The 70,293-nt window shown below is 36.2% G+C and overlaps 6 protein-coding genes and 3 long non-coding RNA genes across 15 annotated transcripts; 7 read left to right on the top strand and 2 right to left on the bottom strand.

The window, feature by feature from the left end:
• Nucleotides 1-1,945: 1,945 nt before the first annotated feature.
• Nucleotides 1,946-4,111, top strand: LOC103417386 (uncharacterized). The gene is made up of 2 exons (XR_003771934.2): nt 1,946-2,229; nt 2,379-4,111. It is a non-coding gene; the product is annotated as an uncharacterized lncRNA (long non-coding RNA).
• A 9,073-nt stretch (nt 4,112-13,184) lies between these two features.
• LOC103417392 (uncharacterized) lies at nt 13,185-17,422 on the bottom strand. Of its 4 annotated transcripts, none has more exons than XM_008355595.4 (5): nt 17,254-17,422; nt 16,211-16,432; nt 15,789-15,911; nt 14,628-14,799; nt 13,185-13,363 (listed from the first exon to the last, which is right to left on the bottom strand). In XM_008355595.4, the coding sequence occupies exons 2-5, from the start codon at nt 16,394-16,396 to the stop codon at nt 13,284-13,286; spliced, it is 561 nt and encodes a 186-aa protein (XP_008353817.3). In that variant the 5' UTR covers nt 16,397-16,432; nt 17,254-17,422; the 3' UTR covers nt 13,185-13,283. The 4 variants fall into 4 exon arrangements, with proteins under 4 accessions (XP_008353817.3, XP_070674213.1, XP_028955333.2 ...); XM_070818112.1 differs by having other exon boundaries at nt 17,258-17,408; XM_029099500.2 differs by having other exon boundaries at nt 17,196-17,300.
• Nucleotides 17,423-20,793: 3,371 nt separating this feature from the next.
• LOC103417431 (uncharacterized) lies at nt 20,794-22,430 on the top strand. The gene is made up of 3 exons (XR_011578696.1): nt 20,794-21,223; nt 21,682-21,778; nt 22,039-22,430. It is a non-coding gene; the product is annotated as an uncharacterized lncRNA (long non-coding RNA).
• A 2,945-nt stretch (nt 22,431-25,375) lies between these two features.
• On the top strand, nt 25,376-29,845 carry LOC103417440 (KH domain-containing protein At5g56140). The gene is made up of 7 exons (XM_008355632.4): nt 25,376-25,699; nt 25,873-25,958; nt 27,477-27,622; nt 28,441-28,560; nt 28,637-28,753; nt 28,949-29,092; nt 29,211-29,845. The coding sequence occupies exons 1-7, from the start codon at nt 25,563-25,565 to the stop codon at nt 29,358-29,360; spliced, it is 900 nt and encodes a 299-aa protein (XP_008353854.1). The 5' UTR covers nt 25,376-25,562; the 3' UTR covers nt 29,361-29,845.
• A 616-nt stretch (nt 29,846-30,461) lies between these two features.
• LOC103417451 (probable calcium-binding protein CML21) lies at nt 30,462-33,144 on the bottom strand. 2 transcript variants are annotated; one of them, XM_070818113.1, is made up of 7 exons: nt 33,039-33,144; nt 32,607-32,920; nt 32,345-32,411; nt 31,623-31,863; nt 31,329-31,531; nt 31,055-31,229; nt 30,462-30,726 (listed from the first exon to the last, which is right to left on the bottom strand). In XM_070818113.1, the coding sequence occupies exons 4-7, from the start codon at nt 31,819-31,821 to the stop codon at nt 30,620-30,622; spliced, it is 684 nt and encodes a 227-aa protein (XP_070674214.1). In that variant the 5' UTR covers nt 31,822-31,863; nt 32,345-32,411; nt 32,607-32,920; nt 33,039-33,144; the 3' UTR covers nt 30,462-30,619. The 2 variants fall into 2 exon arrangements, with proteins under 2 accessions (XP_070674214.1, XP_008353869.1); XM_008355647.4 differs by lacking the exons at nt 32,345-32,411; nt 32,607-32,920.
• Nucleotides 33,145-34,635: 1,491 nt separating this feature from the next.
• LOC103417468 (ubiquitin-conjugating enzyme E2 28-like) lies at nt 34,636-37,123 on the top strand. Of its 2 annotated transcripts, none has more exons than XM_008355661.4 (5): nt 34,636-34,823; nt 35,511-35,589; nt 36,250-36,377; nt 36,546-36,650; nt 36,763-37,123. In XM_008355661.4, exons 2-5 carry the CDS (start codon nt 35,520-35,522, stop codon nt 36,904-36,906), a joined length of 447 nt encoding a protein of 148 aa, XP_008353883.1. In that variant the 5' UTR covers nt 34,636-34,823; nt 35,511-35,519; the 3' UTR covers nt 36,907-37,123.
• An 8,930-nt stretch (nt 37,124-46,053) lies between these two features.
• On the top strand, nt 46,054-46,481 carry LOC139194027 (uncharacterized). Its single transcript, XR_011578697.1, has 2 exons — nt 46,054-46,190; nt 46,280-46,481. It is a non-coding gene; the product is annotated as an uncharacterized lncRNA (long non-coding RNA).
• Nucleotides 46,482-56,290: 9,809 nt separating this feature from the next.
• On the top strand, nt 56,291-61,690 carry LOC103417484 (phosphatidylinositol/phosphatidylcholine transfer protein SFH13). Of its 2 annotated transcripts, none has more exons than XM_008355668.4 (15): nt 56,291-56,638; nt 57,656-57,773; nt 57,963-58,266; nt 58,377-58,476; nt 58,852-59,118; nt 59,215-59,292; nt 59,400-59,504; nt 59,588-59,637; nt 59,721-59,820; nt 59,927-60,025; nt 60,121-60,234; nt 60,335-60,464; nt 60,637-61,016; nt 61,108-61,182; nt 61,441-61,690. In XM_008355668.4, the coding sequence occupies exons 2-15, from the start codon at nt 57,761-57,763 to the stop codon at nt 61,459-61,461; spliced, it is 1,836 nt and encodes a 611-aa protein (XP_008353890.3). In that variant the 5' UTR covers nt 56,291-56,638; nt 57,656-57,760; the 3' UTR covers nt 61,462-61,690. The 2 variants fall into 2 exon arrangements, with proteins under 2 accessions (XP_008353890.3, XP_070674881.1); XM_070818780.1 differs by having other exon boundaries at nt 56,321-57,137.
• A 6,237-nt stretch (nt 61,691-67,927) lies between these two features.
• Nucleotides 67,928-68,401, top strand: LOC103417348 (probable CCR4-associated factor 1 homolog 11). The gene has a single exon (XM_070818651.1). It carries the CDS (start codon nt 67,928-67,930, stop codon nt 68,399-68,401), a length of 474 nt encoding a protein of 157 aa, XP_070674752.1.
• The last annotated feature ends 1,892 nt before the right edge of the window (nt 68,402-70,293 follow it).

Consider the following 70,293-nt stretch of genomic DNA (forward strand, 5'->3'; position numbering starts at 1 on the left):
TTTTGGAATAAGTCAATATGAATGGCAATGTATGTTTCCTTATTACGTTTTTTTTTTCTTTTGGATTTAGACGATGCATTGCAATGTTTGTTTCTTGGTTTTGTTTTTCCATCGCTCACACATCTCCTACGCTTCACACCTCGCGCGACTCCTGATTTTTACATTTAGGTTCAGACACTGTAATGCATTGTCTATTTCTTGGCTCTATTTTTTAGGATTTAGACATTGTAATGAAGTGTCCGTTTCATGATTTCGTTTTTTTTTTTAATTGAGCAGACTCCTCCATGGAAGGGCGAGAGAAAAAGTGATAGAATATACATGTTCTAACTATTTATAGGATTTAGATAATTTCTGAATTAGTTCCATGGGGATAAAAATCCAATGACCAAAACCTCTCCCCCTTTTTCTCTTCCCCCTAAACTCCTCTTTCTCCCTCGCACCGTCAAACCTCGCCTATGTTAACAAGCCCAAAATTTAATTGCAAGTCATTTGTGCTCTAAGTTTGATTTATTTTTTGCTCTCTCTTACTGTTTTAGCTTTTTGTTTGTCATCTCTTTCTTATTCTTCATCATTGCTTCTCTCTCTATTGTAACTTTGTTTCTCTATATAATTCTTCTATAGTTATGAAAAAGATTTGCAACCAAAAGACACCGGTTGGCATGACCTTCTCTTTGTTGTTTCATTAACATTGATTGAGATTTTAAGGTCGAGTAACCTGCAAATGAGGGATGACGTGGCGCTTGGGCTAATTTTGGGTAAAGTGAGGAACATGCGATTGGGGTTGTCGGTTAGGTGGGTTGTAACGGTGTTAGGGCAAATTTTGAGATGGGATTAAATTTGATCTGAAATTTGGGGTGCTAGTGGTTCGAGGTTGAGAGCTTTGAAGTTAGAGAGAAAGAGAAGAGTTGAGGGAAAAAGAAAAGGAGAAGAGATTTGGCCGTTGGATTTGTATCAATGGACGAGATCCATTGGTCTAGGAGAGTCAAATCTTAACTATTTATAATGACTTAAAGCATATGTGACATTTATCATTGACCTATGCTTAATTAATAAAAATATATCATTGATTAAGGTCAAAATAAAAATATGTCATTGATATATAGCTTAATAGTAAAAATTTTATTGACTTTGGGCTGAATTGCCTAATTTTCAATTTTTATTAACAGATGTATGAAACTGTCCCAGAAGTTTGACTTTAGGTACCACTCTGGGATGAAAAAAATTTGATGTACCAAATGTTGAAAGTCAAGAAACTTGAGGGTAATAAAGTGAGATTAACCCAAATTTATTATATATCATATAAATAAGTGACTTATTATATTTTAAAAAATACATAATTGTATTGAGATACATAAATTGTAAAATAAAATGAATTATAAAGTATTAGAATATATTGAAAACCTGAAGAACAAACATATAATGAGTGTTCATCAAAATATTTAACAATTCTCTTAGATTTTATTGAAAAAATAAAATACAAAATGAATGTTATTAATTTTCAATCTAAGTGAAAATTACGATCTAAAATGGTGCTTAGGCCGTCTAGGCATACCCCTAAATAGATCTAGACGCTCTTTATTAATTTTCATAATGCTTAGGAAGTAATCAAAGTCCTGACGAGCAGCCTAGTGTAGAATTTTTAGAACAATGATATTAAGTGATTCAGATTATTGAAAAAGATATTGCAAAAAAATGAAAAAAGGTCAATCTAAAAAATTACGAGTAGTAGTCGCAGGAGCAGTAGTTGCAGTCAAATATCCACTAATGACAAAAGAATGTAAATAGTAATAATTCGGGTGTACTTTTACTATTTAGACTTACCCTCTTGGTAATAAAAGAGAAACGAAAAAGACGACAAGAGATTTCCCAAAAAAAACATAAAAATAAATAAATAATAAAAAATAAAAAAGTAATAAACGACACAAACCCCAAAGTCAAATCGATCTATCTACACCGATCTCTCTTCACCCATCCCAGTTCGAACACTTTACTTCTCCCTTCTCCTTGGCCGCCGCCGCCTTCGCCCCTCCTCCCCTTATTTCCACCATCAGTTCTGAAGAATGATTTTTTGTTGTTCTGGATCCATGCTAATCGGAGGAAGAAGCAAGCCACAGGGAGAGATTATGTATGACGGCTTGGATCCGTAAGATCCCCAAATCCAACTTCCCACTCCAGTCCCAATCCCAATCCCAATCCCAGTCTCAACCTAATCGTGGAATTGAATTGAAGGTGTTTATTTTTCAGGCTCAACCCAAAATCCCAATTCCAATTTCAATCCCTCCCTATTATCCCGATTCAGTTATCCCAGTTCCATGAATCTCAATCGAATTTCAATTTTAATGCTAATTTTTATATATTTTCCTCTTATTGTTTTGCAGGCAGGCACATAGCACCAACATCAGATCAGAAACACAGAGAAGCAACAGAGGTAAATTTGACACAAACTACTTTGTTAGCTATACTATCTGTTACAAGTCAAATTACTCAGTCATAGAAAACAAAACAAAAAAACCTAATCCCAATATTCATCACTCTCCTGTCTCTCTCTCGGCCTCCTTCCAGCTCTCCTCTATCATTCTTTCGTGCTCCGACCTCTTCACAAGTTTTCCGCACCACTTCGATCCCCACGGTAGTCGCCTCATAGGCGCAAACTCCCAAGTCCTGTTTTTCCGATCAAATTTACCAGTTAGTGGGATTCACAAACATACATTGTATGAAAATAATTTAATTCATGTAGGAGAGTTTTCTACTTACTCGCTTGGAAGCAGAACCCACGCCCCCAAACTCTCGATCCCTAGCACGTCTTTCCCCTTCTCGACGAGGATATTGCCATCCTCCCTGGCCTCTTTGCCGTATGAATCCCGTAGCATCCAGAATCGCTGACCATCATCGGTCACTCCGTGACCGATGAGAACTAAGGCATGGAGGCCCCATCCAACACCGCAATAACTGCATTGAACGCTAACAACCTGTCTAAAATGGGGACACTCGGAACTGGTGCATATGTGCTCAGGGACCTCATGCGGTCCTACAATCATCCCCTACAATGCAGAAAAGGTGTTTTGATTAGAATTTTTATTTCTCGAAACCTTTAAAAAAGAGAGGTTTGCCCAACTCACTCTTGTATCAGAGTCAAATACAGGGTGGGATGCTATAGTGACAGCAATCGGATGCTTGTCTAGCATCCTCTCCATCTCGCGCTCCCCTTGAATACGGTGACATAATCCAAAGTATATCCACTGGCTAATATGCTAAAAATGAGAAATAGTTACACAGTGAGTATCTTTGTGTTTAAACTATAGAAAACAAGATTTCTAGTCCTTAAAAATAATTACTTTTAGATCAATTCCTTAATTAAGATTAAAAACTAGTTTAGTCCTTTGATTCGTGTTTGAGTTAGCATTTACATTCCATGTCATATTTAATTTGTTTTATGTAACTTTATTGTGTTTTGTCTTCCTATATTACACCAAAATATTGCTATTAAATGGTTTCTCAATTAAACGGATTTTTAAAAAAATTCTAAATCAGCATCCGACATTTAAAGATGCAACGTCAAAAGGACTTAGAGATTAGGCTTCTGCAATTGAAAAAGAGATTAGGCAACCATCTATATGTTGGTTGATATCTTCACATACATTTCGGTTGTCCGTTTTTTATTTGCATTTTAGGTCTCTTTATGTTCTTTCTATTGGTTTTGGACGACATATGACATGTGTATCTAGGTGATTCTAACGATTTTTGAAGAATGTGTTCAACCTTAGTAATAATTTGTGCATTGTGCTTGTGGTATTTATTCTTATTTTATTGCGTTTGTGGTTAATTTGTTTTGGTTGCTTTTATTATTGGATTTGATCATTTTGTTAGCGTATGAATTGTTGAGTTTGGAGTTGGGTTTGCTCATTTATGTATTAGATGTATGTGATTAGGTACTATAACTTGGATACATTCGATTAGGTATTATGATTTAGATACATTTGATTCGATAATATGATTTGGTGTGTTCAACGGGTACTATGATTTATGTGTGTTCTAATAGGTATTGTAATTTAGGTTTAAGGAGGTACTGTAATTTAGATACATATACTAATTTGGTGTATTATACGTGTTATAGTTTGCCTTTTTTATCTTGTAATTTATGCATGATTATATGAAAAATCTTCTAGGTACAATAATCATGGAAGAAATCAAACATAAATCAAGTCAAAACTAGTTCCTAGTAATGTGGAACATACCAAGAAAGTTTGAATAATTAATTACAGGGGCACAATGGGAATTAAAAGTCATTTTTTTTTTTTAAACAATGGAATATGAGTTATCATAATCATGATGATGTGGAGGATTAAGATTAAATATCTTATCGAACACTAGGTTTTAATGAAAAATTAATCTAATTCAAGTATTACAATTCATTTACCCAAACAAGTTAGCCATATTTTAAGTTAATTTAACCAATGAAAATCTGACCTTTTTTCGCTTCCCCATATACGGCCAATCCTTCTCGAGTATAGCACCACTAGTGTTCATCAGGCGAAAAGACATCATCAGATTATAACCTCGATCCTTGGAAACTCTAAAACGGCGCACGATACTCTGCGGAGAGAGCCTAACTCGTCTCCGCGTCTCTAAAGCGTATAGCGCCTCGGCGCATACGCATGTGGATATTGCCCAACAATGGGAACTATCCCTTGGTCGCGGATAGGACCCATGATGGGCCTCCAATCCACAATATAATCTCTATCATTGTCCTGCAAAAATCCATTTTGGTGTCCACACAATCAGACTTAATAATACAGCTCCATACGTACACATTGGTTGGTAAAAGTCTATGCACACATACATAAAAATATATCTCATGTTGTTTATTTTTTATCATGTATGCACATTGTTTCTTTGAGATTGTGCCTTTTCGGTCATGTATGCTCTTTGTTTCTTTGATTAGTCTAATTCATCTAACGATAATCAATATAGTTTGATTGGGACCATCACCTTCACCTAAGTGATTGTAATTTTCAATTCATTTCTATATTAGTGTTCCTTTGGAAAGAGAGATTCCCTCTTGAAATCATTTCACTCGACCTAGTGGAGTCACTCGGCCAATTAGTGCTTGCTTTGCCACGTGCTCAAAAAGTGAGTTACCCATCCAATGAGGGGTTGCCACGCGTGTGAAATGGTTGCAAGAGAAAATCTCCCTCTCCTTTAGGAGGTTTAGGGTTTGTGAAGACCTTTCAATGCCAAGTTTGAAGATCAATTCATGAACACCTAGTAAAGGGTACAATGTATACATAGACATAATAAGTAAAATGATTGGGGGAAATTAGCAACAAGAAAATAATGCACTTGTACATTTCGGCCTAGTGTAACCTAGTATTCAATACATTGATAAGGTAGGCGAACTCAGTCGTTGGGAGAAAGAAGCTAATAAGAGTCCTAGTAGCGCCACTTGTATTCCTAAGATCCTCTGGGCCCGAGCCTAGTAACGAGGATTATTGACTGAATTAGTAGTCATCGACTGCCTCCAATTTTAAGAACGATGCGTTCTATGGTGTCAAGCGGGAGATAAGGGATTTCAAGATTTTGAAATCACCCTCACAGAGCATCTGCCTAGCCTCGACAACTCTCACAAAATGGAGTTTGGCATTCTAATAGAAAAGGAAGTGAAGAACATTAGGTAATGTTAAAGCAAGTAACACATCAAACTCTCTTTTTTTTATAACAAAAATAACCTACTAAATAAATGGCGAAAGTTACGAAATATTCAAACCTTTTTCCTGTTATACTCTTCCACGGAGAAACGGGCAGGAGCCATGGGATGATCCATAGAACAAGGAGATGGACGGCCGAGGAGTAGACTGTTCATAGAATAAGGGGATGGACGGCCAATGATGCTTACGCCGTAGCTTCGGCCCTATACAAATTGTAACGAGAAGTGTTACAACCACACAAAAAGGACAATCCTTGCACAAAACCTAAAACCACTAAGACATCTAGCTAGTAGTAGTTAAAACAGATAGACGAACACGGTATGTACACAGATGTAAATATACATGTAGTATGTTCATCGGGTTCAAAATGTGATACCTGCATGATCCAAGATTTGGTCGAATGAGGACTTTTTTCGCGGTGGCAGAGAGACCTTGAGGTTGAGCCATTGTGGTGGTAGATGGCAGCAGTACCAAATCGAAAACCCTTGACCAAGTTTGCAACAACCTTTCTATGGGTGCTAAGACAACAGGATGACTTACTCCACATTTTTACCAAACTCTGTATATAAATAAATTAGATTTTGGGTCATCATCATCACAATCATCACGATCATATCAAAAAACCAACTCATTTTTCGGTAATCGCAATCATCGTCATGTTGATAATATAATGCGGAAGTTGAAGCCCTAAATCCCAATACAAGAAGCAAGTAATAAACAACGAAATCGAGTCGGTGAAATACGAAGGCATGGACGGTGGACTTCCAATTCCCAAGAGATTTGACGTCCATGGATTGCATTTGCAAGCCGGGCTTTTTGTGATCCATTTGTTCTAACAGTGAGCTAAATAAATAGGTAGCAGACCGGCCAAACTTGCAAAGAAATCCAACAAAACGTACAACAACAACAACAACAACAAAGCCTTTTCCCACTAAGTGGGGTCGGCTATATGAATCCTAGAACGCCATTGCGCTCGGTTTTGTGTCATGTCCTCCGTTCGATCCAAGTACTCTAAGTCTTTTCTTAGAGTCTCTTCTAAAGTTTTCCTAGGTCTTCCTCTACCCCTTCGGCCCTGAACCTCTGTCCCGTAGTCACATCTTCGAACCGGAGCGTCAGTCGGCCTTCTTTGCCCATGTCCAAATCACCGGAACCGATTTTCTCTCATCTTTCCTTCAATTTCGGCTACTCCTACTTTACCTCGGATATCCTCATGCCCAATCTTATCCTTTCTCGTGTGCCCACACATCCCACGAAGCATCCTCATCTCCGCTACACCCATTTTGTGTACGTGTTGATGCTTCACCGTCCAACATTCTGTGCCATACAACATCGTTGGCCTTATTGTCGTCCTATAAAATTTTCCCTTGAGCTTCAGTGGCCTACGACGGTCACATAACACGCCGGATGCACTCTTACACTTCATCCGTCCAGGTCGTATTCTATGATTGAGATCTCCATCTAATTCTCCGTTCTCTTGCAAGATAGATCCTAGGCAGCAAAAACGGTCGCTTTTTGTGATCTTCGCTAGATTGCTTCGGTCATTAGTGTGGATAAGTATATAAATGAATAGAGATAGGAAAGCAAACACAAGATGTACGTGGTTCACCCAGATTGGCTACGTCCACGGAATAGAAGAGTTCTCATTAATTGTGAAGGGTTTACACAAGTACATAGGTTCAAGCTCTCCTTTAGTGAGTACAAGTGAATGATTTAGTACAAATGACATTAGGAAATATTGTGAGAGAATGATCTCGTAATCACGAAACTTCTAAGTATCGGAGTGTGGTATCGTCTTGACTTGCCTTATCTGTCTCATAGGTAGATGTGGCATCTTCTCTGGAAGTACTCTTCCTCCATCCAGGGGTGGTATCTTTAACTGGTGGAGATGCACAAGGTAATGTATCAATTTCACTTGAAGCTTACTTGTAGTTTCAGGCTTGGTCAAGCGCGATACAAACCATGTAGTAGCAGTCTCCCAAGTCGCCGAGCTAGGGGATCTGCTGAAAGAGGTGACAGACAAGGTAAGCAATCAGAGCTCCGGCTGATTGTTCACCTTCTCCCCATCTTGCAGCAGCATGAAGGATAAAGAGAAGAAAGATGAGAAGAGATGATATGGGATACTTTTGCTTTTGAAGAAGTAACTTTCCACAGGCTTATTCTTGAACTGAGCTGGAGGGTTTTCTGGTTTCCTCCAGAGCCGACTGAAGAATTTGAGGGTCAAAACAAGTCCATCAAATCTAGAGTACGTTCGACCCTGCTGATATGGGATACTTTTGCTTTTGACAGAGTAATGGATGTATCGGCACGTGTGCTGTTACGCTTGTCTCCACATGCTTCCTTGTATCCTTCGCACTTGCCCTATCTGTTCCTCAAGCAGATGCGGTATCTTCCCTGGAAACATAAGATGTTGAAGATGAGTACTCGAGAGCAATGCCAGGTAAGTAATCAGGTAAGGGGTTCCAGGCAGTCAGTTCCTGGCTGGAAGCTTGATTCCAAGTGCTGACTGATTGCTCTCTTTCTCCTTGTCTTGCAGGTAACAACAAGGCCAAAGGAAAAGACAGGGAAAAAACATGATATGGGATACTCTTGCTTTTAACCCTAATGATATGAGATATTCTTGCTCTAGTATAGCTTGTTTGCAAAGGTATTATCGGGGGGAAAGAAAGCTAAATATTTCGAAAGGCTTCGTTGGGAGTGCCCTCTCAAATATGAGGAAGGGTTGAACATTTTTGCAGGTCTGCCTGTCCGTTGGGGATGGAGGTCGACATATATAGGAGTCTCCCTAACAACAAGTAGTAATGCTATTCCTTTACCCTGCTTGGTCATAGCACGGTAGTGGGAGCTGCCAGCTTCACATGTTTTAACTCTGTCAGAGCACTTTGAAAAAGTGGTCTGTGCTCTCGAGAAGTCTTCGACAGAATGCCCATAATTTCCGCAAAGCTGAGTGTGCGTGTGACAGGTGCTGACAAGGCTAGAAAAGTAGGTGCCTCTTCGATTTCTGAGATCGGCCCTCGTGGTCTCTGAGCAGCCCAGCTTTTGAGAAAGCGAGCGTCTCTTCGATTGATTCGGAGAACGATGCATCTTCGATTTTTAAGAAAGCAATCATGATGGGGGTCTGGCTCTCGAGATTCGGGGAGCAGTGTCACTTCGATTTTTGAGAAAGTAATCATGTTGGGAGTCTGGCTCTCGAGATTCGGAGGGCGGTGCCTCTTTGATTTTGGAGCAAGCAATCTTGTTGGGAGTGTTTTCTCGAATGTGAGTAAAGGTTGGGCATGTTTGCTAGTCTACCTTGCCACGAAGCACAGAGGTTGACACACAGGGATTTTCCAATTATCCAGCAATGGTACTGTTCCTTTACCCTCTCTTCGATTTTTGAGAAAGTAGTCATGTTGGGAGTCTGGCTCTCGAGATTCGGAGGACGGTGCCTCTTCGATTTTGGAGCAAGCAATCTTATTGGTAGTGTTTTCTCGAGTGTGAGTAAAGGTTGGGCATGTTTGCTAGTCTACCTTGCCACGAAGCACAGAGGTTGACACACAGGGACTTTCCAATTATCCAGCAGTGGTACTGTTCCTTTACCCTTGTGGGTAATAATATGGTAGCTAGACCTTCAAAATTTATGGGTCTAAACTTTGTTAGTGCTGTTTCTTTGCTATTCTTTTACCTTTCTTGGTCAGAGCGATGTAGTGGGAGCTGCAAGCTTTACGTGCTCAATTTTGGCAGAGAACTTTGGCAAAGTTATCTGTGGTACCCATGAGCTATTGTTGCGTGTGGGAAGTGGGTGATTGAACAGTAAGATTCATGTGTTTTCTACTTCCTCAGAAGTCTTCGACAGAATGCCCATAATTTCCGCAAAGCTGAGTGTGCGTGTGACAGGTGCTGACAAGGCTGGAAAAGTAGGTACCTCTTCGATTTCTGAGATCGGCCCTCGTGGTCTCTGAGGAGCCCAGCTTTTGAGAAAGCGAGCGCCTCTTCGATTTCTGAGATCGGCCTTCGTGGTCTTTGAGCAGCCTAACTTTTGAGAAAGCAAACGCCTCTTCGATTTCTGAGATCAACCCTCGTGGTCTCTAAGCAGCCCAGCTTTTGAGAAAGCAAACGCCTCTTCGATTTCTGAGCAGGCGCCTCTTCGATTTCTGAAGATCCGTCGAGTGCAGATTTTTATAGGGGCTGGCATTAAGTTCCAAATTTTCCTTCAGCTGTCGACTGCTTGCCGCATCTTCCATCTTTCCGGTTGTTTTTGCATTTATTGTACTTTGTTGAGCTTCCTACTGCCGTTGGATGAAACCCCGATCAGATCCTTTGGTCTACATTTCCATCTAACGGTGCACCTAGAGGCTGGAGCCTTAATGTTAACTAATAAGTTTTTTAGAAAATTAAGGGTCTCATTAGATTTTAGTCTTAACGAAAACACATTTAGTGGGATTTGTCCAGATTTTTCAAGGCCATGAGATACCTACCCCCTGGAGCAATTCTACACTAAGGTAATTACTGCTTTAGTGAACAATAACCGCATGACTGCATCTCCACCTCAGAAATCAATGCCCCAAGCAACTGAGCAAGTGCATCAAAGATTAGTTTTTTTTTCCCTAAAAAAATTAATAAAAGAATATTATGATTAATTTCCGATAGGATATTTAAACAAATCCGTCGCGCCATGTATTTTTTTTAATTGTAAATAATTTTTTTGGCTAAATTTATATTGCTGGTTAGATTATTTAAATTTTGTGACCAATTTGTGCCACATGGCACGTCAATCATTTTCGTTTTTTTAAATTTTATAAACTCAAAATCTGAATTATTATGATAGTCCGATTATATGACCATTGGAAATCTAGGGGTCTAAATCTCCCACGTTATAAAGCATCTGCATTGCAGGTCTCACTGAAATTTTGTCCCTTGACGCGCCACCACGCGCACGTGTAATACACGTGCTGAGCACAAAAAAATTTCAACTTGATTGGCGCCAGGTTGACGTCACACCAACTCAGGCCCTCACTCGAGCCATTCTTGCTCGACTGCCCAAGGGTGTTGGGCTAGCCTGACTTGTTTGGTTTGGGGTGAAGGGGATTTTGCGGGTTTTGGGGGGTTCATTCACGCACTTGCACGAGGGGTGTACTTGGTCTTACTAGGCTGATTTCAACGTTAGAAAATTCAATTTTATGGTATTTATGTCCTGCAGAATATTAGAGAGAGAGAGAGAGAGAGAGAGAGAGAGAGAGAGAGACAACGGCAGGAAAGGGGGTGGTTATCATTGGCCGACACCACCAACAAGGAAGGTGGCATAGGATGAGTGCTTAAGATAAGGTGTTAGAACTTTTCATTTCTAAGTGAGGTTTTAAGTTCGATTATCATCAAAAACGAATTTGAATTACATTATTGTTATCTCATTATGAGGTTAAACTCATCTCCTCCCGTGTAGATAACAACAATATAAGCCCTAAAATTGGAATTTTCAAAGAATAATTTTGAATTTAGGGCGTATTCATAAGATTGTGAGATGTTGAAAGAAGCATCCATTTCAATATTGAATCAGCCCATCAAATTTGATCCAATATGGATAATTTAATCACTTTTATTAAAAATGAAGGTGATGATGAACCTGAATGTACACTACAATTAAACCTCTATAAATTAACAGCTCTGAAACCAAGAAAAATCTATAGTAAAACGTCGATATTTTGGGATCTCTCCTACTAAGTCCACTAAACCTAGTGATCTGGACCATTAAAATTTAATTCAACGACTAAAAACATACTCCTTTTAAAAGTTATAATAATTTTAGTCGTTTGATCAAATTTAAAGAACTCAGATCACTGGGTTTGGTGGACTTGTTGGGAGAGATACAGAGATGATCTCTTCCCAGTAACCAAAATTATTAATTTATTTATTATTTGCATCTCCTTCTCCTTCTTCCTTTCCCTTCTTCCTTCTTCTTCCTTCTCCTTCTTCTTCTTCTTCTTCCTCTGAAATCTGAGGAAGTTTGTTTGTTTTTTTTTCTTTTTTTTTCAACCTCCTTCTTCTTCTTCCTTTTTCTTCTTCTTCCTCCGACTGTAATTTTTTTTTTCTTCCTCCTTCTCCGTCTTCATTCCCATTCTTCCTCCTCATTCCTTCTTCTTCTTCTTCTTCCTTTTCCTCAAAAAAAAAAAAAAAAAAAAACTTTCATCTTCCCCCAGATTCGGAGGAAGAAGAAGAAGAACGAAGAAGGGGAAGGAAGAAGGAGAAGGAGGAAGAAAAAAAAAACTGAATCTGGACAGATTCGGAGGAAGAAGAAGAAGAAGAAAAAACTGAATCTGGGTAGATTCAGAGGAGGAGGAGGAGGAGGAGGAGGAGGAGGTTGCAGTCGGAGGAAGAAGAAGAAAAAGGAAGAAGAAAAAAAAAAAACTCGGATGACACGTGGCGCCCAGTCAGTGTGTCACGTCACAGTTAACAGAAAACTTAACAGTTTGACTAACGGATGTATGAGACTGTCCCAAAATTTATACTTTAGGTATGAATTTGAGACGAAATAAACTTAATGTACTAAATGTTGAAAACCACGAAACATGAGGGTAGTAAACAGTCTTTTGGTCCAAGATATATATATCTAAGCCATAATGTAAACAGGGCTGGCCCATGGGTTGTGCGAGGTGTGCATTCGCACAGGCCCAAAAGGTAAGGGTACTCCGGAGAATTATTTTGGTCCAAGATTGAAAACGGGCCAATGTGCTGAAAATGTGTGTTTTCTTTTGAGCTAGCTCATATTTCAAAATAGTGGTCCTTTTGTCTTACTTGTCCAGGCCTATACTTATTGTCCAAAACAATTTGACTTTTATTATATCAAATTTAAGAAGAGTTTTTATCATAAATTATCTCTGAAATTGATCGTCACCATTAAGATAGTGATAGTCTTTAAAATTGAAAATCAATTAATGTAGTCATTGAAAATAAGTGTAGCAAATCAATATGGTTCTTCCGTTACAGTTTTGTTAAAAATTCCTTTAAGTGCAAAAGTGGCACATATATGGATCCATAAGATTCACCGGTTTTTATCACAAAAATGATCCCTGAAATTGACCTACACTATCAAGTTTTGGGTTTATGGGGTTTCGATGGAAAATAAGAAAAGGGATTTTGGGAGAAATCGGTGAAATCAAGTTTTGGGTTGGGGGCAAGGAGAGAGGGAGAGTGAAAAAAGAACAGAGAGAGGCCTTAGCTAGGCTAGTCCCATTGTTTTTGGAAAGTCTTGATAAGAACCTCCAAGGACGCCTTTAGTATAGGCGAGTCCAAGCTAATGTCAATAACATTAACCCCGATTGATCACTGGACTAGACTAATAATTATTCCAGTCTAGTTCAATTACAATTAGTAAGGGCAAACAAAAATCCCCTAATAATATAAACAAGGCAACTTTTTGCACTCCATCTATAATGATAACTTTATAAATTTAAGGCTTATTTTTAGCAATGTTCCTTTTTAAAACTTCATTTTGATATCACCTTGCTCTCAACTTAAAAGTCATCACTTTATTTTCTAAAACTAAAAATTCGTTTCATTTTAACTAGAGCAACGAGGGATCATAGTCCATAATATTAACACAAATGGTTAATAAAAATGTGCAATTTTGGTAGTAGAAGTTCCATAGCGAATCGTCTTTTCCACAAACTCGTGCTTCTTGTGTTTACCTGGTCAGCAAAGTTGACAATTAAGCACATGCCAAACAATGAATCTCAAACTACTTCGATATTTACGCCTAATTATTGTTGCGCCCGTTAAAAGTATTTCTGGAATCCCACGTTGCCCCCGAAAACTCTGTCTCGCCTACTTCGCCCTTCCTGTCTCACTTTTTCCTCGGTCCATCAAATTTGTCAAAAACTCTTATCGACTTCAGTTGAAGAAATAGGGATAAAAGCGAGATGGCAAAAGTGTGACAAGATGAGTTTCCAAAGGCAAAATGAGATTTGAGAGACAGTAAATCGGCATACCGATAATCAAGCCTAAAAACAAATCCAAGCACAATCCATTATATATATAAAGAAACACGCATGTGAATATCGCGTTTTAAGAACGGAAAAAACAGAACAAACTCAGGAAATTGAAAACAGAATAACCAAGATAAACTACCTCAAGAATTAACGTGGTTCAACTATATGTGCCTATGTTCACGAGGCAACAACAATCATTCACTACATCAATAACAAGTGCAACGAATAACCTTACCAAGCCTCTCATTCTTGACGAAAAACCTGAAAGAATAAGAACAAGAAATACACTCTATATCTTTTCTTAACCACCTCGGGGCCCCCGCGCACACAATTTGCCCTTACAATATTCTATCACTCTTAACTCCCCAAGTGGTATACAACTTATTGTTTTCCTCCAATTCAGAATTAGTGCAATAGTTCCTTTATATTGACATATAAAGGTCTTCTTCATAACGATTACTGATCCTAATTGGAATCTAGTTATCAATCATTCTCTCATTGGAAAACCAACTCAAAACCAATCGATCTAGCCATGAGCAGGTTGAAGAGAGCTCTAACATGCCTTGGAGGACTGAACCCACGTATGTGGCAAAATACTGAAAGGCCAACCAAGATCCAAGTAGGGAAACAACTTCAATTTGATAAATAATTTAATCCTCTAAGATTATAATTCCAATAGACTTTAGGCAACCCATCATGGGCTAGAAGAACCCAACAACACACATACATTGCATATAGCAAAACACACGTAAGCACAATCACCGTTTGCAAATTAACACGAGCATGTTTCCATCCATTCGGATCGAGTACACGAGGATCCTTACAAGGTTGGTTTTCTTAGTGGAACCGAGATCATCATCACCACACACACACTCTGACCTCACACATTCAATAAGCATGCGCCTTAGTGAAACAAACTTTCATAATGATAAATTAACAGGGTACCATAGCATAGAACAGTTACCTCCGCCAAATGATATCAGCTTCATATTGCAGCCGAATCTGCTCTGAACTCTTGCATTGTACATTTCGGTCACACCCCCATCAACCGCATCAAAGTATACATTTTGCATGAAATCACCATGAAAAAGTATCTGCCTAGCGTAGACAACTCTCACAAAATGCAGTTTGGCATTCTAATAGAGAAGAAGAAGCAAAGAACATTAGATAGAGTTAAAACAAGTAACATATTAAACTCCCTTTTTTTGATAAAAAAAAAAAAGGCTAAACAACCAAAATGGTCCTGAGATTTGTATAATCAATAGAAATGGTCCCTGAGATTGTGTACCATCCATGATTTTGGTCATTCCGTTAAAAACTCTTTGGGTAATTTTCAAAGTTTCGTAACTCAATCGTTTCTTAACCAAATTCGACCCATAATATATCAAAATGAAGATAAGAAAGTGTAAAACAATATTATACCTATTTGGAAGCCTAATGGTTGCTGGGGATGGTCGGAAAATAGCCTGAAGGATGATTGTTCCGCGGGAAAACTAGAAAACTCGCCGAAAACTTTAAATGTTCATAACTTCTTCAATACTCAACAAAATCGAGTGATTCAAAAACGAAAATCATACTTCTCGACGAGACGAAGATAATGGTACCTTTCTCTAAGGCTAACTCACTTTAGTTTGGCCGGAAAACGGCTCAATTCGAGAAAGGTACCATTATCTTCGTCTTGTCGAAAAGTATGATTTTTGTTTTTAAATCACTCGATTTTGTTGAGTATTGAAGAAGTTATGAACGTTTAAAGTTTACCCAGTTTCTGGCGAGTTTTCCAATTTTCCCGCGGATCAGTCATCTTTCAGGCCATCTCTGGCAACCATTGGCATTTTTCGGCCATCTCCGGCAACCATTGGCTTCCAAATAGGTATAATCTTGTTATACGCTTTTCTATCTTCATTTTGATATCTTATGGGTCGAATTTGGTTAAGAATCGATTGAATGACGAAGCTTTGAAAATTACCCAAAGCGTTTTTAACGGAATGACCAAAATCATGGATGGTGGATAATCTCATAGACCAATTATATTGATTTTCAATCTCAATGACCATTTTTATTGATTATGCAAATAGCCAAAAATAAACTATACAATAAATGGCAAAAGTTACGATATAATTCAAACCTTTTTCTTGTTATACTCTTCCACGGCAAAAAGGGCAGGAGCCATATTCATGGGATGATCCATAGAATAAGGAGATGGATGGCCGCGTTGGTTGAACCCGAAGCATTGTCCGTAGGTTTGGCCCTATTCAACATTGAAACCAAGTAGTGTTACAACAACCACACAAAATAAGACAATCCTAGCACAAATCTAAAAGCACTAAGACATCCGGTAGTAAAAAAGATAGGCCAACACATTATGTACATAGCCGTAATATACACGTATTCTCTTTTCTTTTGCAAGACAGGGGAATTGCTTGTGTGGCCCATTGTCCATGGAATGGAAGTGTAATAACGGAACGGTATATTCTTAAAAAAAATGTCAATCACATCGACAACCAACTAAACACTTGATTATCAGTTCAGATCATTGAAAAGTAATACCCGCGCCCGCCTACTATTGGGAGGAATTTTTTCCTGGCAGCGAAAGAAATAGCCATGCCCGAAGAGAGACCTTGAGGTTGAACCATTGTAGTGGTTGACGGCAGCGGTGGCGAATCTAAAACCTCCGACCAAGTTTGCAGCAGCTATTTTATTGGTGTGAAGAAAACATGATGATTTACTCCACATTTTTCCCAACCAGAGACTGAATTGTTGTTCCAAAATCTGTAATAAATTGGATTCTGGGTAATCATCATCATCATCACCATCATATTAATAATATAATGTTGAAAGTTAAAACCCTAAACCCCAAAACCAACGCAATTTGTATCAATACTACAAGGAACTAAATTTTATCAATACAAGCAATACTACAAGGCTAGATCTCTATCAAACCAAATAACAAGGAAATCGAATTGGTGAAATGTAAGACACAACCTAACAATCATTTGGGATTCTACCCGTTTCAGGCTATGTATGGACAAGGGACTTTAGTGCCAAGAGATTTGATATCCATGGAGTGCATTTGTAAGCCGACCTGATCATCTTTTTGTGACCATTTGTTACTAAACTGGTCTCCATCCCTCGGATTTGAAAGTCCCTCTACCAAATATAGACATAATGCAAAACAGCCTCCTTGTGACCAAAGGGTCACGGGTTTGAGCAGTGAAAACAGCGTTTTTGCAAAGCAAAGGTAAAAACCTCTTTGCAAAGTAAAAGATAAAACTGCGTATGATAGACGTTTCTTTCCCTATCCTATCCTTACAAAGAGGGAAGACAAGTGAGCTATAATTAAAAAAAAAGGTTAGCTGACCGGCCAAACGTGCAATATCCAGAGCCCCTAAACCCTAAATCTCCCAATAAAATGCAAAGAGAAGAATATATTAAGTAATTGAGAGTCGAAACCCTAGATCCCAAATCTAGCTCAAATTTTTTCTTCAGAAAATTCCAATCAAAACTACAGGGCATAGATCTATGTATGTCTCACCAAAAAACCGGTAAAAAATCAACGAAATTGATTGAATTGGTGAAATAAAATTACATACTCACAGTCTCAACCAAGAGAGACGACAAGACCCGCGGCTACTGTGAATTTTTCTTTTCTTCAGCCGTCGACTGCTTGCCTTATCTTGCATATTTGCGTTCATGGGGCTTTGTTGGGCTTCCCACTACCGTTGGATGAAACCTCGATCATATCCTTTGGGCTACATTTCCATCCAACTGTGTACCTGGAGCTTAGAGTCTTAATTTGAACTAACAAATTTGAGAAAATTGTAGAAATGTTCTCTCAATTTTAACTTAATTGGAGTAATGATCCTTTAACTAAAAAATCATGATTATTGATCCCTTACCTCATTAAAATGTGCAGCTATGATATTTTTCGTCAACTATATGAGTTTCGTAAAAATGAGTCATATTGGAAGAATTATTGTTACACTTGGTTAAAATTGATGGAGATTTCCCCAATGGGTATAGTTGATGGGTCATTTCTCCAATTAGGTTAAAGTGGGGACCATTGCAACAATTTTTTTCATTTGCTTTTCCATATTTGTCTCTTGATTCAACCTCGCATGCGTGGAATATGACTTATTTTGACGGAAGTTCTAATGGAGTTGGCGAAAATGATCATAGTTGCATATTTTAATGAGTTAAGGAATCAATAGTCATAAATGTTTAATTGAGAGACCATTACTCCAATTAAGTAAAATTGATGGGTCATTTCTATAATAATCTCAACAAATTTTGTCCGCTTTTAAATCCACCTCATTGTTCTGTTTTTCAACCTAAATTACAAAACCCACCATAATTTTTTTTTCCACCCGTCATTATTCCCCGCATGTCAAAAGGAATTTAAAAAAAAAATTCAATTCAATTCGACCGGACATATGGGTGCGTTTGGTATGTGGGACGAGACGAGGCGTTCCGTCCCGCGTTTGGTGCGCCAAAAATGGGTGGAACGGGCTGTTCCACGGGACAGATTTTGGGTGTTTTTGCGTTCCACCTCCTCCCCCTGGAACGGGTTTGTTCCACGTCTGTGGAACACAATGTTTTACTATTTTAAGACAAATATACCCCATGTCTTTTTCAAAAATTACACCTTCGTTCCGTCCCGTCCCGTCCCGTCTCATTCCATCCCGTCTGTATACCAAACGCACCCATATAGAACCAGTACCGAACCAAAGTCTTATAGCCTGGTTATGTTTTATACCGAAACCAAAAAAAATATTAGAAAACCAATATAGACCGAACATGGGTATTGAAAATTTTAAATGGGTTCCCAATTTTTATATTTCCGATTCAGGCCAGAGATTCGGTTCGATTCTCAATTCATTCTTCGCAATGCTCATCATGAAGTTTAATTTATTATCATTTTCTCATATATTTAACATTTTATTTATAGTCCAACATTTTACAAAGTAAGCTTCAACCCTCAAAAAAGTTTGGTAAGATGCAGGGCTAGTTTGGTATTGCTGTGCTTTGAAAAAAAGCTGTTGTGAGAATAAGCGGCTGTGCTGTGAGAATAAGCGGCTGTGAAATAAAGCCAGTAGAGTGTTTGGTAAACTTTTTTGTGAAAGTGCTTTTGGAAAAAAAAAAGCAGGATGATAGTGTGTCTTTTCATTAAAGGAGCATTATAGCTCCGTGTGCTTTGAAAAAACTGGTTTTTTTTCAAAGCAGCAAATAGCAGCTTCAGCTTTTCCTTTGATTTTCAGCTTATTCTCACAGCAGCTTCCAAAATAAGCCCTTTTTTTCAGTTTACCAAACACAAAAATGACCCTCAGCTTTTTTTCACAGTGGCTTTTTTTAAAATCACCTCAATCCCAAACGGGGCCGCAGTCTCTCAAAGGCCATCTCCAATAAAAAAGGTTACATTTGGCCCCCATATAAATTATAGCTCAGCAATTAATAAACAGTTTCAGGTCATATTTATATACAATTTATAACAGAATGAGGTTATTTTTTAGCCCATCAATAATTTATTATTTTATATTTGTTTTTTAATTTTATCGGTTAATTGAATTAAACTACTATATTAAAATAAAATTTTCTGACATATTTTAAGGGTCATTTGTCGCTAAATGTTGTTTTAAGTTTCATGTTATTAAATGTTTTAATTTTACTTGCATGTTAACAACTTAGATATTAAAATGATGTAAGATAGTATGGAAATGTGAAAATAATGTGAGAAATGGTGTATAAATGGCTTAGGTATTTATAAAAATAAAAATAAAATCTTTTTTTTTTAATTTCGTCTTAACAAAAAAAAGGTTACATGACGTTAGCTAGCAACACAATTGGGCCCAACTTTCAAGGCTGGTTGGCTAGCTATGTTTGCTTAGTCCTTTGGCCATTTGGCTATATTTTGGCCTGATGGGCCCCAATTTTTTTTTTGCCCAACCCTCTATTAGAGATGGATTTTGTGTCAAAATGGGTTATGTTTTGGCCTATAGCTTTTTGGCCGGCTCTGTTGGAAATGACTTAAGAGTCTTTAGGATAATTTTATAATATTTCTTTATTTTCGTTCATAAATTATTTATAGTTTTATTTATTGGTTGTTGTGTCTTGTTTTAATTTAAGGGTTAGAGATGGTCTAAGTGGCGAGAAAGTGGGCTAACCATAATAATATAGTTCAAATTATGTTTGGCAAAAATCGAACCTAAAACCTTTCACTTACAAATGAAGAAAAGTACCGCTAAACTGTAGTACTAAATGTCTAGGTGTTGGGACTAGTATATTGTGGTTTTTAACTGCTCTTCCCATTGAACGATTCGGGTTTGAAGGAAAGCATGCTTTGATTACTCAAAAAAGTAAATAAGTTTCCTAAAACATCTCAAATGTAAATACCACGTTACCCTGTCCCCACACTAAACCCTCATCTAATTTCATTTACACTATGTTTGGATGAAGGGAATAAACTTGAAATTTGGATAAAAGTTAAAATTTGTAAATTGACATGCATCAATTCTCTTGTTTAAATTCATAAACATAGAAATTTAGAATTTCCGCGTGGAAAAAAAACTTTGAATTTAGGACATCAAATTCTTAAGTTTAAATTCCATGTAAATAGATGTCATTTCCCAATTTATATGATTGAAAACTTAAAAATAACAAATTTCGTATTCAATTCCATTGTTCTTTTACACTATATTTGGACGAGGGAAATAAACTTGGAATTTTGGTAAAAATCAGAATTTATAAATTAACATGCACAAATTCCCTTGTTTGGATTCATAAACATAGAAATTTAGAATTTCCGCGTGAAAAAAAAAACTTGGAATTTGGGACCTTCAATTCTCAATTTCAAATTCCATGTAAATATATGTCATTTCCCAATTTATATGATTTAGAGTTTAAAAATAACAAATTTAGTATTCAATTCCATTGTTCTTTTAGATTAACCAAACAAGAAAATTTACAAATTCATGAAAATAAAATCTTGTCATTTTAAATTTTTTTAACAATCTTAAATTTCTTCATCCAAACATAGTAGGCTAACCAAACAAAAAAATTTACAAATTCTAAAATATAAAATTCTGTCAATATAATTTTTGTTATTTTAAAATTCTTTAATAATTTTAAATTTATTCGTCCAAACATAGTGTTAGTTTACTCTCTCGGCCTCCTGATTTCCCCAAAAATGGTTCAAACCCTAGTCCGAGCAATTGCAGTGGCCGCCCCCACCGCAACATCTCGCCACCCCACAATCTCTCTCCTCATACCCAAACTCCTCTTCTCGACATCCAAACTTACCAACCCTCCCTCCATCCCATCCCTCATGCTGGGCCGCCGATCCCTCGCCCCGCCCACGCACGATGTCCGATTCCCTACCGCCACCACCAGGTACACTCCGATCTGCTGCGGGGTCAAATCATGTTCGAAATTTGGCCGTCCACCAGAAGACATGGAATTGGTCCACCAAGGTTGGGATTACTGGTGGATCGTCATGGAGAAGCCCGGCGGTGAGTGTGATCCAATCGATTACTATGCAGAGACACTGGCTAAAGTCGTTGGTGTGAGGTATACGTACGTAATGGGTTCTTTGATATTTCTCGTTTAGTTGCTATTAAAACGTTGGAAAACTATTTTGAAAATGACAACGTTTTCTGCTATGAATCTCAACTTAAAAAAAAAATTGATTGAGCAATAGCATGATTGTTTACATTAAAAAAAAAAAATTATTTTCATTGATAATTTATAATGCGAACTTCGCGACCAAAAATTCTAACTTAATAAATTATAAAATATATTAATATTATATAACATCTAAATATATTTGGTTGTCTACACTTTCTGACTTTTACTTTTTAAAATTTCACGCTTCTCTGACAATTTCTGACTTCGTTACTCGTATGTAATATTTACGAGATTTTAAGCTATTATTTATTCTTGGTGGTTTGATGATGATTTGTTTGTAATTGATCGGTTAATTTTGTTTTGTATTCCTGCTTTTGTTCCTTCTTCTTGTGGTGTGGCAGTCTGGAAGTAGCAAAGAAGAAGATATATAAGGTGTATTACGGCTGGAGCTCCGGTTTTTTTGTAAGATTGATGAGCTGACGGTACGTAAGTTTGAAGGTAAGTTTGTTTGTGCCATTGATTTGCATGTTACTGTTTGGTTTATGAGTGTACGTGATTATGCATAAATAATTTGGATGGATGTGTTATCCATATACTCTTTTTTACTTCTCACACACATGTTGTTGATTTATATCCCTTGATCTTCTTCAATTCATCCGATCCGACGTCTAAAAATTAAAAATGTGTGTGAGAAGTAAAAAGGAGTGTGTGGATATCACACCCCTAATTTTAACTGTTTTTTTCCTTCTTATTATTAGGCTTGCCCGGTGTTCTTGAAACTTACCCGGATCCGGATATGGCCGACGACTGATCTGATACTTTATGGCTATTCGGCGGATAATAAAAAGGCAATTCCAAGCCAACAGGACTTCTTGCTTTACAAAGATCAGGAGGGGGAGGGTTATTGCAATAGCTCTTACGTATGGTGATGAAGATCAAATGCTTTAAAGCATAAGCATATTAGGATGGCTAAACCATGATTTTGTTTCGTATCATTTTGGCAAAGTTATTCTCTAGTTACTGTAGTTTCAATTGTCACGATTTAAGTCATTGACTAAATTATTTTACAACAACAACAAACAAAGATTTATTCTATTAAGTGACATCGACCAATGAATTTAGAACGCTATTGTGCTCGGTTTTGCACGAAGTCTTTCGTTAACTTCAAGTACTCTATATCTTTTCTTAGAGTCTCTTCAAGTCTTCATATGTTTTTCTCTATGCATTTTGTCCTAAGCCTTTGTCATATAATCATATCTTCTAACCAAAGCATCTATAGATTTTCGATTTACGCGTCCAAACCAATTGAACTTATTTTCTCTCATCTTATCTTCAGTTGTGGTCACTCCCACTCAACTTAGATATCATCATTATTAATCTTGTCATATCTCGTGTAAACACACATCAAACGAAGCATTTTGATCTTTGCTGCACTCATTTTGTACACGTGGATACTTCATCGCTCAATATTCTATACCATAAAGCATTACTGGCATTATTGGCTATCCTATAAATTTTCCTTAAACTTTAGTGACACACGTAAATTACATAACACACCAAATACCATCCTAAATTACCAAAACTATTAAAAAGCAAAGTGAAACTTCAACGCAAAATATCATGATTTCGCATAATAAAATAGAGTGACGCATTAAGAAAAGACTATCGCCTTAGGAAGTGCATTTAATTGGAATTTTGATGGATTTTAATTCTTTTAATGAATATAGGAGTATTCAATCGAGATTTTAAGTGATTATCTGAAATTCAAGGTGTATTCAATTAGAATTTTAACATAGTTTATAAAATTCTTAGAAATCCAAGTGTATTCAATTAGGATTTTAAATAGTTTATAACATTCCAGGTGTATTCAATTAGAAATTGATTTTAAAGAATTTAAGAAAGTTGAGGAATTAGAGGGAATTAGAGAGATTTTGTAGTGTATTTTAAATATCCACAAATCTCACATCTCCCTATAAGATTTCGAGGGAATTGAATTAAAATTTTATATGGAATATCTACAAATCAATTAAACTTCATAAAAATCCATAGATTTATAAATCACGATTCACCTTAAAAATAGCAATATTGGATGCTATAAATGCATATAATTTTGCTTTTTAGTCAACATAATTGGTAATCTTCTATATATAAAGCCAATGGAAAAGGTGAATAGTATTTTAGTGTCATCAAGTTTCAACAAAAATATTTGGACAAAAATGCCCCCAAGATAAAAAACTTTAAAGGCATCCCAAAATAATACATCAAATAAGGTATGGGCATTTTCGTCATTTTAACATTATTTTTTTAATAAATATTTTTTTGTTTTGAAAAAAATTATTGTCTCACGATAGACTAGTAATAATGTGATTCAATTTCTCTATTTGTAAACACATTCAAAACATCTTAAGAGGTGTGTAATGCAGGTTATAAAAAAATGTCTTTCGCACGCGGATAATAATGTGATTAAATTAGTTGTCAAATAATTTTTTTTTTAACAAACGATATTATCTACACTAAGGGAAATAGAGTGGGCTTAGCCTCTCAATGAGCTAGTAATAATATGATTCAATCAGTTGTTTATCAAATATTATTTTTTCTATTTTTTAAACAAGTTCAAAACATATTAAGAGACGTGTAATGCCGGTTATAAAAAAGATATTTCACACGCGGATAATAATGTGATTAAATTAGTTGTCAAATGATTGTTTTTTTTAACAAACGATATTATCTACACTAAGAAGGAGAGGTGGGCTTAGCCTCACAATGAACTAGCAATAATGTGATTCAATTAATTGTTTATTAAATATTATTTTCTCTATTATTAATGTAAATTGTATATAGATCGATTTTATTATGTGAATTCAATTACTTTAATTGGTTTATGAAGGTTTTCTTTTAAAATGATCTAATATTATTCATTTACTTCAAATATTTAACTTTTCTTTTGTCAATTTAAGCTAGATACATTTAAAACGTGTAAGTTACGTGTAGCACGTCGTAATTCAAAAATATCTTCTGCACACGTATGAGCATGTGCCCGAAGACTAGTAATATCAAAAAATTGAAAAGTCATTGCCTTACGGGACAGAAATATTATAGAATTGATGGACCGTATATATAATATGTTGAAATGGCAATAAAATGTGGGACTGAATTGGTACACGTTGCCACCTCAAGGTTTCATATTTTCATGGTTGAGACATGACAGTCCATTTGTTGCCAACCGCTCACTCCACAGTATTATATTACCCTAGAAGTGTTTTTTTTTTCCCAACAAACAATAGGATCTATTCGAAGGGGTGAGGTATTCTTTTGATAATAAACATCAGAGATACATGATCAAGTCATCAAGAAATTATATTGGTTCAATTTTTCAGTGGATATGGTGTTAAAGTTTCAGTCATGCATCCCGGGAATCAAAACTCTCCCTTTTTAAGTTATTGTAATAATTTCGAACCTCTTTATTCCTGCTTATTTTTTATTGGTGATGACAAGTTATACAATCTACAAATTTGGTCTACATAACATTATTTTATGGGTAAAAAAGATCTCAATCTTACCTAGACAAACCATATAAATTAAATATTTAGTACATATAAATAAGTTCACGTATTGTGATATGAGTTTATGTTCAGTCATGACAACCTGAAAAATATAATTGCGTCTTTTATTCATATTTGAACATATGAAATGATATACTATGTGATCGTATCCCACCATTATATTAATATTTAGGTAAATTTTTTTTTTTTTTGGCAAATCATATTTAGGTAGTTGAATTACGAGTCGAAATCTTCTTTGGATATCTTGGAGCCCAATGACCCATGAATTTGAGTTGTTGAAGGGAGTGAAAGAGAACATGATCCTTGATTTGTGTAAGGTAAGACATCGAAATGAACTAATAAGAACCACATAATTTAAAAAACGTGATCCGAATGTCCAAGTTCGTCGGTTCTAGACAAAATTCCGGTGGGAATTTCAACTCAATTTATCACTTTACTCCCCAAAAGAAGGAAATTTACTGTGTACTACACTACAGTAGTAGCGTCGACGGTCAAAGGTAAAAGGTAGAACAATCAGTTGGGAGTATAAATCAAAATCCACCGACGCTTGTAGACCTGGACTGAAAGAGATTTCAGAGGGAGAGAGATCTTCAGAGAGGGAGAGAGCGTCTGGTCGGGAATCGCGATCGTCCCGCCGGCCAGCCTCTGACCTACACACACAGAGAGATCCCTCAGACGACCAGAAGAAGGAGAAGACGATCGGACGGCTGAGAGTCGCTATGGAAATGACGTCATCATCGGGCGGTGGAAGGTACATGGCGTACTCGCCGTCACCGTCGGCACCTCACTCCCCTCACCTCTCCGGCCTTCGCTCCGCCTCCTCCTCCGCTGCTCTCGTTGCCGCCGAGAAAGAAAAGTATGCCTCTTTAGATCTATTTACGATTTCCTGATTTCTCTTCGATTAGAAACCGTAATTTGATTTCTTGATCTTGTATGAACCCTAATCGACATCGTTTTATTTTGTGTATATATATGCTTATGTGTGTGTGTGTGTGTGTGTGTGTGTGTGTGTGTGTGTGTGTATTGCAGATATCTATCTGAGCTGCTTGGGGAGCGTCACAAGCTGAGTCCATTTTTGCCTGTGCTGCCGCATTGCAACAGGTTACTAAACCAAGGTCAGTTTTCAAGTTTGTCTTTGTTTACGAGAACTGATTTTATTAGTATATATGCGAATGTATAGATGTGGAGACTCTGCTTCAGTAGCTGCTTGACTTGAATCACAATTCACTTCACACGATTCGGATAACTTTGCAGGGTGCAGGGACACCCTATAAACCTAACATGAACAAAACACTCGATAACCCGCCTAATAGACGTGTAATTAGTTTAACTTGGTGATAGATGCTAATGGGCCTGTCCTGCTAATCAAATTTGTTAAAGTTAGCTTGGGACTGATTGTCTCGTGATATCATCGGGCTTGGCTGACATTGTATTGCATGAGTGGGATAGAACTCTTGAAAAGATAACTTGCTTGATTAGTTTGAAATGCCTGTTCCAAATCAAATTCACAAGGGTTGAAAAGTATTGAGGTGGTGCTCATATCACAAGCAACTGCTTTGCATATGAAGCAAAAAATAATTCAATTACAATGATTAGCGATGTGGAATGCTTTTCATTGTATTGTATCTCTTTTGGCTCCAAGGTTTTTTACATACGGCAGAGGTGGGATATAGGTTGCCTTGTTTAGTCTGACTTGGAGCTCTCCTTTTAGTACTTTGTAAACCTTTGCAGACCTTGTCTTTTAGTTCAAGATGAGGGATAGTCTCATTTTCTTAGACCCTAAAAGGATGAGAAACCGAAATCTTGTCTATACCAGTGGGAAAATGCTAACATAACAGGTTTTGGGTGTTTTTACATTAATTAGAGGATAAAAATATAATAAACCTGGCCCTTCTGTATAAAGTGAAACTGAAAATGTTCCATGTTCTTTAAATATTTATAGTGGGGCCTTCCTTTTCAGATACCTAAAGACTACAAAGCCACCTGTCCCAACCAAAAGGTATGAGCCCTTTTCAAGTATAGATTTTTGACCCATAGTCTATCAGACTCTATCTTGGGATTCATTACTACCAAATTTAGATGCCAAGTTCCTAGCTGAGGACATAGCTTGATCCATAAGTTTTTGCGTTGTGTTTGGGAGTACTTCATGTGTACTTTTTTCTGGGTTTCTTTTTTTCCTGTCTCGGAGAGGAGTCCAAGTTTCTGCTTATTGTTGTTAATTGGTAATATTGACATTGATTTCACAGGTTTAAGTGGTTTGGTGATATCGTCTCAAGCCTACTGGCGGTGTTTGGTGGATGTGTATCCTCTCTTGGGGTTTCGTGCCTCTAATAACTTGGGTTCTCATTTATTAGTTTCCAGCTTCTGTAGTTTGTATTAACTAAGTTTTAAGGATAAGTGTTGGTGTTCATAGCTATCTTACAAATGATAAGCTTCTTTTCTTTATTAACTTCTCATTACTTTAATGGTGGTGTACACTCTTTTAAAGTTAATTTTATTACTTGGGGGAAGCATTGATTTTAACTGACTCAGGAAAAAATCGGTGTTGTCTCTCCATTTTGTGGTGACCGCTAACCTTATAACAAATGCTAACTGGTACATCTTATTCTTGAAAATTGACATTTTTGGAGCAGAAATATTGCGTGTAACTACACTGTTGGGGAATGCGTCAGTTTTAGGTCAAAGTGGGCTTGAACATGCTAGCCCCCTGGCATCTAGAGGAATGTTTCCAAATGGAGGTGCTGATGTGAACGGATGGGCATCACGGATTCAATCAGAAGTACGGATACTAACCATTGACTTATTAACTTAACATAACATTGTTTTCCATCTAATTTACTGTTTTTTAGAAGCATTGCTGACACGATCTTTTACATCTCATGCTAACCTTTAACATCTGTTTAGGTGCTGCAATTTATATTGCCACTTTTGAGACAGGTAGTCTGAAGCTAACATCAACAAGCAAGAGACTACTAATTAGCTTTGCTTCTGGAATCCTACTTCAATTAAGATGGTCCTCTGTTTATTCTGTCTTTTTGTCAAGACGAACTTAATTTGATTTTGTTACATATTCTCAAATTTTACATTTGGCATAAAGATGCAATTCAAAATACTAATGCAGAGTACTGAAAGTCGTTTACAATCTACAGGAGATGTCCTAATTTTCTTGTTTAGTGTACTGGCCCTTTGGTTATGCTTGTTAATCGAGTTTGCAAGTTTTTGGTCTTTGTTGATGTTGTTTTGAAATACTTCAGCTACCAGATGCCTTTGTTTGCAAGGGGATTGTAGAATGATTTAGTTTGTTGTTGTATTGATTTTTTAGTCCTTGAAATGCATTGTTCTCTACAGGCAATAGTCGGGCAATTTTCTGAGTTCCATTGTATCTTCTAAGGTCTACATGTTTTTCTACTTAGTTATTTCTCTGCTTAATTATTCATAATATTGTTCAAAGCATGCGTAATGAATTTATTTGGATCTTGAAGGTTCTTCAAAGAACAATATCTTATGTTATCATATGTGTAGAGCAGAATACATATGATCATGAATAACATTACGATGTTATTTTAGGTTTTAACCTTCTTGGATTATACTGTTCAGATGTCAGGTTTATTACAGCCTTTATCAACCCAAAACTGGCTGAGTTCTCAGAGTAGTTCATCTGGTCTGATTGTGAAGCGAACAATCCGGGTGGATATTCCAGTTGACAAATATCCTAATGTAGGGATGAATTACTAAATTCTGTTAATTTCTCTGTGTACGTTTCTATGTTTGTCTGACATCATCCTTGTTGCAGTTTAACTTTGTTGGGCGGTTGCTAGGCCCCAGGGGAAACTCTCTTAAGCGGGTGGAAGCAACTACTGAATGTCGTGTTCTGATCAGGGGACGTGGTAGCATAAAGGATCCAACTAGGGTAATAATGAGTTTTTTCTTAATATATGAATGCATCTATATGCTTATTTGTGGAATTGATCTGGCATTCATGCATTCAAAGAAATTCTGAACGAATATCTGTTACACTATGCTGTAAATAAATTCAGTTTCTGTTACTTTTAGTTCAAATTGTGTGAATCTAATGTTAGTCCACTATCATATATTTGTTCTAAAGGAAGAAATGATGAGAGGAAAACCAGGGTATGAACATCTGAACGAACCTCTTCATATTCTAGTGGAGGCAGAACTACCAGTTGAAATTATTGATGCTCGTTTATTACAAGCACGTGAGGTACTTGAAGATTTGCTCAGGCCTGTGGTATGTTCTCTTATCTGATTTGAAATTTTTCCGATCACCTCTCTTGTAAATTTGTTAATCTTGTCTTCAAATACAATCTCTTGACTATTTCTGGGAATGGTTTCTGTATCTTTTTAAGGACGAATCTCAGGATTTCTACAAGAAACAGCAGCTGCGAGAGTTGGCAATCCTCAATGGCACACTTCGTGAAGAGGGTTCTCCAATGTCTGGTTCGGTGTCACCCTTCCACAACAGTCTTGGTATGAAGAGGGCCAAGACCAGGGGGTAATAGATCCACACTCTTGGAGCTTGTTTTGTTAGTTTCTGCCAGTAAACAGCGGTTTCCACGCCACACGTGTTGCTGTGTCAGCCAATCCTCCAACTACCATCGGGGCACTGGCAAACACCCCTTGTGTGCCAGTTCTAACTTGTTTCCATGTCAAAGTGTGTGTAGCTACTGGTCAGGAGGAGGGTTGGCGTATCGCATAGGAAAAGAAGGACAGTTTGTACGGGGGGTTTGCTTTTTATATATTGCGTTAGAAGTTTGGTCGGAGCATTAGCTCTCTAAGCCTGTCCTTATACTATTGTAAGCATTTGATGACAGTTGTGCTACCGTCTTGGGGCTCTGTGAGCAAGTTATGGTATGGTGTGTATATGAATAGCGATTAGCGAAGCGAGGCCAAAATTCGAGTAATGTTGTACTGTCTAGATTGCATTTGGATTTATTTTAAGCGTTCTTTGTTTTGTTCTATGAAAAACGTAGTTTCTCATTTACTTGATGCTTCTTGCACCAACAGCTACATTTCTTGTATTTTTCAGTGACGATTTTTGAACAAACGATATGATATGCATTAAAGAGGGGTGGGTTAAGCCTCACAATGAGCTAGTAATAAATAATGGGGTTCAAATTAACCTATTTTGAGGCTAATTCATCCCTTCCTCCTTAGGGTATATAATATCGTTTGTTAAAAATAAAAGGTGGCTCGAGGACGATTTATGACAAAGAAATGTGGAACACTCTTGGCGCAAATGATTAAGAATGCTTTGCGGCACAAATGGTTAAGAAGAGATTTTACGGCAGTCGTCTAGAAATGTTAAATGGTTGAGGAATTCAGATCCTCTTCGGATCTAGTTGTTCGGAGTCAATGGATCGAGTAATTCAGACCGTTTTAAGAGAGGGAGAGAGAGGATCGCAACACTTGGTTTGTGTAAATAAGCCAGTGAGATGAGCTAATAGGGTAAATTTTTCAATCCGCCAGATCCGGACTGCGAGATCCAGAGGTTGAGAATTTTGTGAGATTTTGCTGCAGTTCGAAGTCGATGAACGAACAAAAACACTGAGTCTTCTTATAACATACAAACAGGTACCGGAAAATCCACATACACAGCATACTATGAAGTGATATGAATTGTCGATGACGAGAGAATTTTAAAGTCTACGTTTCAAACTATTTACATGGTCATCTCAATGGAGGACTCATCGTAACATTTTACATGCTCTGTATCAACTAGGGCACTGTTAGAGTTATCGAACCTCTAACCTCTCGTTCAGTCTTCATCCTCGTCCTCAAGATCGTCGATTCCAATCCATCGAGTAAACGCAAACAGAAACTCCTTGAAGTTCACCATTCCGTTTTTATCCCAGTCCATCTCTTCTGTAACAATGGAGAAGTTAACAGATTTAGAAAATGGATTTTCCCTACCCTCTAACTTCAGGACATTTAACTTAATGAACTAGTTCCTCAGAATCCACAATTGGAGACACGAACAAATGAAATCATGAGCAAAACGTCCGCGCCAATGCATACAGATGAACACAAATGATCTATTCTGTATGTAGCAAAGAAACGATGCCTTCTAATTCAAGGAATAAAAATCCTTCACAAGATAGGGTTTAATGTGTATGCTTGTATTGGTGTGTTTGTGTGTAAGAATGCGGGTAGAGAGAGAGAGAGGGAAGGGGAGAGAGAGAGAGAGGATGACCAAATCTTTTCATGGCTATGCGGCCGGAGGAACGTTCTCCTGTCGTAGTTTCGTTGATGGCCTCGACCATTTCACTCTTGCTGACATAACCATCCTTGTTCTTGTCCAAGAACACAAACGCGTCTACCAGTGTTTCAAACGTGGCCTCCAGTTCCGGCATCCCCAGTTGCAATTTCTAGCAAAAGTCACGGAGCACAAAGAGAAGAGGAAAAAGAACACAAAAAAAATGAAGCTTAAGAAAAATACACAGAACCAAGTATGTGTGTTTGGATACAGTGTGAACGGCTTTGTTATCATCCTTAAGAAGATGAACAAGGCAAATAAGAACGATGAACTCGTTAAACTTGATTCCCATATCCTCGTTAATATCGCATGCCTCAAAGAGATCAATGATCTCCTCGTCTGTAAAAGAGACTTCCAGTTTAGAGAAACATTTTTTCATCTCTTCTTGATCGATCATACCATTCGAATCCTCATCTGTCGAGAAGAAAAAAGTACACGAGTTACTGACTAAATAGACATGGAAAGTACAAATTTAGAACAGAACTGAACGGGATACGATGCATACCAAATTGCTCGAAAATAGCCTTGCAATTTCTTAAGCTCTCATCGATCTTTGGGAACTTCAAGATGAGGCTGTTAAACGATTTCATAACACTTCCTTTCGCTGCTCTGCGCTGCATAGCTTCAACCATCTTCGCCTCTAGCTTCGTTTCATGTATCGAAAACTTTCTATAACTTTCGCTCTTTCCCACTACGCCCCCCATTGTCAATTACTAAGACAAATCGGGATTCCGTTCTGGACGTACCTAATCAGTAAAGTAAACAAAAACTTCAGCAGCTGACATTCAAACAAAAACGATGAGTAAACTATGAAGCGATACACGTAAACAATCTGATCAAACAAACGGAATAAACAGATGAGAAACACCGTAAAACTGCATCAGAGACGCATCAAAATACTTCGAATGAGATCAAAGCGATGTCCCAAATCATGCATCACCCCAGAAACCATATAACACCCCGGAAAAAACCTGTCTTAAGCTTTCAGAGAGACGAACTAGCGGTCAACTACTAATCAACACCGATATTTCCCAACTTGCGTTTGGCCACAACGGGCGTGGGTTTTGAACGCAAAATCCATCAGTGCTATTCGTAGCGGAGCATTCCTTATATACTGTATTTTATTTTGTCAAATTTCCGACAGGTGACTTTACGTTCTTCAACACAGTCCTCCTATAAGGCATGCATAAATTGATTCTTCGTACAAAAATAGATACAACAACCAACCTTTGTCCTGCTAAGTGAGGTTGGCTATATGAATCTTAGTACGCCCCTGATTCCGTCAAACATATATCTGGGAAAAAAATAAGAAAACACATAAAAACATACAACTAATGGATCGAATTGTTGATTTATATCACAAATTTTCACTCCCAAGTGATCCCAAATGAACACAAAACCAACTAATTTAACATTATTCAACAAAACTAGCAAAAAGATAAAAAGTAACAGAGGAAAAATGAAAAGATTGAAACTTTCGGGGACACACCAGAAAATTCCCAGGTTGCTTTTACAGAAACAAAAAGCTTGAAACTTTAACACGATGAGAACCTCCCAGATGGACAAATCAAGAAGAACCCAGAAATTGATCACAAACCAAAGAAGCAGAAACAAGCACGTAACAAATAATTTGTGTTTGTTAGTGGGATGGGATGGGATGGGGATGGGGTTGGCTTTCTTTCGGCTTTCGGGCTCTGAACCAATATTTGTGGTGTACCCAACACGTATTCTTGTCCATCTCCATCCATCCATCCCAAATCGATGTCAGAATTTACAACACATGGCACCTTCGCTGACATTTTACTAGAACACAACAAAAAAACTGAAATTAAAAAATAAAAACCATTCAATATAACATATTCTATGAGATAATATTAAATACATGAACAACAAAGTTCCCTTGAATCCAAGGCCTTCTCACCAGTAAATTGTAGGACGTGTTGTAGGACGTGTGGTTATCAATCACATAGCAGGTGATCCCAGACTTCAAGCCAATTCGTTAAATCCAGTTAGGTTTTGTTAAATCCAGTTAGGTTAAATGATCTAACGGCTCTTATTCAAATGTCTTGTACCGTTAATTCCGTTAAATTCCGTAGATTAAATGATCTAATAGCTGTTATTCAGATATATAACTTAAATTTGCACTTTTAATGTGGACTAGAAAGCCCAAAAAAACAGGAGAAGAAGAAGAGTGTAGAGGAGTATGTTTGAGCCCACACATTGCCTGGCCCATATTTTTGGGCCTGAATCGGGCCCTTATCAAAGGGGTTGGGTTGATGCCAGCCGAACCACTGGACCCACAAAAACAAAAGTAAAATTATCTAAAAAGACTACAATATTTTATCTATTATTTTACTTTAATTTATTCGTGAAGAAGAAAAACAAGTTCAATTAAAGTTTAACATAAATAGGAAATAAATAAGAAAATTAAGGCGCACGCATATGCCCTTATGGATATGCATCAGCCTAATTATCCTACTACTCAATATTATCCAACATTTATTTCCATTAATTTTGTGGTTAAATGCAAATATTGAGCCAAATTACTAAATCTAAATAACTTACAATTTTACTTTTTTCTTATTCCACTTTTTATAAAATAAAAAATGGTACGTAAAATAAACTCGTGCACCAAAATTGGGCACTAAATAATGTAACATATTTTACACAATATAACATTTACGTAGGTTTTGTGGTGTGGGAATTGATTTTCACATGCACTTATTCTCGCTCTACTCACTCTTATCAATTTTCTAATCATTGAATTGAATAAATAAATAAAAAAAGACAATGAATACAAATGAGCCAGGTATGTATATGTCTTATTCTCGTCTCATGAGTCTCATATATTAGTATCATACTCAATTTTTTTGGTCCACTGTAAAATCGTAATCCTTACATGAACCGAGTATATTTGTATTACATTCATTTTGACCTACAGTGGCAGGCTAAGGAGAAAATATTCCATTTCCTTTTTTGAATAGTTTATGTTGGATTTTTATGTAAAGTAAAACAATAAAAAAATAAGGAAAACTAATAAAAATGATTTGAAAACTTTGAGTTTTAACGATAAAGAGAAACTAAAAGGCAAAATGAACAATACCATGATTGACTTTTTAATCTAAAAATGTAGTTTTTTGTTAAAATAAATAATACCGAGAGTTTTTCGGGGAGTCGTACAACAATGAAGGATTGAGAGGAATTGACACTGGCTGATACGATGTTAAAACCTTGCTTTGCTTCTTCACAATTGCATAGTACTTTCTTGCTTTGCTTCCTTTGTAAGCTATCATCTAACAAGCTTACAACCATCTTATCTACTACTATAGCATCTCTACCTTACATTTGTCATATCGAGATGATGACAAGTGGCATCCTAACATTTTTAGTGTAAACAACATCGAAAACTTTTCGTTAAAGTAAACAGCACCGAAAACCTTTAATTAAAATTCTTTAAAAAAATATCCAACAAAAAAAATAATAAAAAATAAAAAGTTGGTGGCCACAAATTAAAATTCGAGTTTCATACGAACACGCCCACACTCTATACTTGGTAGTATATATACGAGGGACCTTCTGGCCCAAACCCATTCCTGCGTATCTCTCTCTCTCTACGGCTCTCAGACGCTGAGTTTCTCTCTGTTCTTTCTCTCTCTGGAAGTAGAAGCTCCCCAAACCCAACCAGAAAACCCTAGCCTAATCGCCGGTGAGCATATCGCCTCTTCGATTTCTCGATTTCTTATGCTTTTTTCTCTTCAATTGTTTCGGATTGTTGATTTATCGAACGATTGTATGCGAATTTTCATATTTTTGGGGTTCTTAGCGATCGTTTGATTGATGTTTGTTTCGAATTTTGTTTGAATTTCCTTTTGAAACGATGGTTCTGTTTTCCTTTTCATGCAATGAATTGATTGAAGTGTAGTTTGAGGGATTTGGCTTTTTTCGTGTGCGGATTAGATCGTTGTGATGCCTTTGGTTACTAGTTGTGGGTTTTTTTGGTTTCGAAATGCTTTGCTTTTCGAGTTTTTGAATTTTGAATCCTAGGGTTTGCTGGTTGATACTATTACTGAGATAAAGCAAGATTTCGATGCGAAATTGTGAGTTTATTTTTAATTTTGTAACCACCTGATTCGATTTAGGAGAAAGGGGCACTTGTAGTGTTGAATTTGTACGTATCAGGTTGTTGGTGGTGGGTGTGTTGATGTTACAGGGTAATGGACACACTACTGTTTCGTGAGCCTTTTACTTTTAATTGGAGTATTGATGTTGGCACAGAAACTCCCGTTTGTTCTATGCGTTTCTTTCGGTTGTGCGACACTGCAACTCAATCAGATGCATATGTAGTATTTATTTTGACTGTTATTGTGTTTAACCTTGCAGCACATTATTGTAGTGTTTCGTGATGGCTTCAAAGCGGATCAACAAGGAGTTGAAGGACCTTCAGAAAGACCCGCCCGCTTCTTGCAGTGCAGGTATTTTGTTCTATTCTCATGTATTTTTAAATGTTTCTTTTGATATGTAATATTTGGGTCGGTTGGTGTTTTGGATATGTGAACTTCAGTTAGCAGTTGTTCAAGTATTCATCTTTTCCTGGATATCATTTTGTGTTGTTGCTTTTGATTCTTGAAGTTTATACGAAAAGATTACTCTCACTGAACATTCACATGGGAGAAGAATGATATTAGAGAATTCACATTTGAAATGAAAAATGTGAAGAGATTCGTACATCTAATTTTTAAATAGTTGTTTTTGTGCATTGATTGGTATCTTGGGCAGCTGGTTTAAGTGTACTTTATAAACTCACTCTCGTTTTAGATTAGTGTGTTTGTTGTTGTTTCTAATGCATTGTCCTTCAGCAGTTTGTTTTAATGTAAATTGCACAACAGTTTTTTCCGGGAAGGACTGAGTGTGCCTGGTTTTTTAATTAGAGATACCAGTATTATCTCTTATTCTTCTGGTTTGGTGGATATATTGTTTATTTTGGATGTTGCATGGAATTCTTTTAACCATGTTTTTGAGTAAGAACCAGGTTTTAATGCAGAAGAGAAGAGGCATTAAGGTTTTGCTGTTGAAGTTTACAAAGTATTACTGTTTTATGTATGTTTTAAAACTAAGTTTTTCTTTTCCAACAGGTCCCGTTGCTGATGATATGTTTCACTGGCAAGCAACTATTATGGGCCCGGGGGACAGCCCATTTTCTGGTGGTGTTTTTCTCGTATCCATTCATTTCCCGCCTGATTACCCTTTCAAGCCACCCAAGGTATATATCCCCAGAAATTTAATCCACCTTGTGCAATACAAACTAGAGCAGCAAAATATTTCATCTGTTTAAGGCTTGTAATTTCAATGCAATTGGATTGATGTAGTGTGTTGTTTTTATATGGTGATAATAATACTCATAGCGTGCTACTTTTTGTGCATTGAACAGGTTGCCTTCCGAACAAAAGTTTACCATCCGAACATCAATAGCAATGGTAGTATCTGCCTTGACATCCTCAAGGAGCAGTGGAGTCCTGCCCTGACCATTTCCAAGGTAACGCACTTATCTCGTGTTATTTAGATCTTCCTTCATTCTTTTCTGTGTCAATGCATATTGATGCGCATTGTTTGTCATTTACATAATAACTGATTGTTTCTTGATGCAGGTCCTCCTCTCCATTTGCTCCCTTCTGACAGATCCAAACCCCGACGATCCTCTGGTGCCTGAGATTGCGCACATGTACAAGACTGATAGACAGAAATACGAGGCCACTGCTCGATCGTGGACCCAGAAGTATGCCATGGGCTAGGGGATTCTTCTCCCTGAGAAATCCATTATGCTTGAATGTTATCGTAATAGTAAATAAATAGATGTAAGAGGTGGAACTGGGATTTTTAAGATGCTTGTTCTTATTTCGTCTGCGTATTGTCTCTTTTGGTATGGAGGAGGTTTACATTGTTTTGCCGCCTTCAAGTTGAGACAATGTTATTTTCAATAGGTGGAAAATTTCCCTTCGTTATTTGGAATTCCTTTTTTCTTGTTTGATTGATAAGTTTATGCTTTCTTGTTTGCATTGTTTTAATTTGATGCTCTGGTGTTGGATGAGAAAAGCTCAATCTCAACATGCAATGCGTCTCGGAATCGGACCGAACTTTCAATTCGATGTCAAATTCCGAGATAGTGTTTAGAGGAGGTATTTATGTCTGTTTTGGATTGCTTCTTGAAGGGGTAAAAACTTTGGAGGCGGCCTTTTCGTTGTGTGTTGATGAAAATCGTACTTCTGCATCTCTCTCCACAGCCCCTTGAAATTACAATTGTGACTTTTTGCTCTTTGCTTTCACAGTCTCAATTTGTCCATTTTGTCAAGTTGTTCAGGAAAATCGTTAACTTTGTATAACTAGAACCAAAACGGTAATGCTAAGTTTTGAGCAAAAAATTTCCGCTTCATCCAAGTTAACGATTTTTTTGACCAACGTAATGGAATAGGGTAACGGACACAAAATGAAAGTGTGGCAAAATCACATATTTGCAAGTTCAGGGGAATGTGGGATTTTCGTGAAAGCGCAACAACATATAAATGAATAAAAACTCGTTTGGATGTAATTTTAAAATGGTTAAAAGTGTCTTTAGATAAAATGTTTTTTTGTTTCAAAATCACTTAAAAGTGTTTTCTGCAAGAAGCACCAGTTATGTGCTTTATGTGATTCTTCCAAGAAGCACTAATTATGTGTTTCTTCCAAGAAGCATTTTAAGTATTTTTCCAGAATTTACTTGCATTTTTACTAAGGATTGGTTCCAAAAACATTTTCACGAAAAGCGCTTTCAGTCATTTTAAAAGCACGTTCAAACAAACACTAAATCTTTAGATGATTAAAAGTGTTGTTTATGGTACTTTGGGAAAGAAAAAAAATTTAGAAGTGCCCATGAGCTTTAAGTGCTTTTTAGTGCATTTTGAAGAAGCATCTATGAGGTACTTACTCAAGGAGCGTTTCTACTTTCTTTTTCGAAAGAAATAAGCATGATCGAGCACAAACTTTCTTTTGAGGAGTGGTTATCACGCTTCCTTTTGCTTTATTTGTCTCATTCTTTTTGTTACAGCATGGGTTGAACAAATCAGGGCAAAATTAATTTCGACAAAAAACATTTGAAGAAGTGTATAAGAGGAAAGTTGGACTATGTAAATAACTGTTCATTATGATTTTCACGAGTAATATTTGCATAATATTATGATGAGCAACAGGGCAAGCCATCATTCCTTCCTGCTACATAATAAAGAAAACCTCATACATGGTCAGAAAAAAAAAAGCAAATGACTCTAGGCCACAAAACAAAACAAAATATTGAACTAATGAAGTGGATTGTGAGAGAGAAACATGTAGGAGGGGAGTTGACATGGATCAGGCAATCTCCTTGAATGAAAGGACCACCCATCCAGCAAAGAGCGAGGTCTTGATGTTGATGGCCCGAGGTAGAGCGCTCAATGGGCTAGGATGGCCCCGTTGAGCCTTACCAACCTCAGGAAAACTTCGGAGAACAATCGAGAAACTGAATACACTGAAAATGCAAACTCCATCAACGGGCCCCAAGATGACACTTTGAAATTTTCCCATACATTATATATATGTATAATACTAGTGAAGAAACTATCCATCTCCAGTGTAAAGCTGTGCAATGCAAGTTACATTATTAGCTATTCCAAGTAACATCTTTATGTTGTGCAGCAGGCAGAGATATGTAACAAGTTTTAAAGAGTAATGAGCTTCAAGGTGAAGAAAATGGGTTACTAATTGTTTTTGTTACTTTTGACCACAAGGCTAGAGGTTTTTTTTAAACGCTCAAGATTAAGTCAAATCATCATCTTGTTTACCTTCTTTGTAGAGAGAGAAAGAAGAAACTGAGAGAGGAGTGGAGAAAGGAGAGAGGGAAATGGAGGGTAGAGAATCAAACCTTGTTATAGATCGGGTTAGTGGCGCCTTTTTCATATATAAATAAATTATACTACATTCTCTATTGAATCTGTAGCACAAAAAATAAAATCTCAAGATCTGAATCTTCCTATATATTTCTCTTTCTCTCTCCCAAAATTATAAACTATATATTTCTCTCTCTAATTTATCAACTTTTGCTAGCATGAGATGAGAGATGTTATTCATGTGGAATGCAAGAAGGAAAAAGAAAATTGTAGCAATGATCTCTTAACTTTAACCCAATTAGAGCAATGGTCCCTCAATTTTAACCCAATTGGAGTAATGATCCCTAATAAAAATCTATGACCATGGATCTTTTAACTCATCAAAATGTGTAGTAATGGTCATTTTTGTCAACTCTGTCAAAATTTCGTCAAAATGAGTTATGTTAGAAAGACCATTGCTACCATTGGGTTACAACTCTCTCTCTCTCTCTCGACCATGGATCTTTTAACTCATCAAAACGTGTAGCTATGGTCATTTTTGTCAACTCTGTCAGAATTTCGTCAAAATGAGTTATGTTAGAATGACCATTGCTACCATTGGGTTACAACTCTCTCTCTCTCTCTCTCTCTCTCTCTCTATATATATATATATATTAACCCAATTGGAGCAATGGTCCCTCAATTTTAACCCAATTGACCATGGATCTTTTAACTCATCAAAACGTGTAGTTATGGTCATTTTTGTCAACTCTGTCAGAATTTCGTCAAAATGAGTTATGTTAGAATGACCATTGCTACCATTGGGTTACAACTCTCTCTCTCTCTCTCGACCATGGATCTTTTAACTCATCAAAACGTGTGGCTATGGTCATTTTTGTCAACTCTGTCAGAATTTCATCAAAATAAGTTATGTTAAAATGACCATTGCTACCATTGGGTTACAACTCTCTCTCTCTCTCTCTCTCTCTCTCTCTCTCTCTCTCTCTCTCTATATATATATATATATATATATATATAGTGAGCACCCTAAAATGGTGAAGCATTCAAAATACTATAAATTGTCCCTAAAAAATTACATGTTTTTTTAACAACCGATATTATCTACACTAAAGGGGAGGGGTGAGCTTAGCCTCACAATGAGCTAGCAATAATGGGGTTCAAATTCATCTTTGGCAATAATCGAATCTAAGACCTCTCACTTATAAGTGAAGGAGAATACCACTAGACCATTGTACTAAGTGGCAAAATTACACTTGAATGAAAAGGAGTTAAAGTAATTTTAATTCAACACATTTTAATTTTGAATGAATTTCAAATTTAAAACTTTAGAAAAAGACAAAAAAAAAGTTCCACATTTGTGGGTTGTAACATCCTACATCGCCCAGGGGAGTGATCCTTAAATGTATATGCCCATCCCTACCTAGCATGAGGCCTTTTGAGAGTTCACTGGTTTCGGATTCCGTCGGAACTCCGAAGTTAAGCGAGAAGGAGGCTAGAGCACTCCCAAGATGGGTGATCCACTAGGAAGTTGCTCGTGAGTTCCAAAAAACAAAACCATGGTGGAACGGGCTCGGGATGTGGTGGATCCGGGCCGGGATGTGACATGGGTGGTTTATGACTGACTTCCAATTTATTTTTGAATAATTTTTTAATAAAAATATATAAATAAAAACTTAAATATACTAATACTTATTGTGAAAAAAAAACTTTTAGTTTAGTATACAAGGGCCAATTGTCACACGTGTAAGCATATGACAAGATGTTATCCCTCCCTGATTAAGACCCTAAATAAAAACATTTACTTATTTTTTTTAATTCAAACAAAGCATAAATATAAATTACAAATAAATGATAAAGAAAAAGATGTAAAAAATTTGCCACACGCAAGAGCCTGTTGCAAGAAATTACTAATTTATAAAATTATAGATTGAATTTAAATTTGAAAAAAAATTAAATATATTTTTATGAAGACATAATAATATTCCATAAAATATTAAAAAAAAATTAACCCCTAAAATATTCAATTATTTATAATAAAAAATAGTAAAAACACAAAAAAGAGTCGATGTAAAAGAATTGCCACATGCATGAGCATGTAACAAGAGGTTAGTTTTAGGGTGCATTAAAAAAATTTAAATATATTGCTACGGACAAATAATAATATTCCATAAAATATTAAAACATTTAACCCTTAATCTATTGCTATTCATAAAAAACATTTTAATTTTTTTTAAATGCAAACTAAGCATAAATATAAATTACAAATAAATGACAAAGAAAAAGATGTAAAAAATTTCCACACGCAAGAGCCTGTTGCAAGAATTACTAATTTAATAATATTCCATAAAATATTAAAATATTTAACCCCTAAAATATAAAGGAAAATTTTTAAAACACAAAAAATAGTCGATGTAAAAGAATTGCCACATGCATGAGCGTGTAACAAGAGGTTAGTTTTAGGATGCATTAAAAAAATTTAAATATATTGCTATGGACAAATAATAATATTCCATAAAATATTAAAACATTTAACCCTTAATCTACTCTGCTATTCTTAAAAAAAAAAGGAAAAAGTTCAAAAACAAATACAAAAGCCGCCCTTGGGAGTCCCATAAGGAATGTATACGTTTAAATTTCGTAACCCTAAACCCTAAACCCTCAACCAACCCTAAACCCTAAACCCTAAACCTCAACCCTCAACCAACACTCAACCCTAAACCCTACACCCTAAACCCTAACCCTAGACCCTAAACCCTAAACCCTAACCTTAAACCCTAAACCCCAAACCCCAAACCCTAACCTAACCCTAAAATCCTAAACCCTAATCCTAAACCCTAAACCCTAGACCTTAGACCCAAGACCCTAAACCCTAGACCCTAGACCCTAACCCTAAATCCTAGAACCTAAATACTAACCCTAAAACCTAAATCCTAACCCTAACCCTAAACCCTTAACACTAACCCCTAAACCCTATACCTAAACCCTAAAACCTAACCCTAATCTTTTGGTGTGATCCAAATCAGTCTCAATCTTTTCAAATTTCTCAAAAAGGTATATGGAGTATAGGAAATGTCACTTCCGTTAGTTCCCAAGTTAAAAGAACCGTTAAGTGCCTGTAATACCCCGTATTTAAAAAAAAAAGGTTATATATATATATATATATATATATATATATATATGGGTGTCTGTTGGGTAATTATTTTACGTAATGATTTTATTTGATTTATTTTTATGCAAGAACCTATTCTAGGTATGTAAAATAGTTTCAATGTAAAATCCTTTTTTCCGACAAATTATTTCAAAAACTAGCTATTTCATGTTCATATGTAATTAGGGATATTTTTAGTTTGAATTGGAGAAGGGGATTATGATGAGTTTGGCTAGATTTTTCTCACAAAGGCTAAGTGGCGTTTTGGCAACCATTAGAGAATAAAGGGGAGGGGTTAGTCACTACTCTAAATAGGTTGAGGTGGAGAGTTTGTAGCATTAGGAGTCAATGATTTGGTGATTACTCACCACTCTAAATATGAAGGTGGAAGTCTACTTAAGGGTGAGTTGGCAAGTTTGTATTCATTAAGAATCTAAGAGCTAAATGTTTGGTGATGATTCATCCCTCCAAAGTTTGAAGAGGTAGTATTCATATTCCTTAGAGATGAATGTGGCCTTGGATGCTTGTATCCACCTTTCATAATATTGATTAACTTCACACATGTCTCTTTGCCATTTGAACACATATTAGAGCTAAGGTTTTGTTTAACATTTGTTATTTTGTCATTGGACCACATTTCATTGTGATGATTAGGCTAACATTTGGTGTGTTTTCATTGGAACATATTTCTAGGTAATAATTAGCACGACACTTGCTTTCTTTCCATTGGCACACTTGTGGAGATTCTTTGGACAAGAAGATGTCATGCAATTTACATAAAGGAAGGAGGAAAGAAACAACGGAAGGACATAGAGAAAAGAAGAAGAGGAAAAGATAGAGGAAAGAAGAAGAAAAGGGAGAGGAAAGAGGAAGAAGAAGAACAAAAGAAAGAAAAAGAACAAGTCCAACAAAAAGTCATTCTTCCCTTCATATTACCTTCCTATTTTCTTTTATATATTCTTAGGGCTTAAAGCCATCTTTCATTGTATTTGTAAGTCTACCACATATAGTGAAATACAATGAAAACACTACCCTAGTGGATGTAGCCAAATTAGTGAACCACTTAAATCTTGTGTTGTTTACATTTTGAGATAATTTCCATGAGAAGCACTTCCACCAAACCATAGAAAATCTCCATTTATTTTCCCTTGAGAATGATGTACAAAGAGTGTGAGACAAATCCCAGAAAAATACATGAGCCTTACCCAACAAATCTCTCCATCAAACTACTATCATTTTCATCTATCAAAAGAAAGATATCCAAGACTAGAAATTCGTCCAGCCTATTTAACAGATCCAAACACCATCATCCATATATTTTATCATAATATTTTCTTCATGAGAATTGTTTGTCTGTCTCTCTACCATGACATATCAAACTTTCAGGAAAATCCAACGGTGCGATCTTCCAATATGTTTGAAATACCAACTTATGTTTCTAATTCCGTGGAAAACTGGACAGCCATGTTATGACTACCAAAACCCCATTTTTAGTAGCTCCGATAGAAACATCTCCTTCACAAAAGTTGTTCCTTATCATCTCCTCTATAACATATCCAAAAACCACGACAATCTAATCTATGTGCTGACTTGTATCCCAGTTCAAACAGCTGATGTTTGGTTGAGAGTTTCAGCTATATTAAAGAAGTAGAAGTGGTGGGCTAAAATAAAAATAAAAGATGATGTTTGGAAAGAGAACAGCTAGAGACGTAATTTCATGCCTTGTGGCATTTGAGACATATATTTCACTCTAACGATTATTTTCTCTAACATGGATGTCTATTCTTTTCTAATAAAAACAGGTTGCCCGACCAAGATGGACGAGACGATGAACAAATATATATGGAGTGGTCAACGAGTAACATTTTATATGATGGATTATAGATTATTATTTTGTTAATTTTATGATTATATTACTCTTGTTACTAATCAATTTGATTTATGTTGAAGTTGCTGGCTTGTTAGATAAAGTGTGAGTATTGATATCTATGTGAACATGACATATACATATGCATTGCAAAGCAAGAAAAAGAGTTGTGTTGTGTCAAGTGCTCACTTGTGTAAAGTGTCTAAGTTGTGAGGATATTCAAGGGCTGAAGTTTGCCTTGAATTAAAAATAATGAAATCTTATATATGTCAGGCGTAGGGTGCAGGGCTTGAATATACATTTGGGCGTTGGGTGAAGTGTCTGTTTAATAAAGTGGAAACTGAGAGTTTAATTACAAAAATTGGGTTTAAGGGATGAACAGGAGTTAACTCATATTATAACATACTTGGAGCCAAGTGGTATAAGCATGGTATGGGACGTGCAGGCTTGGGTGCCTTAGGTATGTGTTGACGGGATTAGAAGGGAGTGAGTACATTCATCCATCTTATTTGCATATGTTCCATGCATCTCATTGAATATGTATTATGTATTGGCAAGGACTACTCATTTCAATTATTATTTTAGTTGGTACTTTTGTTATGAATTAAATTTTGTATACTAATATTTTATTTCCGCTGCGTATTCAATAAATTATATGTGGTACACTCAAGCTTTTATTATGTAAGATTTGTTATATGATGTATTTTGTAATCGTTGTAATTTAATTTAATTTTTTCCACCATATCTTGGTTGTAGAATTTATTTCTATAGCTAAGATATGGTTCACACCCTACCTCGTGAATAGTCTTTATTCGCGGGTCGGGGCGTGACAGTGCCTATGTGGCATTCATGGTCAGATTTTTTTTAAATGACGTGGACAAATATTATAATTTCTAAATCTCATAATTTCACCTCAAGAATGGAAAAACAGAGTGAGACCAGGTGAAATGGGTGCGGGCCGCAGAGCACTTAACCAACCGGCCCAACATGTTGAATCAGATGGAGTACGTTCGAAAATTCTAAGGCTGTTTATTCTGTGGCTCGCAGCCAAGGATTGGCTCGGTAAGGTTTTGTTGGGTTCACTGTCCTTGTATTATTTACCGTTACGGGTAAGTTTGTGGTGTCATGTAAAACTTGGATGCATTAACCGATGTGACAAGGGTCAGGTTTTGTTCAGTTTACTGAATGATAATATGATTAAGTGGTGTTTCATTTTTTATTAATAGGGAAGATAATTCGAACTTGTGGTTTCTTTCGGTGTCAGAAAAAAAAAATATCACTAGACTAATAATTGAAAGATAGTCCAATATGCTAAAATCGAGTTTAATTTTCACATAGTAAGTATATTGATCGAATTTCTCATAAAACCAACCAAAACAATATAAGAAAATACTCTATTTCTCACATGCTAGGAGTTATTTCTTCCTTCATACAAATCAAATTGACACACGTGTATAAACTTAATTGTGAGGAGTAATTATCACACTTCCTTTTGCCTTACTTGTCTCATTCTTTTTGTTATAGCATGGGTTGAACAAATCAAAGAAGATTAACTCCGACAAAACATTTGGAGAAGTTTATAAGAGGAAAATACTGTAAATAACTGTTCTTTGTGATTTTCACGAGTAATAGTTGTATAATATCATATTTTAACTTGCATATAAGGAGTCGCACAATGTTCGAAAACACTCATAATATTTGATCTTCACAGTCAAAACTCAAAATGGGTGGTTGAAAATTGAAACCCTTAAGTCCCAAACTGCAATAAGCTTTTCAGTATATCGGGGCAGCAATGCATGCTGTGTTGGCCTCCAATGTTTTTTGTGAAAACAAATGGGGACCCCCATAAACACTAACACGACGACAACACCATCCTGATCCTGCCCAGTTTATTCAATGTTTCCACCTCTGCAATTGCTTGTGGTGTGTCTCCTCCCAGCTCCTGCAAACAAACGTGGCTCTCCATATCTTTTTTATCAGCCCATATCTTTTTTATCAGCGCGTGAAAGGTTCAGCCATCAATTACCAGATGGGAGCATGCAAACGATGCAAATGCAAAAGGAGAAAGAGAAGCACATAGTAATATGGTGTTGGTGGATTGAGATTCATTCCGGATCTTTTTGCCCAGAATTCGCTGATCGAGAGACTCGGATTACTCAATTTTAGGTCTCCGGTCACTATTAGTCTATTTTACCGACCCACTTCAAAAAAACTAAAATATTTGAACGGCTCTGATCTCTCTCTCTTCTAAACAGTTTGAATCTCTCGATCCGCGGACTCCTGATGCAGAAAACCGTAGTGGATCTCAACCCGTGTTGGGGAGGTGGGGGAGCAGAAGCACTTGAGGACAATAATAACCCCTCTTTTGTGAAAATTATTGAGCTCAATATATGTAAGGTACAATAATACAATTAGACAAACCAAATAAAAAAGGCATGCATCTTGGCTTTTCCACAATGTTTATTCACACTTGCTTCCTACTTGTTTGGATGCCCTCTGTGTAGGCACATGGGCATATGCTTGCTTTCTTTTGTTCAAACTTAAAATTATGTACTGACCAACAGTTGCAAGTTGGGAGTCATGTTGTAGGGACAGTAACAAAGTACTTAAACTATTGTTGGTAAATAAATATAAGTTGCTTTTGTCTATTGCTATTTTATTTCTATTAAGTATTCGAACTTGAAGATCAGGGCAAAGAGAAAATATTAGGTAGGAGTGTCACATGGTCGGACTTGTATGTCCATCTAATAAAAAGTCGTCATGTCAACACAAATGAGGCCGGATTAACCAAAAAACTGAGGTGGTGTGTGTTTTTGCATGAGAGAGGGAGAGAAGATGCTCACTTGCTCCCCTACTTAAGTTTTTTGCCATTGCATTTGCATGTTTCGTTGAAATTAGGGAAGTCATGAATAGGAGAAGTAAGAAATAATGTTGAAGATAGAATGATTAGAAATTAGGTCTACTATTTCCCAAATCAATTTAAAATTGATTTTAAAGTGTTTGATTACAAATTATAATACGAGGAAACATATATATTGTTTTGATTCTTGTATTAGTGAAGAGAATCATCAAGCACACTTAACAAACAAAAGACATGAACTAGAATAATTCTAATTCTAGTCAGTTTCAAATTACCACTACAAATTATAGCTCATTGCGATATCCAACAACCATATATGATCGTTGATATGTGGTTATATCAAATATTTATAAGTATTGTAGCCAGTCACGTTATTAGTATTTTGTAGATTGAGCAATGTGGATGCAAATTTTGTACACAATTGATTTGACAAAATTTTACCAACAAGAGAATAAACACCATTAGCCTAATTGATGAACACCCTTAAAAAAGTTGGGAGGGTGTCCACAAAAGAGTATTCGGTGCCTTAGTTAGAAAAGTAGTTGAGGAAAAAAAGAACTTGCGAGTATTTTGAGTAGTACGTGTTGATTACCGTTTCCTCTTATTGACTTGTCTATTTATAGGGAAGAAACCTTAGCAAGCAGCTGGGAGGGAAGGCTGCAAAGCATACTAGGCAGTCTGTGATGATGCAGGCTAGTCTTCGCTATCTTGCCAGCTAGTAGTATTGAAGGTCCCTGTTGGTAAGAGCGCAGGTGGGATGGACACCCAAGGGGAGACTGTGAGAGTCGTTACCTTGCCTCCATTAGATTGGGTATGGCCCGATGGTAGGACATATTATGTGTGGCCTGGAGATTCCATGCCTTGCACCGTGGTGACCCAAAGAGCTCATGGTTCGTTTGTGGCATAAAAGCCCAATTATTTTAGGGCAAACTATGTCTTATTCCCTTAGGGTAATTTTAGTCACTCACGACGTCAAAGGTAAAGCTGTCATATTGAGAATATAGTTCATGTTTTCTTTCTCTTATTGAATGTGATTAATTTACGTCTCTACATTACTAGTTTTACTCGCAATTTTTCTTGAGTACCTACAAATACTTTGTGTCGACTTATATTTGAATGTTGAATAATTTAATGATTGTCAATTACTTAGTTTAAATTGTAAAATCAAATTCATCGGTCAAATATGTATCGATTGATTCTATCCAATTTCAAGTTACCGCTACAAATTATATATAACTCATTGCAATTTTTCTAGGGTGGTGCTACCCATTTTGACCTCCTACACATCTCTTATTAATACAAGTCTTTTGATTCTTTTCAATTCGAGAAAGGTGTCTAAGAGATAAAAATGAGTATGTAGTTAGCACAATCCTCTATCTATTAGAACTTTTTGTGCCTTTGCAATTCACATGAACTCTTTTCTCAGTTAATGCCAGAACACATCTTTACATTCTCCAAATTAAAAGTTACAAAGGAAGAGGATGTCCCAATTGTCATTGCCTTGCACTGAACTAGGCATTGACATTTAACTTTCTGCAAGTGTAAAAAAAAAGTAAACACTTCATCAAATCCAATGTACATTGACCTGTAACTGAAAGGATGTATCTTGTCGTAAGAAAAAGCAAAAGCTGTTGGTCAAGATTTTGATGTCGGTCGGCGCGTTGGATGTTCATGTACACTAATATGTATTTTGAGGTCTGATATATTTTATTCCCAATGTTAATCAAGTATTATTCTGAGAGATAAAGGACTAAACAGAGAGGAAGGTGCCAAGGTTTTTGTAAAAAATCCCTTGTTTTTATTCAGCAGCTTCCTCAATGTCCAAGTAATTGTTAATTTTGATGCTTATAATTAAGCTGCCAAACTTCTTCGTTACAGTCTTCTAGGAAAATAATTAAAGATGTTACTCAACCTATGAAAAAAAACTAATTATATAACGGAATTTGACTACAATACTTATGTATACTTAATACAATTATCAGTTAATGATTATATATGTTGTAATAATATTCAACAACTATATGTGGACGTCTATTGTAGCTAGTCCCGTTAGGTAATTAGTTCCTTTTGTGGATTGAGTAACATTACTAGTGTCGATATATATTTGACTGCTAAATAATTTAAGTTTAAATCATAAAATCTAATTCATTGCTCAAATATGTCTCAACAACAGATGTCTTTGAGTACTTGAAAAAATTGATAGGTTTATTTTTAGCTACACTCCCTGTAACTTGATTTTATGCTGTCTAAAACTTAAAAATCGTCACTTTATTCATTCTAACTCAAAATTTGCTCCACATTGCCTTATTTTTGTTATTTTCGTCCAAACATTTTAGAATTGTTAAAGACACAAGTGATCCCTGTTCTCCATATCCTAGTTGTGGCGCGTAATGTTTTTATGAAATTTGGGTGCAACGGAAGATTTAGTTTGAAATTGGTTGTATGCTTGTACTTTTTTATTTTCGTATAAAATATATTTTTCAAAAGAAAAATGCTAAGAAGACTCTCTCAAAGTAGATTCTTTATGGATTATCTGTCACCTCATTTTTTTTTTATAATATTTTATAATGTTGACAAGAGAATTATGTCAAATATAAGATTACAGAGAGTCTATGAAAATCTCACTTTTAGAAGATTCTCCTTAGTATTTCTCAAAAAGACGGTCAAACATTACAATTTCAGCAAGATGGTGGGGTTGTTTGACCAAAGTTTTGCTATGAAAATTAATTAGAGAAATCACACTGAGAAAAGCAAAGCAAATGTGTATAAGATTGAGCTAATGATTAAATAATGAATGGAACCGAATGGGAAGGCCAAACAAAATGAAATGATTAGTTTCCAAAAAAAAAAAAAAAAAGAAGAAAGAAATGATTTCCTCATGAAATGAGTCCCCTAAAGAAGTGGCGAAAACCAGGCGAGCCAACCCACATACTCACATTATTCAATCTTCATCTTCTCCCTCTAATTAATCTCCGTCTCTCTTTCTCTCTCTGAAAAAGAAAAGAGAGAGACCAGGGAAAAGAAAGATTTCTGGAAAGATATGGCCATGTCTTTGTGCTGCGGTAATAGACCAGCTAGGTTACAGCTACATTCTGGTTTCTAGTGCAACCGTCAGAAAATTTCACAGAGAATCACGAGCTTCCCTATTTTACTCCTGATATCAGAAAAAAAGAATGTGGGACATTACAAGGGGTTTCTTGGGACTGACGTTTCACAAAGTTTAGAAATTGGAAAATGACAGAACGAAGCCAGAATAAATATCTCTGCGTGAAATCATGATGAGAGAGAGAGAGAGTGAGAGAGAGAGGAGGGGTATCTTTCCGTTGTGTGTTTCTTGGTGTTTTTTTACATCGGAATGTCTAGAGGGTATTTGATATAGGATGCAGACGCTTCTTAAGACAACAGAGCCATGCATGCAGTATTTATCTTCTACGCAGAGACAGAGAAAAGGAAGAGAGAGAGGGGGGCAAAGTGATAGGACACAGTAATGTGGAAAGCTCAATGACTCTTTCTTCTTCAAACAATAGAGAATTTCGTTAAATTTGAATGTAAGTGTCTACATCAAATGAGTTTTAACAAACACTTCGTCTCAAATCGATCTCATCTATGAAGATCACTTCCCTTGAAACAAAAAAAAAGTTACTAAATGTGTTGTCTTGTTACAAATACGAAGAGCAAAAAGAACTTCTACACACTTTCATAAAGGCTCATTTATATATGTTTTTAAAATGATTGAAAAAACTTTTAGAGAAAATATTTTTTGGAATTCAAAAGCACTTGAAGTGCTTTCTGTAAGAAACATCAATTATGTGCTTCTTCCAAGAAGCATTTCAAGTGATTTTCTAGGATTTACTTCATCTTTACTAAAGATTGGTATTAAAAACATTTCCACTAAAAGTATTTTCAGGTATTTTAAAAGCACATTCAAACAAACTCTAAATTGTCAAATGCAATTATTTTTCGTTGAGATCTTGGTCATCTAATTGCTCCAAATATCCATGTGTGTTTAACTATGTATATCGGCTCACTTTCTTATGCTACTTTATACTCGATTTCTTTACTTAGATTTGAATGATTGTCCTTATTTTTCCAACCAAAACTTGTTGCAATAAAGTAAGAGTAAATTGTAGCAATGATCCTTTAACTTTAATCAAATTGGAGCAATGATCCCTCAACTAAAAATTCATTATCATTGGTCTCTAAACTCATCAAAATGTGTAGCAATAGTCATTTTCGTCAACTTCGTCAGAATTTTGTCAATATGAGTTATGTTGGAATGATCATTGCTACAATTGGGTTAAAATACTCATTTGCATACTCTGAGCAAATAAACAAGTCAAAATTGTTAACCCTAATTATTCATTACTCAGAACGTGCATGATAAGAAACTAAAATTCATTGGGTTATGGCTAATTGAATATGGCTTACACATGATTCATGCACTACATCAAGGATGGATACTACTCATGCCACAGTTAGATCAATCTTTCATGTGCACGTCTGAAAAAAATAGATTATTGACTATCACTTCTGGACTACACTTAATTTATTAGAAAATTCACATACATCTACACTTAATAATTATTTATGCATAATTGCATATGTACAAAGTGAAAATTGGTGACACAACAATCTATATAGTGACAAATTAAGCTGCCAAAAATGAAACGATAAGGATTTTAGTGAAACTCGACCTTAACTTTACGTGGATTTAACTCCTTAACGATAAAAATCTTTTACTGTTGGATCCTTACAAAACTTTAACTATATCTCCGGTCGTTTATTCACATGATTTATGTTAACGTGCTCATTCTAAAATTTTCTTATAGAGTACCGAACATAAGAATATGCCCCTTTTAATATCACAATCCTCGTCGTTTTGAATACATTTATATCACAATCGTTAAGTGAATTGCTAAGGGAAAACACACTCTATCCTTTAAACATGCATTTCGTAATCAACTGTTCAGTATGTGGTCGATATCAAGAGGTTTCGTGCAATTCATTTCACCAAATAGGCAATGGCTCAAATAGAGAAGACTTGGTGCAGTGAACTGTTAAGGGAAAACACGCACACAATATATTATAGGTAGAGCAGTGGGATTGACAAAGAAAACATTAACGATTTTTAATTTACGTTTTGGATTGACTTTGCTGTCTTATTGCATTTTACGTGATGGACTATCCATATATGCCCTAACTTTTATATTTCTCTTTTCTTACAATATGGCCCTTTTCCAATATTTAGGGTTTTAGTGACTTGTGAATTGTGATGATAACTCATGCCAATCGATTTGAATTTCTAGATCGTACCAAGCAAATATGTGAAAGGATTTTTGTTTTGTCACTATTTATATTTCAAGATTCATCTTTGTATATTGTAGAAAGAAATGTTGGAATATGAGACATCGTAGTGATGCAACATTCCCCCTTGAAAGCATTCAAGAGTGCGATGATTTGTTGCCAAATGCAAAAAACAAAAAAAATCTAGACAATGCTATATGTTTATACTTGTTTTGGCTTAAGTTATATTGTTATAAGGTGGTGCTATCCACATATCCATTTTTATTTCTCACATACTCCTCTCAACTTTTAGCATTCGGATCGAATAAATTGAAAATCAATGTACAAAAATTAAGAAAGGTGTGTGAAATGTAAAGACTTAAGAATTAAGCTAACTAAGCCTTAGCAAATATAACTAGCTTAACAGCTGTCATAACAAACTAACAACAACTATTGTAACCTCAAGTTATATCTCTAGAGGAGACAATTACATTTTTATCCTCAATATTCTTCGTATAAAAGAGTAATAGTCGTATATAATTGTTGAAGCACATAAATTTCATCTGTACCATTTTAAAGAACTTTGGTAACGAATAAAGATTTGGATGGGTTATATCATCAACAAGTTTGACAACAATGTAAAGATAGATACATAGGTTACCAAACTTTTTTATTTTTTGTTCAACTTCCAAAGGTTTCCCTCTTTCAAAGAAAATCTAAATTGCGGACTTGATTTTTCATAGACAAAATATTCGTTTGTATTTTATGTTTGGTCGTACTTTTTTTAATTATTTTCTTTCGTTGTATTTTTGCTTATCACTTTCAAGTGGTGATGTTGCTCATCATTCTTTTCTCATTGAATGAGTTTAAATTCTGATATTTGTATCTATCTACTACACAAATTTTAAAATTCAAACTCATCAAACGATGATATATAAGGTAGTGTCATGGTTTTTTTTTTTTTTTTTTTTTCTCAGTCGAATGACTGAGAATACTGTCATTCGTTCTTGGTTGGAGAGTTTGGCGTGCCAAAATCAAGAAAACAAAAAACTCATGATTACAAAAGGAAGAGAATCTCACTCAAAACTTGGTTAGCTTTTCCTTGTCCTCCTTTTTTTACCAAATTATAGCGCACGCGCGCATCAACAAAAAATCCTTTGACTAATTATATAAGTTTTACACCTTCCATTTCAAAGATGTAAAAGTTCGTAGTAAAGTAATTAGGTTTAGTTTTGTTGAACTATTTCTTTGTATACAATTCATTTAATGTTTCCTGTATTTTGACCTATTTTTTTCCCATTTTAAAGTATTTTTACCCAAAGAGAGAGTGCAAGTAAAAATTTCATAGTTAAAATTGTTCAAATAACGTATTTTTACCCAAGGAGAGAGTCGCTGCTTTCGTTTTCATCGACATCAAGGTATGAAAAACTACCCAAAACCACACGCAATACCAATATATAGCTTATCTTATTTTTTTATGTGTATCCGAAATATGAGATGATACATCATAATTTATTATATAAATAGACGATATGTTTGATACGTTTCATTTTTAATGTTTATTATCTATGTCTCTCCACTTATATTATAATATAGTTTCATCGTACGTATTTGTGCTAATCAAGTATTTTTACGTCAACTTCATTTCACATGCATTGATAACATTCGCCTTCTTAAAATATCGGACACTTTTGAAGTGAATTAATTAAAGTGATGATGGTGTCAACACAAGAGACTTGTGATGAGGTCTTCGATCCATCACCCATGAAGGAAGTGGGACTAACCTAATTAAATTTGAAACCCTAGGAATATGTGGAGAGATTTTTAATATGTTCAGAACACGGGATGATATGCCAGATGTTATTATATAAATGGATAAACACTTAGAAAAAAAAGTTTCTCTCCAATTGAACAATGACGTGCGGTGTACCATCCTATATCCTCGACAAACTGAAAAATTTCTCCAATTGTGGTGCAGTAATTTTGTTACAATACTTTGGTGAATGAATATAATCTTTCATGCATATATAATGTAGTACGGTGCCGGGTATGGACCGCAGTGAGTAGGGTTTGGTGGTGGAAGGGCCGTCTATGATGTGTAGCTGCTGTTGTCAATAAATTTTTAACCACCACGATCAACTAACTCTACAGAATTTTGGGGTGTTGGTTCAACATCCAATGTTATCCTATGATTATTAACGAATGACTTGAACCAAACATTAATTATGGTTTGGAATTTCTAAGCCACACGATTGCAGCACATAATTGACCCATCACCCTTCACTCATTAATTAATAATTTTGTGTGCACCAAGAAAATTGTCATATGTTGTTATCAAATCATGTATTATGACGTGAGTTTTGCACCCAATCTCCCTCATGTCTTTGCACTCGAGGGTCAATCTCTGTCTGGTCAGAATAAACTTTTGCACACCTCTATCACCCTTTGGGAGCCCTACGCTCTGTAAAAACTAAAAACTACCAATCTGAGATTGTTTCTTGGCTGGTAAGACTTGACACAAAGTTAAAATTATAGCTATTTTAGAGTGGTATCTCACTGATAACTCGAAAACTTTAAAATTATGACATTCTTCGCCTTCCACCTAAGTTGCGTAAAAAAAGGCTGAAAGTCACTCTCAAAGAACAATAAAACTTTATGTCCAAAGTTGATGCGTTCAATTCTTAAAGTTATTAAGAATAATAACATTATGTGACAATAATGTTTTAAATACTCATCACCATCTTTTATTTACGACACATATAATTTGGACGAAAGACATGAGACTGAACAAGCTTGCTAGCAGAACTTACAAAAAGCTGATGACTACGAAAGTCGTGCCAAGTTATAGGAACAACCAACCTACTATTTTGCTCGTATGGAAACCGGTTTCCTAATTTGGTCGACCTTTTATCATGCAACGATTTTTGTGGACTTGGAAATTGTTAAATTTGTCCACTCAATATTCTCATGATTTATGTTTTCAGTTATAGCTTATATACGTTATTTAATTGCATGCATTGATTGGATCCAACTTAAATGCAATTTGATTATTTTTAACCCAACAATTAGACTGTATTAAATAGTTTAATATAAATGAAAAACTTCTAATTAACTGACTCGATCGTTTAATTTGAAAATAAATGGTCGAGGTTTGACCTTAAACCTTAAATTTAAGAAATGAACCGAGTCAGTAAAATTATGCTTGTTACTCTTAAAGATAGGAATGCAAAAAAATTGAGTTATATCATTACCTAAAAAAAACATTACCAAAACAAAGAAAAGGCCGTAACTTTATCTTTACTGCAAAACAAAGAAACTAACAAGATGCACCCTTTACATTATATCAATTCAAGAATCTTAACTCTTGGAGAGATTTTACAGTGTGCCGGAAACACAGCTGAGTACATTAAGTGTAATAATATAATTAACTGAATTTTTTTTCCTTCAAATTTTCAACCAATTGTAATTGTGTTATTACAATTGATGTAATGGGCCATGTTTCCGATACACTAAAAATTCTCCAACTCTTGTGGTAGTATAACATACGTGGGTTAGGTCAAGTCATAAATTTTTCCACCCTTTACACCTACGTCTAAATCCCTTCATTTTAAATAAAGTTGTTTAAAATAACGAGTTGTCTATATTAATATTCAATCGTTCTCATAATAAGATTAAAATTTGGAAATCCACAATAACATATAAGATGAGATTGAGTAGGAAAGTGAATGAAGAGTTAACACGACACCTAGAATTCACTTAATCACAATTAGGCTAATATGAGTAGCTTAGTTTGACCAATTTAACAAAACTTAAAAATAAGGTGCGTGGGTTAGAACGAACGCAACTACAAGCAAAGCGCATAAAACAATTTGCTTTATCCTACTCCAATCGCCACCGTCAATTCATTTTTTTTGCCCCCCAAAATTAAATTAATTAAATTAAAATTAAAAAGAGATTAATTAATTTACAAGTACAAAACACTAAATTCTGAAAACGAAAGTAGAGGCTGCCACGTGTGCAAATAGGAGGGAACAACAGTGCCACAAAAGGGAGGGGATAACATCATTTCTACCTAATTCACTAAATTTGAGAATAAGGATTATTGAAATTTGATCAAACGATTACAAATAAATGGTAACTTATTAAATAGAAAGAGGAGAGAGAGAGGAGAGAGAGAGGACAGCTGGGGAAAAGGGAGTAGGAGAGAAGAGGCGAGAGAGCTCTTTCGCTTCCGAGAATTGTCTTTTGCATTTTTTTCTTTCCCTTCTGCTAAAAATCTAGGTTATGATCTTCTTTTGTTCTCTCATTTAAATTTCTCGAGAAAATTCCCGATTTTTCTCGGGAAAATCTCCTACCGAGTTTCATTTTTATCCCGTTCTCTCTTCCCGCCCATCTCTGTTTCTGGATTAGATTCTCTGCGAGTGAACCTACGGCCTGAGCTTCTCGGCTTGCGATCCAGCTTCCAATCTAGGTTTTTTTCTTCTGTTTTCTCACTCGTCTTATTTTTTTTTCCTGTAAAGTTTTAATCTTTGTGGGAAATTTACGTAGACAGGAAGAATGCGTGTGATCCGAACGTGGGTTATCGGCATTGGTGAGATTTAATGCGTTTTGGGGATTGGGGAGCGTTTAAGGTGGTGTAAATGCGAGAGCTTGATGGTTTGGATGCTATCGGATAGTTTTTTGGGACGGTTTCACTTTTGTCACAAAATCTTGTAACTTTCAGAGAGCTCCTGAGAGACATTGGTTGAGTTTGCTTGATGGGATTTATTTATTCAGTTCTTTTGTTAATCACCTGAAGTTAGAGAGATTGGTTTGCCTGATGAGATTGATTTATGTGTGAAATCTGGGAAAGGTGGCAAATTTGGAGATGATGAAGAATCTGATTGTGCTGAAGATATAGACAAATGGGGTTTTTCTAATTTGGATTGGGAATTTAGCTGCTCCAGATCTGTCTACCATTTGAAAATTGGGTATTGAATATTCAAAGGGCCTTTTTTTTAGCCTGCAGATGTTGGAAAGTGACACTCTTTCTTTTACAAGTTTGAATTGTGAGGAAAATTGAGTTAGTAAGTTCAGGGGAGGTTCAATAGTGATAAGGTTTTTGAGGAGAATATGATATTTTAGGGGTAGGAATTCACTGGGAAATTAACAGAACACAAATGCAGTTGTTTCCTTTTCTCATTTTTTAATTTTTACCCAATGCAGCAAAGAAATTTCCACAAATATTCATGTATGCATTTGATGATTTACATTTAGCTGACTAATTATGTTTTTTTTTTTATTGGTTATATTGTTTCTTTTATTCACACTTCGATGTTTTTGAGAATTCGATTTGGTTGAGTGCAGTCAAATTATTTATAGTCATATTCTACAATCTGTCCTAGATATAAAGTCAGTCACTTCACATCTGCTGCTTCAACTTCTGTATAATTTAAGATATTACAATCTCTTGCATTTGAATCCTAAGTAGTTGCTTGTATTTTGACAGAATATGGGGACTTTCATACTTTAAACATTGCGGTGGATTCGCCTCCTTTCTCTGAAGATTTAGGGCCAAGAGACTTGGAAAATCTTCCCTCTGCATTGGACTAAGATGTCGATGTCAGGTATGCTTCCTGGTTAGCTAGATGAATTTGTTATCTCTGGTTGAGAATAATTTTACACAATGCACTCTGTCATATGAAGGGAATATGGGAACGTGATGCTTGTTTTATTAGAAAAAACAAATGCAAATTTGAGATAAACTTTGCATATTGTGGTACTGATGGTTATGCGTGTTAATCTGTTTACTGAAGGCCTTGAAGGGTTTGGAGCTCTTGAGGAAGTCCGAGAGAGAAGATCCGATTTTGAGATTTCTGAAGAGGAGAGAAGACGCTCAAGAATTTGTAATCTCAAGAAGAAGGCGATAAATGCTTCCAGTAAGTTTACCCATTCTCTTAAAAAAAGAGGAAAAAGGAAAATCGATTACCGGGTTCCATCAGTTTCCATACAAGATGTACGGGATGCGAAAGAGGAGAGTGTTGTGCAAGAGTTTCGTCAAAGACTCCTTGACATGGACTTGTTGCCAGCAAGGCACGATGACTACCATACTTTGTTGAGGTCAGTCAAATCCATCCAATATATCTGTTGGTAATAACATAGTGGCCAAATTTCAGTTTCCAATTGAGATATAGTGGATTATATGGTATATTTGTTCGACTCTCATGTAGATTTTTGAAAGCTAGAGACCTTAACATTGAAAAAACACTCCGGTTGTGGGAAGAAATGCTTAAATGGAGAAAAGAATTTGGAACAGACACCATTTTGGAGGTAATGAGGTTATCTTTTGTCACTGATGATATAGCTATGGATGTATTATCTTTTAGACAGGTAATTTTTTGGTGTGCTAGGAAATAGAAATAAGATCTTCGTCTAATTGGAATTTGGAAGCACAAATTTAATTAATCTAAGACCTTTGAAACTGAGTGTCATATCTGGAGAATGTCATCTCTGGTGATAAGGGGTTTTTTTTTTTTTTTTTTTTTTTTGAGAAGAAACGACTCTGGTGATAAGTTATTATTATCTGAATATTAATAGGGCTCTAACGGTTGGAATGTTGTAGCGTGTTTGAAATGCAAACTGATAACAAAAAAAATTTGGTTTTTTATTTAACTCTAACTCATTGTTAAATTAATAAATTTGAAGGATTTTGAATTTGAAGAGCTTGATGAAGTAGTGCAATATTACCCTCAAGGATACCATGGGGTTGATAAAGATGGCAGACCTGTTTACATTGAGAGACTGGGAAAAGCTCATCCAAGTAGGCTAATGCAAATCACCAGTATAGAGCGATACTTAAAGTACCATGTCCAAGAGTTTGAGAGAGCTCTGCAGGAGAAATTCCCTGCTTGTTCAATTGCAGCAAAGAGACAGATATGTTCAACAACTACTATACTGGATGTACAAGGCTTGGTATGCTTATGTCTTTCCTTCACATTTGTACTTCTGTTACTGCCGTTGCTAAATTCCAGAATTCTAACTAGAAAAATGATCGTATGTGAAATACAGGGCATGAAAAATTTCACTAGGACTGCTGCAAATCTTTTGTCTGCCATGACAAAGATAGACACCAATTACTACCCTGAGGTATTGGAATCACCTGACAATATTTTGATTTCATTTTATTTGGGTTTAAAGAATAATATTTTTTTTTATAAAGTGCCATATGGGTCTAACAGTTTAGCAATATACAGACTCTACAACGAATGTACATTGTCAATGCTGGTCCTGGCTTTAAGAAGATGCTTTGGCCTGCTGCACAGAAGTTTCTTGATGTAAAGACTATTGCAAAGATACAGGTAAAGGATACTGCTCTAGGCCACGTGGCATCTAAATTTCCTTATCCTGCAGCCTTGATCGCTGATAATTATCTTAAATCCAGGTTTTGGATCCCAAGTCCTTGTCTAAACTACTGGAAGTCATTGATTCAAGGTATGTATACCATAATACTCTGCAATATTTTCATTGACGCTTGACAGTACTCGTCAGCTCACTGTACATATCTCTCTTTTCAGTCAGTTGCCAGACTTCCTGGGCGGAACATGTACATGTTCAGCTGAAGGGGGTTGCCTTAGGTCTAATAAAGGTCCATGGAATGACATCGAGATAATGAAGGTTATCATCTTTTTTTATTTCCCTAATGAGCAGTCTAGTGGTTTCAGGCTACAATCTCTTTATTGAATTAAGTACTGAATATTAACCCAGCGTCTCTAATTTGTAGCTTCTGCATGCTGCCGAAGCAACATTTGTGAGGCAAATTTCTAGTGTGTCTGGTGAACAGGAGAAATTTGATTCATATATTCAAATACACCCACTGAAGGTTAGTTCAGAAATATTATTTGTAGTACTTGATGTATTGCTGGTTCAGAGAAGTTGGCCCATACTTATTCTTTTATTCTTTGTGTGTTTTATCAGGGTAGAACAAGCAATACATCAGTTGTAGAATCAGGGTCAGATATTGATGATCCTTGTTCTTCACTTGGACGAAGGAGTTCTGCATTTCCTCCTTTGGACGCAGTTGATGAAGAAGTGAGTTTCAAGATTAATTTTCTTTGTGATTTGTTTGGTTCAAAAGATGCACTGCATCTGTTGGTGTGCGTATTGATTAATCTGTCTTTCACACGTCAAGGCATTAGATCCAAATGCATTCTACAGCAGAGATGATCTTCCCCGGGTTGAGAAAGCCAGAACAAGTGATCAAGGAGTTCAATGTCATCAGGATCAGAATGTTTCTTGTGAAGCAACATTAAATTCAGAAGGTGAACACATTATAATCTTATTTCCAGTTATTTTTCTTTTCTAAAATCTTTTGTCTACTTCTATAAATGTGAAAAATGCATTTACCACTGCTTATATATTTCAACTATTAGCTGTTGTTCCCTTTTCAATCTTACCTTTCAGCTTATATCCCAAGTTCATGTGTCTTTTCAGGTAGTTCAGTTAGGTTTGACGCAGCTGAGGACAAAATTGAGAAGACGGACTTCACTCGTGTGGCAAGAAAGCTGATATCTTTCGTGATCAGACTAATACCATTTTCTCATATTCTACAATTTGAATTTTGGAGAAGGCAGAACACCATTTACCCATCGAAGTTGGTGGAAAGCAACACGAATGGTCATTTACCAGCCCCTGAAGTTGTGAGTCAAGAAGACTATGTCCGCCCGTGTTTACAGCGTCTTCAGCAACTAGAAAAAGTATGTGAGGAGCTTAAAAACAAGCCTGCTGCAATTCCTTTAGAAAAGGAGCGAATGCTGATGGACTCGATGGACAGGATTAAGTCTGTTGAATATGATCTCGAGCAAACAAAAGGAGTATGTTATGTTTGAATGCTTTTAGCCATTTGATTATTGATCTTTTAATTGCACAGATAACAATGTTTTCATTTCAATGTTGTCGTTACAGGTGCTGCATGCTGCAGTTGTAAAGCAACTAGAGATTGCTAGGTTGTTGGAAAATCTACAGGAATCTAAATTTCATGTAAGTCTATCTGCAACAACTTCAACTTCCGTGGTTAAATTTCTGTCTAAATCAAGCGACTTCCATTTTCGGGTTACAAATTAAGCCTTTACTAGTATTAGGAAAGTCTTTTATGGGGAATTTTATCATCGACAAATGATCAACAAGGTAGAAAAGCATATTGTTATAGCTAGCTACAATCAATGAGCTAATGTTCATTTCGTAGCGTTTCGTTTTGTTGAGCCAAATCTGACAATGGTGAGGCTCTTTTTGACGCAGAGAAAGAGACCGTTTTGTTGAGTAGGTAACGACTCATGGCGGGAAAGGCTACACGTTTGGTTAAAGAAGTATGATGCAGAAAAGGCCCCTTCTTTTCATCTTTTTTTTTTTTTTTTTTTTTTTTTTTAAATTGCCTCTCCATCAAAGCTATGAACTGTGTAACCTTCTGCTGCTTTGAGACATAAAAGTGCAGAGATGAACAGAAAAAAATGAATTAATGAAATCTTGTGCAGTTTTGTACAATTCGGCATTGATTGTTTTTCTCTTTTGGACTCTTTTGGAGAAAATTGAAGGTCTCTACCCTTTAGACCAGATCCATTGCAATGTATATAATGAAACGCTGAAATCAGTAGAATTTCCTCCTTGTTAATTGTATACACATGCAATGGCTGGGCTTGATGAACAATCTAGACAGGATCACCAGGTGTTTTTTCTATTAGTGCTCCAAAATTATCGTATGCACTCTATAAAAACACGAGTGAAAAATTTGCATATGGAGCGCTGGATGATCTTTTTGGAGTGGTAGTAACAGCTCGCTTTTTTTGGTGAAAAGTCTTGATTTTAACAGTAAGAATAGTTTAGCGTTCGATTAAAATTAAGATTAGTTCATATTAGTGGGTTAATATTAAGATCAATTCAACGTTCCATTAAGATTAAGGTTAGTTCATATTAGTGGGTTAATATTAAGATTCGCTCAGAGTTCGATTCCTTTTAATGTACCAAAGAAAGAAAGAAAAACAAGATGTTTGGATGTTTGAAAAAGGAAACGATCGCAAGACATTTAGGTCATGTTTGGTGACTAGAATTGAATTGGATTGGATTACTTAGGATTGGAATCCTTTATACTTAGTAACACAGTAACACTATCCCTTTTCAGCTAGGGTTTCCTACTTTCTCTTGGAAATAAAGTCGGTCAGTTGGAAATAGCTAGACTATATTTCCTCATTGCAGGATTTGGGGTATAAACTTCCTCTCTACATATATCATTATAGCCTGCCTCATTAGAGCATAACATCATTCAACATCATTCCAAGAAACATTCTACAGAAACCCTAATACCATAGACGATGAAGAACGTTGAGATTCGACGCGTTTGGCAACACAATTTGGAAACCGAGTTTTCTCTAATTCAGTCCATGATTCGTTACTAACCTTTCTCTCCATAGACACCGAATTCGCGGGCACGGTTTTCCAATATTCCGATTCCTACACCCCTTAACCCCGGCGTCCAAATATGAGCTCATGAAGGCCAACGTCGACAACACCAACATAATCCAGTTAGGGCTAACGTACGCTCTCGGACAACAACGGAAACATACCCAGTTTTGGCACAAATAGCCGCTACATATGGGAGTTCAACTTCAGGGACTTCGATGTCGAACGTGTTAGAGTTCTATGGAACAGCAGAGCACAAAACCAAGAAGAAATCAATAAGATTTTGATTTCAACCAAGAACGAAAACGAAAATGGAGATGCGAAGAAGATGAAGAGCTCTGTGCATTTTCTGATTTCATTTAGCTATGACTGAAAATGATTAAAAAGCTACAAACGTAGAGTGGGGGAAGATATAGCCGTTTGAAGGCGCACTACCTCTCCCATTACACAAACTCACGTGTATCTCACATGCTCACATATGAGTGAGATGTTATACCATGAGACACACATACATTTAGCCTATTGGCTTTGATTTAATCTCAGCCTTACATTTCAAAACTAAGAGAAAAGAGACTTTAAATTACAATGAAACAGAACACAACAAACACAAGGCAGCTGCAAGGCTTAAACATCAACACTCTCCTCTAAGCTGGCAGCTAACTTTACTCCTAGCATTTCTCTGAAATAGTTGAACTTCTCCTTTGGTAGTGCCTTTGTCAGGATATCTGCCATTTGTTCTTCAGATTTGCAATAAACAAGTTCAATCTCATTCTCTTGTATTGCATCTCTAATGAAATGAAATTTCCTGCTAATGTGTCTTGTTTTCTGATGAAACACAGGATTCTTGGCAATAGCTATTGCTGAAGTGTTATCACACATTAGCACAGTAGGTTCAACTTGTTCTTCTCCGAAGTCTTCCAACACAAATCTTAACCATTTGGCATGAGATGTTGCTTCAGCAGCACTTACATATTCTGCTTCTGCAGTGGATAATGCCACTGTGTTTTGTTTAACTGATGCCCAAGAGAACACACCTGAGCCAAGATTGAAAGCATACCCTGATGTACTTTTCATGTCATCAATACTCCCAGCCCAGTCACTGTCACAATATCCAATAAGAACTGCTGACTTTCCTTTTACATATTCAATGCCAAAATACATAGTACCTTGAAGGTATCTCAGTACTCTTCTTGCTGTTCCCATATGTTTCTTAGTTGGACCATGCATGAATCTTGCCAAGAGACTAGTACCAAACATTATATCTGGTCTAGTGGCAGTAAGATACAGAAGACTTCCCACCAATTTCCTGTATTCAGACTCATCTGCAGCTTCACTCCCATCATTCTTGCATAACCTTTCATTTGCTGCCAGTGGTGTTACCACAGACTTACAACCTTGTAGTCCAAATTTCTCCAGCAGTTTCATTGCATATTTCTTCTAATGTATGAAGATGCTTTTCTTGGTTTGAACAATTCCCATACCAAGGAAATGATGTAGCAATCCCAAATCAGTCATCTCATAATGCTGCATCATGTCGTTTTTAAATCTGTTAAGCATTGTGTCACTACTTCCAGTGTACACAATATCATCAACATAGACAGAAATTATGAGAATCCATGACTTTTCAACCTTAGTATATAAGGTGGCTTCATTGGGACTTCTTTTAAAACCTGCCTTGGTGAAGTAAGAATCAATTTCATCATACCAAGCTCTTGGAGCTTGTTTAAGACCATATAATGCCTTACTTAACTTATACACTTTATCCTCCTTGCCTTGTATGACAAATCCTTGAGGCTGATCAACATAAACTTCCTCTTTGAGTACACCATTAAGGAATGCAGATTTTACATCTAACTGGAATAGTTGCCATTCTTTCTGAGCTGCAAGTGCAATCAAAGTCCTTATGGTGTCAAGCCTAGCAACTGGTGCAAAGGTCTCATTAAAGTCAATGCCTGGCTTCTGTGAATAACCTTTTGCAACCAGTCTAGCTTTGTTTTTCTGAATGCTTCCATCAAGGTTCAGTTTTGTTTTGTATACCCACTTCACACCTATCACAGGTTTGCTAGATGGTCTATCTACCGGCATCCATGTATTATTCCTCTCAATCATGTCTAGCTCAGCTTGCATAGCTTTCATCCAAGACAAATCTAGGGCAGCCTCTTCATAATTCTCGGGTTCCATAATGCATACATTACACTGTGCAATGACTTCATTTAAGGATCTCCATTTCTTTGGAGTAGAATCATAGCTCTGTGATAGATCAATGTTTGAGCTTGGATCATCAGCATTAGTATTCAAATCATCTAGTGAAGTATCAGAAATAACCTCAGGAAATACACTGCCATCTTGAACATTTGACCCTTGAGTTAGATCAGATTCTGCCATATCAGTAGTGATCGATACACTGGACTGTTTTCCAGAGCTGTCATCCCAATCCCATCTAGCACTCTCATCAAATACTACATCTCTAGACAATATAATCTTACTAGTGATAGGATCAAATAATCTGTATCCTTTCTCACTGGTTCTATAACCCACAAACACGCATTTGTGACTGTTGCACTCAAGTTTGTGTCTTAAATTCATGGGAACATGAACATAGCATACTGACCCAAAAATCTTCAAGTGTGCAATTCCAGGTTTTCTTCCACTATAGGATTCAAAAAGAGTCTTTTTATCCAAAGCCTTAGTGGGGCATCTGTTGAGGAGATACACTGCAGTGTGCACAGCTTCTGCCCAAAACTGGTATGGCATGCCCTTTTCATGTAACATAGTTTTTGCCATCTCCACCACAGTTCTATTCTTTCTTTCTGACACATCATTCTGTTGTGGTGTGTATGACATGGTTAGTTGCCTTTGAATCCCAGAAACATTGCAATAGTCACTGAATTCAGAAGACAAGAACTCACCACCTCTATCACTTCTTAGATACTTGATTTTATACCCACACTGCAATTCTGTCATTGCTTTGAACCTTTTGAAATACTCCAATGCCTCAGATTTGTACCTCAGAAAGTAGACCCATGTCATTCTCGTACAATCATCAGTGAACAGAATGAAGTACTTGTTTCCAGCATTTGAGGCAATTTGCATTGGACCACAAATATCAGTATGTATCAATTCAAGTGGGAATTTAGCTCTCCAAGCAGATTATCTTGGAAACTCATCTCTATGTTGCTTGCCAAGCATACATCCTTCACAGACATTCTTGGAATTTTCCAAGTGAGGTAGCCCATGAACCATTTCTTGCTCCCTGAGTTGCAGCAAACTCCTTGTGTTTAAGTGCCCTAACCTCTTGTGCCAAATCTGAATGCAATGAGATACACTAGCTTTTAATGCTAGTGATGTGGCAGGCATTATTGTTAAAGGAAAGCATCTGTTGCTAGTCATTTGAACCTTAGCAACCAGTCCATTCAAGTTCCAGCTATCAAAGATACAAACTGCATTATCACCAAATAGCAGATAGTAACCATGTTCCAACATTTGCCCCACACTTAGAAGATTTTCGTCCAAACCAGGCACTAGCATTACTTCTTGTATGTGCTTTCTTCCCATCTTGGTTTCAATGACTAGTGTGCCTATTCCTGCTACACTCACAACTTCACCAGTTCCCATTTTTACTTTTGCATTCAGATTTCTACTCACATTCACCAGCAAGCTTTCATTTCCTGTCATGTGGTTGCTACAACCACTGTCAATATACCAAGTGTTATTGACCTTCACCTGAGACACAGAGTTGCAAGCAAAAAATAATGTTCCCATATCATCAACCTGATTTGCATAGTTAGCCTTCTGCACCACTTTGTTCCCATTACAGTTTCTGACTTCATGACCAAATTTATTGCAATTTGTGCATTTAGGTTTTCCTTCAAACCAGTACTTTCCATAGTGTAGTTTATCACAATGTTTGCAAGCTGTTTTGTTCGAATCATGAGAATTATTCTGCTTAGAGATAAAATTAGGCTTAGTATCCCACTTTTTCCCTTTGTTCTTCCAACTTTTCCCTGATTTCTGTGTACCAGAGAACCCACTGGGTTTTTGAAACTTAGACCCAACATTTAGACTAGCAAATGCCTTTTCAGTAGAGTGATCAGTATGCATATCAAGCCTTTGTTCATAACCCTTCAGAGAAGCAACCACTTCTTGGATTTCAAGTGTTTCAATATCCTTTTAGTGTTCAATCACAGCACAAATAGAGTCATAACTTCTAGGCAAGCTTATAAGTAATTTTTGAACAACCCTCTCCCTAGATAGTTCTTCACCATAACTCCTCATTTGATTCATGATGTCAAACAGTTTAGTAAGATATGCAGACAAAGATTCATCATCTCTCATCCTAGTATACTCAAACTCTTTGCGTAAACCTTGTAATTTCACATTTCTAACCTGTTTATCACCTCTGAATTCTTGCTGTAGGATATCCTAAGCTCATTTGGAGGTTTCTTCATTAGAAATCCTGGGAAAAATCTGATCAGACACAGCTCCTTGAATCAACCCAAGGGCCTTAGCATCCTTCATTATGATCTCCGCAACGTTTGTTGACATTTGAGTAGCTGCATCCTTCTCCTTCTTTTCATCAGCTATCTCAACCACAGTAGATGACTCTGGGATAGTAAACCCAGTCTCTACAAGATCCCAAAGTCCATGAGACCTGAGAATGGTTCGCATTCTGATATTCCAGAATTCATAGTTCTCGCCATTGAAAATGGGAGTACGAAGTTCAGAACTCATTGATCCAGCCATGTTAGACACAGATCTTCGATTTGAAGATTTAAGAAACTCGATTCTTCAGCGATTCACTGAAGAACCCAGAAAACACAGATTCACGCCCAGATTAAAGCGATGAACTAGGCTCTGAGGCCATGTTAGAGTTCTATGGAACAGCAGAGCACAAAACCAAGAAGAAATAAAAAAGATTTTGATTTCAACCAAGAACGAAAACGAAAATGGAGATGCGAAGAAGATGAAGAGCTATGTGCATTTTCTGATTTCATTCAGCTATGACTGAAAATGATTAAAAAGCTACAAACGTAGAGTGGGGGAAGATATAGCCGTTTGAAGGCGCACTACCTCTCCCATTACACAAACTCACGTGTATCTCACATGCTCACATATGAGTGAGATGTTATACCATGAGACACACATACATTTAGCATATTGGCTTTGATTTAATCTTAGCCTTACATTTCAAAACTAAGAGAAAAGAGACTTTGAATTACAATGAAACAGAACACAACAAACACAAGGCAGCTGCAAGGCTTAAACATCAACAGAACGTGACCTTCAGAATACAAGTTCGATTTGGTTGCTTGAAAGCCAAGGAATCGATTTCATGGAGAACAAGGAAAAGGGTATTCGTTCTTCCGACTTCGCCTTGCTGTGGCGTAAATTTTTGCTGTTCTCCAAGAAATCCCGGTTGACATGGGTGACTTTCCATAGCGCTTACGATTTCGGGTACCTGATCAAGATGCTGAATCACAATCGTTTGCCGCAAGACATAAACACTTTCACGGACATGATGGATATATACTTTGGGAAAAATGTGTATGACATCAAAAGCATGATTAGGGTTTCTCGAGAGATTTATGGAGGATTAGAGAGAGTGGCTAACAAGCTTGGGGTTGATCGTGTGGCTGGGAAGAGTCATCAGGCTGCTTCTGATAGTTTGCTGACTTGGCAAACGTTTCGGAAGCTTACAGATGTGTATCACAGAAGCATGCTAGGGGAAGATGGCTGCAGTTTAGATTTGAGAGATTTGGATTGGTCTCGAAGGGTTTTGTATGGTTTGGAAGTTGAGGCTCATTGATTTATTAATTGCAGTACACAATTGTTGATTAGTTATTCATTTATTTCATTCTCTTTGTAATTTTCTTTGATACGTATTAAGTTGGATAATACTTGAGTACTCACCTTATTTCGAACTTTCATTTATGCATTTTTCTTTTTCTCGGAAGTGCAAGATCATGGACGACATCTAAATGCATGGTGAGAGAATAGAGTTATGGTTATCATCACAAGATTATTAATCGCATCCTCCTCATCACATAAAACATTTGCATAATCTAAGTAAAAGCAAAGTATGATATAAAAGCATCACATAAAATCGATTTTGAACAAATATACGTAATTAAGTTTAAAAGTAAAAATTCACTCACACACTGTATAATCATAACCGCCCTACTCAGCACGCTCTTCGAAATCCCTAGATCTTTAGTTGGTAAAATAATTGAAAACTACGAAGATTATTGAAAAAACGAGACTCAAACTATCAAATTCGGTGTCTAACAACCTACATCCACCGTTCCACGCGCCACCACATGTCGCCATACGGCTCCATGCGCCATCATGCATTGAAATAACCTGGTTTTTTTTTTAGGGAACTTTAACGAAAAGCTCCCGGTACTGTTCACTTTAACGAAAAACCATATTTTTACACTAAAAAGTCAATCCTGGTACTATTCACTTTACCCTTTATTTTGTCCTTATCATTAAAACTCAAAGTTTTCAAGCCCTTTTCATTAGTTTTCCTTTTTTTTTACCATAAGTCATTGATCAGAGGCCGAAATAGAAATAATTATTAACCTGAGACGATGTCGTGATTAAGTTAAATTAGTTTTATAAAAGTTTCAATCTCAAAAAGTTGTAGAGCTCATTTGGATGTGCTTTTAAAATGACTGAAAGCGTTTTTGGTGAAAATCTTTTTGGAAACAATCTTTAGTAAAAATGCTAATAAATCTTGGAAAAGCACTTAAAGTGCTTTCTACAAGAAGCACTTAAAGTGCTTTCTACAAGAAGCACTTAAAGTGCTTTCTGCAAGAAGCACATAACTGATATTTCTTGTAGAAAGTATTGGGTTTTTGGCTCAAAATTAGGATGATGCAATAAATTAGGTTTGTGTTACCTATTTGGTTTTGGTGTCCTATTTGGGTTTGGTTTTGACTTCTTAGTTAGTTTCCTTAGTGGAGAGATTTCGTTAATTACCTATTTGATTAGGATTTGGATTTATTTCCTATTAGGATTCCTATTGTAACCTAAGTCCTATGCACTATAAATAGGACCTTAGGGTTAATGTATTTTGTGTGGCTCATTCGTGTGACAATTTGGTGAGAGTCAATTTGTGAGTTTGTGAGTTAGAGAGCAATTTGGGAGAATATTCTCCATTAGTTTTGGGTTCTCTACTCGTTTGGTTTAGTGTTTGTAATTTGTGGGATTTGAGTTGTGAGAGTTTAAACACTCTTTTGTAATCTCCGTTTGTTTAGTGAAATTCCTTGCCCTTCGCCCGTGGAGTAGGCTTTACGCCGAACCACGTAAATCTCATGTTAGTTTGAGATTGTTTGTTTTAGCTTTCACCTACGACGTTGATATTGGTACTTTGTTAGAATTTGCTTCCGTTTGCACATAAAAGTACAACAGAAAGCATTTAAAGTGACTTTGGAACCAAAAAACATTTTTTCTAAAAGCGCTTTCAATTATTTTAAAAGTATATCCAAACGCGTCCGTAGAAGGTGACATTTATGAATTGTATACCCGAACATAATAATTAGGGTAAATATCAGTTTACTACCCTTATGTTTCGTGGTTTTCAACATTTAGTACATCAAGTTTTTTTCGTCTTAGAGTCATACCTAAAGTGATAATTTTGGGACCGTCTCATACATCCGTTAGTCAAACTCTGCTGTTAACTGATGACGTGGTGCC

This window comes from Malus domestica, chromosome 03 (genome assembly GCF_042453785.1).
Source record: "Malus domestica chromosome 03, GDT2T_hap1".
In the NCBI taxonomy this organism is placed as follows: domain Eukaryota; kingdom Viridiplantae; phylum Streptophyta; class Magnoliopsida; order Rosales; family Rosaceae; genus Malus; species Malus domestica.

What these genes read in the sequence shown, in the direction of transcription:
- LOC103417392 (XM_008355595.4), bottom strand. Translation starts at nt 16,396, where the DNA reads ATGTGGAGTAAATCATCATGTTTTCTTCACACCAATAAAATAGCTGCT. An exon ending in CCAATAGTAGGCGGGCGCGG is followed by an intron (nt 15,912 to 16,210) that starts GTATTACTTTTC and finishes AATGTTGAATAG; the next exon opens with GGCCAAACCTACGGACAATG. An exon ending in AAGAGTATAACAAGAAAAAG is followed by an intron (nt 14,800 to 15,788) that starts GTTTGAATTATA and finishes CTTCTCTATTAG; the next exon opens with AATGCCAAACTGCATTTTGT.
- LOC103417440 (XM_008355632.4), top strand. Translation starts at nt 25,563, where the DNA reads ATGGAAATGACGTCATCATCGGGCGGTGGAAGGTACATGGCGTACTCG. An exon ending in GTTGCCGCCGAGAAAGAAAA is followed by an intron (nt 25,700 to 25,872) that starts GTATGCCTCTTT and finishes TGTGTATTGCAG; the next exon opens with ATATCTATCTGAGCTGCTTG. An exon ending in GCATAAAGGATCCAACTAGG is followed by an intron (nt 28,754 to 28,948) that starts GTAATAATGAGT and finishes TTTGTTCTAAAG; the next exon opens with GAAGAAATGATGAGAGGAAA.
- LOC103417451 (XM_008355647.4), bottom strand. Translation starts at nt 31,821, where the DNA reads ATGGGGGGCGTAGTGGGAAAGAGCGAAAGTTATAGAAAGTTTTCGATA. An exon ending in ATAACAAAGCCGTTCACACT is followed by an intron (nt 31,230 to 31,328) that starts GTATCCAAACAC and finishes GACTTTTGCTAG; the next exon opens with AAATTGCAACTGGGGATGCC. An exon ending in CATAGCCATGAAAAGATTTG is followed by an intron (nt 30,727 to 31,054) that starts GTCATCCTCTCT and finishes CCATTGTTACAG; the next exon opens with AAGAGATGGACTGGGATAAA.
- LOC103417468 (XM_008355661.4), top strand. Translation starts at nt 35,520, where the DNA reads ATGGCTTCAAAGCGGATCAACAAGGAGTTGAAGGACCTTCAGAAAGAC. An exon ending in GCCCGCTTCTTGCAGTGCAG is followed by an intron (nt 35,590 to 36,249) that starts GTATTTTGTTCT and finishes CTTTTCCAACAG; the next exon opens with GTCCCGTTGCTGATGATATG. An exon ending in ACCCTTTCAAGCCACCCAAG is followed by an intron (nt 36,378 to 36,545) that starts GTATATATCCCC and finishes TGCATTGAACAG; the next exon opens with GTTGCCTTCCGAACAAAAGT.
- LOC103417484 (XM_008355668.4), top strand. An exon ending in AGACTATTGCAAAGATACAG is followed by an intron (nt 59,505 to 59,587) that starts GTAAAGGATACT and finishes TCTTAAATCCAG; the next exon opens with GTTTTGGATCCCAAGTCCTT. An exon ending in TTCAAATACACCCACTGAAG is followed by an intron (nt 60,026 to 60,120) that starts GTTAGTTCAGAA and finishes GTGTTTTATCAG; the next exon opens with GGTAGAACAAGCAATACATC.
- LOC103417348 (XM_070818651.1), top strand. Translation starts at nt 67,928, where the DNA reads ATGGAGAACAAGGAAAAGGGTATTCGTTCTTCCGACTTCGCCTTGCTG.